The sequence below is a fragment of the Falco cherrug genome, chromosome 1 (genome assembly GCF_023634085.1).
Source record: "Falco cherrug isolate bFalChe1 chromosome 1, bFalChe1.pri, whole genome shotgun sequence".
Lineage (NCBI taxonomy): Eukaryota > Metazoa > Chordata > Aves > Falconiformes > Falconidae > Falco > Falco cherrug.
Genome location: NC_073697.1, coordinates 69,010,758 through 69,082,846, shown reverse-complemented (window position 1 = coordinate 69,082,846; position 72,089 = coordinate 69,010,758). Strand labels below are relative to the sequence as shown.

The 72,089-nt window shown below is 38.4% G+C and overlaps 1 protein-coding gene across 3 annotated transcripts; it reads right to left on the bottom strand.

The window, feature by feature from the left end:
• Positions 1-23,772: 23,772 nt before the first annotated feature.
• Positions 23,773-71,786, bottom strand: PAPSS1 (3'-phosphoadenosine 5'-phosphosulfate synthase 1). Of its 3 annotated transcripts, none has more exons than XM_055702824.1 (12): positions 71,566-71,786; positions 64,480-64,594; positions 60,776-61,011; positions 59,313-59,451; positions 57,165-57,283; positions 48,015-48,128; positions 45,983-46,094; positions 42,564-42,769; positions 39,744-39,879; positions 38,060-38,328; positions 34,072-34,301; positions 23,773-24,498 (listed from the first exon to the last, which is right to left on the bottom strand). In XM_055702824.1, the coding sequence occupies exons 1-12, from the start codon at positions 71,623-71,625 to the stop codon at positions 24,360-24,362; spliced, it is 1,875 nt and encodes a 624-aa protein (XP_055558799.1). In that variant the 5' UTR covers positions 71,626-71,786; the 3' UTR covers positions 23,773-24,359. The 3 variants fall into 3 exon arrangements, with proteins under 3 accessions (XP_055558799.1, XP_055558809.1, XP_055558818.1); XM_055702834.1 differs by lacking the exon at positions 71,566-71,786 and adding an exon at positions 67,825-67,878; XM_055702843.1 differs by lacking the exon at positions 23,773-24,498 and adding an exon at positions 24,506-30,402.
• Positions 71,787-72,089: the final 303 nt, after the last annotated feature.

Sequence of the window (72,089 nt, the reverse complement as noted above, 5' to 3'; positions counted from 1 at the left end):
TAATTTAAAAAAAAAAAAGTCTTTGAAATAAATAATGTTCAAATGAGTCAGATAAATTCACATTTAAAACCAAATTAATACTGTTCATGGTATTTTCTTAATTGTTTTTCTATGTGAATACTTTCCAGGTTCCACCCAACATCAGGATCTGGCAAAGATATTGAAATAAAGCCAGGAAGGACACTTTCATGCTCTTTCCAGCTCCCATCAAGCTTCTGGCATGCAACTTGTTCAGCCGCCTGTGGGACAAGAAGAAGAAAGTAGCAATGAAAAGAGCATATGTATGACAGCAGTTAGCCAAAGTCAGCCCAACAAGGAGACCAAATATGACATTCAAAGCAACAGAAATAAGTGGAAAAGAAAATCCTAACCCAGCACAGTCATCCTAGGATGTGATCTTTCTGATTTTGCCTATTGTTCTGTAATGTGAACTGGGACCTAAGCTTTTTGCTGTTTTATGCAACAAATGTGTCCATAATTAACATTTTGAATACACATAAGCAAAGGTCCATCTTGGATATCTTCATAAAGCTGATTATGCACGATGTTGAGTGCTTTAGCCACCCTTGAGTGCATCAGAAATCAAAAATATCCAGTGCTGCTTTGGATCAGATGCTCTTAAGAAATGCAACAAGAAGAGCCGAGAATTTGGTTGAAAATAGGTAGTAGTCTGAGAAAGCTGCTATGTAACAGCTCATTAGTGGTTTCTGACTGTTCCAAGCAAAGTTGGTATTTATTTGGAATGGACACATCTGGAAACAATAGAATCATAAAAAACACCAAGAGAAAAATGAAATAATAAAACATTGTGCATATAGTGGTTCAACACAGTTGGGCTCTGGTACAAAATATACTTGATGTTCCATTTCCTGTAAAAATAAGAACATAGGTGAAAGGAGTTACTCCTGTTCTTTCCCTTCCTGAATATAATGAGTTTATAGTGGAAAATAAGTAGCAAAATATTCATTACGTTTTGACCTACAGGTGCAGAAGCTCAGTCATCCAACAATCAAAGTAAATCCTCCTCAAATGCAGGCTCCTACCCACAAATCATGATGGTAGTTTAATGTCCTTTTTCCCTCTTCATGTAGAGGGAACTCTACAGTTCCCTCTTGCAAACCTTTTTACAGAAAAAGTTCATACCAAGAGAAACTGGATTTATGCCTAAACCCTCTATGACAGACAAAATTATTTTTATTTATTTATTTACATTTCATTGCTCCCTTGAGAAATTAGGTGGACAACTTGGAGAGGTGTGTAAAAGACTGCGCTTGGCAGACACCAGACAATATTGACGGAAGACAACCAGAGGAATTACAAGATGCAGCAGGCCAAAGAGTTGCAGCAAGAAGATTCATATAGGGGACAGTCACTGAACTGACTAAGGTGAATGACAAGCCTGCAAAACAAGAGCAGGCACAAGAACTGCGGGGGAGTGTGAGCAGGGGAAAACTTTAAACCTGTCATGCCTCTCCCTATCAATCACTTTTTGTTTACTCAAAAAGTTAATTACTCTATATTTTTATTATAGTAAAAGTCTGCCTTGAGCTTAAAAGCATTTGAGTCCATTTTATGGAAATCATAGGAGGTCTAAGGCATGCTAATACCAAGCAATTTTTGGACTTAAAACTTTTTCTTACAGTTTGCAACAATAACTTCCTTACTTAAAGTGAAAGACTACAGTGAGAAAACAATTGAGAAGATAGAATTTTTCCTTAGTTTTTCCTGAAGTTCACATTTTCTTTTCTTTTTCTGCTCTCTTCCCCCCTGCTTTTCTTTTGCCACCTGAATAACTCCCATAGAACAGATGTTCTTCTACAGCTGAGGAAGGTGGTACAATACAAACATAAATAATTTCGTTGTCTTGTAAGACATCATCATACAACTAGCTCTGTTAGAACAAATAAAAGCAAGTATTTTTATTCCAAAGCATGTCCCTCAAAGTGTCCAGATTTTTTTCCGTGGGTTTGTTTTACCATCACAACAAACAATTTTCATATGAGCAATAAGATCTTTAATTTTTTAAAAAAATAGAACCTTTTGGTTTTCCCTTTTCTCTCCTAGGGTTCAGAGAATAATTTAGATTAGAAGGGACCTCTGGAGTCCATCTGACTCAGCCTCCTGTTCAAAGTGGGTTTCTCAGGACCTTGCCCAGCTGAGTATTGAAAACTCCCAGGTATGGAGATTTCAGCTCCTCTCTGGCCAACTTTTTTTAATATTTGACTATCCTTGCTCTGAAAATGTTTTTTCTAGTAACTAAAAATTTCATTTGTTGCACTTGTGTTTGTTGCCTCTTCTTGTCTTATTTCTTGCTATGTACCTCCAAGAACTGTCTATCTTCATCTTCTGTAAACCCTCCCATTACATAACTGTAGAGAGACAAAAGGTCTCCCTTTAACCTTCCCAAAGGCTGAACAAAACCTGCTCTCTCACTCTACTCTTGTCTTCATCTGCTTCAGTCCTCTGAGACAATGGTGGCCCTCCCCGGGGCTTGTTCCAGTATGTCACTATACAGCCACACTTGTGTCGTGTCCTCCTTATGTCCCAGGAATCCCAGGTCCTTTTTGGCATAGTTGTCACTTAACCCTAAAGTAAAAAAAGGAGTTAATATTCATAATTTTAAGTAGTCATTACCAGGCTCTTAGAACTCCATCAGTTCTCTTCCTGAAGAGCTCGGATTTGGTCTTAAATTGTGAAAAGAAGATTGGGCAAAGATTCAGTCTTACAAATGCCCTTAAAATATCAAAACTGTAATTATAGCACTCTTGCATGTGTTATTTGGGTTATTCTACCATAACTTGCCATGATGAATAATGAGTCAGGTTATCTTTACTTTTCAGTCCAACTTTGCATCTTAATAATCTGATTTTTATGGAAAAAAGAACTGACTCAATGTGAGTAATAAACAAAAGCAATAACTTCATTTGCTTCATTTACAAATAACTTTGGGCTGAAACCAAACTGTTTAAACTGTTTTTTAAAAAGGTCAGCTAACCAATATTTATTATAGCCAAGGGACTCTTAGCTTACATAATACCAGGACACAGGATGAATTCATAAAGAAACTCTTTTGAAAGAAAAGCCTTCTGGGGAAAGGATTATGTTGTCCTCATCATACAGAAAAAAAACCAAACACAAAAAGAAAGAAAAAAAAAAAAGAGAGAAAGTCTTTATTATTCATTTAAAGTTTTAAGCAGCATTTACAAAATATTTTTGAAACATCTTAATTGTATTAAATTCCTGTATCAGAAAGAACTACATATTTTGTTTGCTTACTTAATTTTGCACGTCATAGTACAAATAATTAACAAACAAAACTATGCTATTTGTAGTAATACAAATGGATCCAGGTAGTGTTCATGTAAATCTCTGACCTCCTCCCACAACTGTACCTAGCATTACTTTATCAAGATTAATCAAATCACCTCCTCAGACCTTGTTCTTAGGGTAAATGACAGTATAGTTTTCTTTCAAGCATGGAAAGAGAATAAAGGAATTCAAATAGTTTATAAATCTAAACAGAGGAGACCAAATGTACTCAGCATTTGTTTTTCATAACAGGATGCCTTATTACTGTTACATTTTCTTATCTTGCAATGTTTTTTCTTCTACAATACCGAAAGGCTGTAGGGTCTTTAGCAGACTGCTTCCCAGTTAACTCAAATACACAGTGTTCATTTCAGGAGGCACATGCAACGTATGCTAGCAATAAAACAGCCATTGGGATTTCTATAATTCTTATCTCTCTCAACAACTTGATATGAGAACAGCACACTTTGTACCGTAAGATTTTAAAATTATATTTTCAGGTGTCAATGTAAAAGCATGAATAAGTATAATATCCTATACACTCTGAATGGACTTTCCAGTATACTGAATACAGAGAAGCGTGGTATTAAATTCATGTACCTAAAAAGCATACAATAGTTCGTCTGTATTTTTATATAGACTTTTAGGAAGATTTTATATAGATTTTTTTTTCAAATTTTTTAATGTAGAGAATTTTAGATGTATCCTAACACTCTATATTTCTAAGATGGCATAGAATATTCTGTAGCAAAATAAGTTTGTTTTTCAGAATAAACAGCACATTTAAACAACTACAGTATTCTGTACAGGACAGTTGATATCAATTTGTGCACAAGACAACTATATAGTAGGCAATGATGTGATACATCCATTTGATACGAGTATCAGTGTGATTTTATACGTATTTCATTTTTAGCCAGCTAATGATCCACTCTTCAAATGGCAACCCTGTGATTGTGATTATGAGTATGTATGTCTGTGTGCCTGAATACAAATATATATAAAAACCTTGAAACCATCTGAAAAATGGCCACCTTCAAATGCAGGTGTTTTGGGGGTGAACTCCACCCTGCCTTTCCCCTTTGGGCTTATTAGGGACACTAACAGCAACATCCAAATCCATACATCAGGACTCTCGGGATTTTGATAAAGGGCTATAACTGAGGGTTTATTCAAATTACAGAGTTAAATTAGCAATGAAAATACTTAAATTCCTTGTAAACAGTGCTTGCAGTGCCAAAAAAAAAAAAAGCTTTTGCTTCAACCAAACAGGAAAGGCATTCTGACCACGGCAGGGACAAGAATTCTATTACTCCCTGTCTCTATTTACACATAATTTATACTGTTACAACTCTGTGTAACAAACAATAACATCACACTGGCATGACAGAGCACATAGGGCCCAGGGTTTTTATGGAAAAGCTGTTTACTTCCTACACATTTTCCCACCACCAGGTAACAAAAATACCTTGGTAGGGGTTGGACTGCATAGTTACAGCAAGCTTACTACTTCAAAAGAACCAGATGTGCATACTTAACCTGGGTTACGCCTTTTGAAAGAGAAGTAGCTCAGCACTGAGGCAGTAGAAGTAATAACCTGCACACACAAGCAGTTTCCAGGGGTCAGCTTGCTCCCTCTGTGTTAACATCACTGCTTTCCACTACTAGTTTGTGAGTTTGCACCACCAAGCTATGAGTGAATCGGCGCTTTCCTCTTGAACACACTCTGTATACAAGTTGCCATGCAGCGGTTCCACTTAAAAACGTTACCAAGAAGAATACATTAAGAGGGAGAGTCACACTACTTGATATAAAACACTCAAGGATTTTCTTTTTTTTTTTTTTTCAACCACAATGAAGAATAATTTGCACTTTATGAGCAAGAATTTTCCAAAAATGAAGAGTTTCAACCCTCTCCCAGCAACAAAAAATACAGCAATCAGGGCTGGCAGCTGGCACACTATATTTCAGCTGGATAAAATTAGAAATGCCTCACATGTGGGAGCTTAGGAATTGAATTTGCCTAACAAAAATGCAACAATTCTGTGTACAAACACTTCTGTTCTAAGTGGTTTTAAAGTCCCTCACTACCACAGATGTTTATTTCCATCTTTATAAACTACTATGAACTATTTTTTTTTCAAGGCTTGTATTAATATCTTGTCACAAGAAAGACTAATTGTCCTAATTATTTTTTTTCTTTGCAATTAATCTTCTGTTAGTATTAGGTAAACATGTAAAACTAAAAGAACCTTCCATCTTCATACATTTCTTGGTGAAATCAAGGTATGCCTCTCCTAAGTACTCTTGTTCATCTGACATTCACAGCAAATGGTTGCTGACACTAGTTACTGGAAATCAGCAAAAAATGCAGGTGATGAGCTTCCAAACACAAAGCTGAAGCAGTGTATTAGAACCATCCATCCATGTGCATTTCACACCTGCCAAACAGAAAAGCTTAATGGGTAATGCTGGTTAATAATATACCTATTTTCAAACTTTCAATAAGCTATTACCAACAATAGTGGGTAAAAAAACCCATAAACTTAACAACAGTGAGCAGCATTGTCTTTTGAAAGAAGTTAAAAGCGCTAAAACACAGTTTTGCAGTTTTAATCATGAAACGAGTTCTCACTAGGATTGCCTGCCTGCTGTTTATGATTTCCATATTCCAAGAGTTTTTTTCTGTAATGAAACCACAAAACCACCAGGCATTTACCCCACTGGATTTTCTGGAGTTCATAGATCCACTGAGCAGCATAATCAGGAAATATGTTGTTCCTCTGTTGACATCATTAGCTTGCTTATGTTCCCCTCAACCTTATAAGGAAGAAGAATTTGGTCACAGCTGAATTTTTCTGCAAGTCACATTCTTTTGTCACTGCAGAGTGACATATACAATCTGGGAACTTCTCATTCAGGACAAATTATAGTACAGACAAATATATTCTGTAGAAGGATCTCCTTGTGGATCAACTGCATACCTGTGTATAGCCCATCCTCTTACCTATAGTATTTCACCTGGATACTCCTACATCATGCCCAGTTTTGTCTACAAAACCTTTCAAAGGCACATGGCCTTTCTATGAAATGAGAGAAAAAGAAGTTATCACATCTCTAAGTCGTTTGTTCCAACTTGGAAACATGCTCACTACAAAAATATATCCGTATTTCTCATCTGAATTTCTTTGACCAGTTTTGAGACAATTGCTGCATCTCTCTGTAGATCAAGGATTTCTGTTCCTCCCCAACTTTAACCTAATTTGGGCACTTCTCAGCGTCTTTTTGAATGAATGATGGAGCATTTCAAATGTCTTTCTGTAAAATATTTTACAATTCTAAATTTATTTTGATCTTGTTCTGATTTTTTGGTACTCTTCCCTCCTGTGTTAACCGAAGATAGAATCTGATGCCAATCTTCCCAGCCCTGTAGAACAACAGTATGCCACATCTCTTCCTACTGCTGCACCTGTACCCTGTTTATAAAATTTGAGAACTGCAGTGGCCATTATAGTCTCAACTGCAAATAGAGTTTCAACGTTTTTCTCACTACAACGCCATAATCCCTTTTAGTGTTCACATCCTATAGAATTTGCATGCTATATTGATATTTGAATGACAGCCTTTATGAGAAATAAAAGATGAATTCACTGGCTCACATCAAAAACAAACAAACAAAAAGACACAAACAAAAAAAAAAAGAAAAAACATAAGCTGAGCCTCAGTGAAGGTTTAAAGAAAGTTCAGTGCTCATTCACTGAGTTTGGTAACTCATTATGAAACAGTAAAGGCCATTAAAGAGTCATTTTCTGAAACATGAGAATCTTGCATTTTGTCATTGCTCTGTGTAGAAAGAATGTCTGCTTTACATTTTAGCAGGTAAAAATCTAAACCATGGCTATGAAATAAATTACTGGGGCTCACAGTTTTGTATTAGAGTAAGACTACCTTTTCAAAAGCTTAGCTTGTAAGTTATATTTCATTTATTCTGAGACAAAAATCACATTATGCCTTCCAAAGCTCTCCATGAAGCTAGAAATATCTTGATGCTACGATCAACCAGAAAACAAAACACAGCAACGGTGTTTAAAAAAGAAACCCAAAACACCACACTGTCTCCAATTCCCTTCCCTATCATTTTTAGCAATAGGAACAGAATTAATATCTTCTAATCAGTTCCGTATTCTGTTGCCTTGAGCAGTCCAGGTGCCCAAAATACAGATGAAACTTAGAGTTCATACATGCTTTCGGAGGTCATGTGTTTTGGGGTTGTTCTTTTTTTCTTCTTTCTAGTAATCTACAAGACTCCTGGCTATAAATTGTTCCTTCTAGCAACCACATGCCATGATTTTGCTGGCTATTTTTATTCATTAATACCAGCTGCTTCACATTGCCTGGAGGTAACACAAAAAATATGTATATGTGTTTTAACCATATGGTAAAAACTGATGAAGGCCTTTTATGTAGGATAATCCACCCAGGGTAAAATTCACTCTTATGCAAAGACCAGGCTAAAAGGCCTGTTCTCCACTTGAACCTTCAAGGACCCACAGCCCTTTAGGTTTCTGAGCCAAATGCAAATGTGTACATTTCCATTGCTCCCATGAAGTCAGCAGAGCACCACCCGTTTCCATCAGTGTGGATTTTCTCATTTAGGCTTTATTAGCCTTCTATACAGGGACAGATTTTACCATTGCACTTAAAGGCAGAAAAGTATAAGGTCCCTTCTAACAACCACTGTCATGCTACACTTTGGTTCCAAAAGTGTTCTTTTGCCATCATTGCTAAACAAATAAGGTTTTCTCTGAGATTATCTAGTTACGAAGTTTAACATGTAGGCAAAGAATAAAACGGGGATGAGATAGCTGCAAAAATAATGTATTCCAATGACTTGTTCTAACCATCTAAAGTATTAAGCAAAATCAAGGACATTAAATGGTAGCACATAATCAAGTGCAGAAGGCTTTACTTCAGAAAATACTAAGTTTGTGCACAATAACAAGTTTCATACCTCTGAACCACAATAGTCCTGAACACAGAATCATAGGACACATTAGAACATAACACAAGTTCAAAATAAAGAGGGAAATGGGGTTGACAGAAGCCTAACAACAAAAGAAGGTGGAAAAGTGTCATGGACAGGTTTATCCAGAGGTACTATTAGGATCCCAAGCTAAAACAATTCCAGGAAACTATCCTGATTTATTTTTCAAGAGGTTACACGCTGTTCTACATGACCCTTTTCTTTCCAGGATCATACGCCATTTTAATTAATGCATTATTTTTAAATCATGATGTTTATGTTATACAGCAACAGAACAGGCTTTTTTTGTGTGTGTGCGCACAGATTTCTTTCATATCAGCCTCCCATTTTCTCCTTTATTACCACTTTTAGGTATGAAACATTTTCTTGTTAATATAGCCAGCATATTCTCTGGCATAAGAGGAAAGGGCAATCAAGTCCTATGAAATCATGACCATTCATTTGTACTGCAACTTAATTAAAAGACTGGACATGGAGAAAAATACCCTTGCATCATCAGAAACATAATGTCTTCAAGATTTGCCATTGGCTTAAACAGAAAAAAAAAAATCCTAAGCATGGGACAAAGTTATACCTACTAAGAAAGTTAATTCTCACAGAACTTCTCAGTGTTATAGAGCAGAATTAAGTAGAATTACATAAAACTGAATTCTACCAAGTAATTAAATAGAAGTTAAAAGCAGACTTTTTCCTTTCTATACTCTCTGTGGATATCAAGCTAATTCAAACCATGATTTTTCTATCCTATATATTACAAGAGAAAAAAATGTTAAGAGCTTTGCTTGAATCCAAAACGGCCTTTATGAAATCCTGAACAGTAATAAAATCTGATAGCAGTGGAAGTATTTTTACCTTTAGCTTAACAGGAAAACTTTTCTCAGTGATATTAACTATTCTTTCTTTGCCATTGTACACGCACCATTAAGTTAAAACAAAATATTGCAAAACCACACTGAGTGTACTTCTCTGAGCGGGGAGGACACCATCCTGAATTCGAAAAAGCTTCCCTTCTGTGTTATATGTTGACTTAGCTCTCTAATGACAATATTAAGAGGCCTAGAAGGCTTGTCTAGGTAACTTTGACAACTGAAGTAAGCAAACTGAAAGTGCTTAAAATAATACTCTGTATAGGTCCTTTAATATCCAAGAAACATGCCAACACCAAAAAGATACTGTTTGCTCTTCCTCACCGACTTTCATACTACTGACTTCCATTACACAAAGCTTGGTTGTATAGCATATATATTTTTCCCAACTGCCACCAGAAAAAGAATGACAGGATCTGAAAACTCACGTTGTATTACTTCTGCCAGGGGCTACGCATCTGTCCTCTGCACAAAATAGCCAGGCTAACCAAACACTTGGCTGATTAAGCAATATGGCATCCAGCTCATTCTTCCAGATCTGCATTAGCCTGCAATCCCAACAGGGATCATCTTGTGGCTTTGTCACTGAAGAAAACAGATGAAACTCAACAAAAACATATGTTGTGGTTAAGATACTTTCTCTCTTCTCACATATCTCTCTGTCTATAGCTCTATACTTGTATATACACTTACAAATACCTTAGTATGTCTTGAACTTGAACAACATTGAGGAAAAAAATATGCCACCCAATTGTCACTTCAGTATCAGAAAAACTTTCTATTAAAGGCAGAGTTTTTTTTAAAAAAAAGCTCTCATGTTTCTCGTTATGTGATTTCTTCTAAAGAACACTTAGCACTAGAATTCTACAGAACTGATTCTGCAAGTCAGAAAAGATCAGTAACAAATTCACCTCTTGATCATAAATTAGGATAAAATTCATTTAGGAACACGATTTCATCATGCTGAGTATACCTCACTCACCCATCAGGCAACGTGTCCTGTGGAAACAAGCTAGCATTTCTAAGGCACATTCCCAGTAAATGAGAAAACTATCAGAACATGATAAATGAATGCAAATTTAGTTTGGAAAAAAATAATTTGCTTCTAAAGATGGCAAGAGATTCATGTCTGTTTTTAACGTTAATTGAACTGGTTAAGCCACAAGTAAAACAGTTTGGTTTATAGGTGAGAAGCATAAGTATCATTTAGTAAAAATCCAGAGAAGCCCCCCCCCCAAAAAAAAGTAATAAAAGTTAGATTTGGCAAGTTCTTCTGAGAAGCAATTAAAAGCTCTATCGAACAGGAGAAAGATGAATCTTGTCTAATTTTATTCCTCTCATACCCTGATGAATAAGAATTCCTTCAGATGAAATAGAGCCCTATGAAACTACATAACTCAGAAAGAAAAATGCAAATATTTTTGCATAGAACTTCTAGTGAGATAAAAATTAATAGTCTATTTACTTTATGACAGAAGTAGCCTGATGTTATTATGCTAAATGTAGACTTCTATCAGAAGAAAACAAAACAACAACAACAAACCAAATATCACTGGGCAGATAACTTTCTTAAAAAGAGAAAATGGAGAGCAGAAAGGACCAGGTTTCCAAAGTTCTACTTAGATAAATATACACCCCACAACTGTCTGCATAAAAGAAAGCTTAAATAAGCCGTAATTAAATCCTATGCAGTTCCTGCTTTTTTGTTTGGGCGAAAGATCAGAGCAGATGCAAATAAGCATGTCACATATGAACAGCAGGTCTGGCTGGTATTTAATTCTGAGGAAGACCAATACAGTCCTGCTTGTTCAGCAGAACTCTGCAAAGGGAAGACACTTATTCTTCTACATGTATTTACAGAGAATGCTCAATTTTACCAAATAGGACAGAAGGGAAAAAAGAAATCCCTCAGCAACGACTTAAGTTTTTGACAATATTCCAATCTTCCAGTTAAGTTATTCTAGTGTACAAGACAGTAAGGCCTCTTCAACAGTGTCAGGAAAAGATCTAATACTGACTTCTGCAGTGAAACCGCAACACTCTTTTTTTTGCACTTACAAAATTACTTTTCCAGGGACAAGATTCACCTCTGAACATAACAGGGCATCTGCCACCACTGACTGCCACAGAAAGAAGATCCAAGTGGCTTGAAAGTCTACCAAGGCAAGAGCGTGCTAAGCCAACTGTTCCCATAGCAGCCTGTTCTCACAGCAGTCTACGTAGCATTTTGCACTGCACCCATTAAATTAATCCCAGAGCATGAACAGTAAGGGCAGAACTGCTGTTATCCTATTGGGAATGACATCTAATTAGCACAAGGTGAACAGGCCCATAGAGACGCTGTGACAGAGCTCGTAGATATGCTTATCAACCTGCAAATTGGGCTTTGTATTTTTAGGTTGGGTTGAAAACACTCATGGTACCAGAGACAAGGGAAAAATCTAAATCATCAAGAAACTTATCACTTTCCAAGTGCACTTTTCTGTCCTCCTACAATTTAAAAGTGCTATTGATTAAAACAAATCCAGTGGAGCTTCGACAATTGAAAGTCAGTTTAAAAACAAAGTTCTTTGAGCAATCAGTCTTACAGCTTTTATGCAATCAGCTCTTTACTAAAGAGCCCTGCTTAAGACCCCTATTAGTGAAAACACTAAATTCCTTTAGTATTTTGTCCCATTTGTGCTGATTTGAATTTTTAATGTTCCCCTGTTGTCGTCCCCCTCATTGCAGGATTAGTACATTTTTACTTGGAGAACAGCAGGCTTCCCTTCTGCTCTTTGTTTCCAGTGAAGCCTGTAACAAATGTATCTTTTTGATTATTACCCAGTTTGCGCATCAGTACCATGGATGATGTGGGAACAGTTCTGTGAACATTTTGCAGATGAAGTGCTACCAGATGCAGCTTAACTGTGTCATACTACAAACAAGAAGGCTTTCCTAGCTACCATGATTATTTATCATTTTACTGTGAAATATTGAAGAATTACAGTCTTTATCTCAGATTAGTAGCAAACAAAAACTCTTTGATCCATTTTGCTCATCATAGAAGCATTAGAGAAAACAAAATATAGAACAATGGAGAGATGAGGTCAGAAGATGTAGTATGTATTATTAAAAGACATTAAGAGAAAAGTAATTCAGAGCTCCTCACTTTCTTAATTTCTGTTCAGAACTTCAGTTACTTCCATGTCACTTAAGCTCATACTGTTTTTCTTCATTTCTGAGGAGAAACCATTCTGACTGTTGTATTAACAAAGTGATACATCATAGCAAGAATAAAAATCTTTCTGCAAATAATTGCAGTGCTCTACTTCCAGATTTAGCACAAATTCTTTCAGCAGGCTTCACAACTTACCTTGCCACTTGGTGTTCCATAGATAGAAGCATATAGAAGTAGAGGTAGAAGCATGTGGAAGTAGAGATAGTAGCATGTGGAAGTAGTCACAAGCAATCACAGCTACCTTTGCCATCTCTCTGTCTACAATAGAAGAGAGGTTTCTGCCCAATATGGAAAAATAGCAGGATTTCTGGAGCTGGAGCTGCTCCAGCCTTCACAGCTTGAGTTAAGCAGCAAGGTTTACTGAGTTCAGTGGGGATGGTTAACTTTCTTTACAGCAGCCCATAATGGCGCTCCATTTTGGATTTGTGACTAAAACTGTATTGGTTACACACGGATATTTTGGTTATTGCTGGACAGTGCTTACACAGTATCAAGGCTTTCTCTGTTTCTCAGCAATTAGGCTCTTGACTGGAAGCTGTGGCATGAAAAACAGCAGCAGAAGCATAGCAAGATGGTGAACTAGGACACTTTGGTTCATACTACCATAACTGTTGCTTTCAGCTCCACAAATATGAGGGGGAAGCAAAAACCAAACCAACTCACACCCCAAAAACCACAGACCACAAAAACATGCTCCAGAGATAGTAAAAATAGCAAAGCTCACTGAAAAGCATGCTCTGAAAACCCAAAAAAATCTGCCTGTGAAAGAGATCCAGCATCTGCTACAGTGAGAAAGCAACTGAGACTCCAAAGAGAACCAGCTCCTAGAGCCCCACAAAGATATCTAGAGTCTAGGTAAACCCTAAATATGAAAGGTCAAGGCCATCAAGCCCAAGAAAAATAATCCCAAAGCAGCCAAGGTTAAGGCAGCAATGACACGACAGACAATGCTTGCTTTTCAAATGAGAAAACCAAGTGGAAGAAAATTAGTAGTCTACATGATTTCTTCTTACACCGATAATGTTCAGCATTTTGTGTACACAAGACTATTACAGATGAACCTTCCACCAGATAAAGTAGTGGTATTTGCCTTGGCTCTAACTCCATATCTAATGTACAAGAGATCCAGTCCCAAAGTTCAGGGTCTCAGTTCCTCTTTTGCTCCTCTTCTTTAACGGGAAGGCAAGAGTCATCTTCCCTTCAGATGCTTGCCTTCTAAGCCTTGGGGGGTTTGGAGCTGTTGTCTTAGCTTTACACCGTGTTTTTACCTGCATTTGTAGTAATGTACAAACCCAGAGAATCAACATACACCAGCAACTTTTTTGTATGTGGTGGATGTAAAACGGAGTTTGGCCCAAATCGGAACACGTTAACCCCTCAAATACTGCCTGCTCCACTTATAATCTTCTGTTATTCTTCCCTTTTATTTTTATTCTTGTCTCTTTGAATGCCTCTGTACTTCATAATTTTATATAGACAAACTTCAAGAAAACATTAACTGTTATTCTAGAGCAATGGTTTTTAACTTGTGAACTGCACTTCCACTAAAGGAACCTCAGAAGGTAACTAAACAATACCAAGATTACAGGTTGACTAATGCTTACTAAAACAAAAAAAAAACCCCAACCAAACAGAAAACCCCAACCAAACAGAAAAACCCTACACACCTGTAGTAGTCTGCAAACGAAAAAAAGATTGTAGGTCCCTCTTATAGTGGCCCTGACCAAAATCAGAAACTCCATCATCTCAGAATACTCTCCAGCCTCTTCTTTCATATTTTTCACGGCTGCCTGATGAAACTATAAACTGCATGAGTTCCCCTGCAAACTGCGATGCTTCCTCAGCACATCCAAGTCGAGAAAATTTTCAGCCTGAAACAATAACAGAGTATTTTATGAGAAAAGGAAGAAAAAGATATAAGAGCAGAATGCACTATGAGCACATATTTTATTAAAATTGCACATGGAGATTGAGCAGACATTGAAAATTCCACAGGAACCATGAAATGCATAATAAATTCATACTACATAAAATCCTCTTCAATGCTGGAATTCTTCACATTAGTGGTAGTCTCCCTGGGGATGAACACAGGCACAAATGTCTGGGTTTTAGCGGGCAGGTCTTCTCTAATTTGTACTGATCATTTTGTAAGCCATGTTTTTGTCTTTATTTGGTTAGTTAAGATAAATCTATTTCTTTGGAAACCCCCATTGTGTCACATTTAAGAAATCAGTGACTTACCCCTTTTTTCAAAACAAAAAGGACCTGTGTGTTCCAGCATTCAGTCACAGACTTAGAGAGAGGAGAGTCAGCACACGCTCTGCAGGCTCTCAAAACAATCAAATTAATTTCTCCACAGGCAGCCAGATCTTCTTCAAGTTCACATTGATGAACATCAGTGATGTCTTCCAGAGTTAACATCACAAAATTAATGTGGAAAGGCACCTATTTATTTAGCATTAGTTTCAAGATATACAGACATTAATCAAACCAAGAATGGTTTGAATTTTCTTTCATTAGTTACACAGTTATGAAGAAAAACTGAAATGAGGTGTTGTTGCAAGTTACATACAGGTGAAAAATGTCAGTTAAGTGTGACTAAATGAAAACATGAGTTTACTTGTCTGAAATTGTCTAGTGTAGGATTGGTCTAGATAGACCATGATTTTCAGTTCACTGCCAATATTCAGCAAATCCTAAACCTGAAGACAGCGTAACTGGTTGAATAAGAGATAAAACACATTGCTCCCTCATCAAGACACAATTTTAAGGATGCACATAGAAAGATTAGGACATTTATGGTTTATTTTTCAAGTTCATTAAAATGTGAAAAGGAAGCTTTTTCTTATCCAGAAAACCACTGACTGAAGAATATCCATTTCTTTCTGCACATCTTTTAGACAGAACATACTGCTTTGAATTTCCATTTATATCTCAACTATAATTTTAGAAAAGGCATAATATTCCTTTGAAAGCGTGCTGGTTGTGGCTGGGGTAGACTTCCTTAATAGTAGCTAGTATAGGCTATGTTTTGGATTTGTGCTGAAAACAGCATTGGTAACGCGGGGATTCTTTAGTCAGTGCTCAGCAGTGCTTACACAGTCTCAAAGCCTTTTCTGCTTCTCACACCACCCCACCAGCAAGAAGGCTTGGGGTGTCCAAGAAATTGGGAGGGGACACAGCTGCTACAGCTGACCCCAACTGACCAAAGGGATATTAGAATTAGAGAATCATAGAATGGGTTGGGTTGGAAGGGCCCTTAAGGACCATCTAGTTCCAAACCCCTGCCACAGGCAGGGACACCTTCCACTAGACCAGGTTGCTCAAATCCACATCCAACCTGGCCTTCAGCACCTCCAGGGATGGGGCACCCGCAGCTTCTGTGGGCAACCTGTGGCAGTGTTTCACCACCCGCACAGTAAAGAACTTCTTCCTTATATCTAATCTAAATCTACCCTATTTTGTCACTAAAGGCACTACTAAAAATTCTGTCTCTATCTTTCTTATAAGCCCACTTAAGTATTCATAGGCCACTGTAAGTGCTCCCTAAAGCCTTCTCTTTTCCAGGCTGAACAACCCCAACTCCTTCAGCCTGTCTTCATAGGAGAGGTGCTCCAGCCCTCTCATCATCTCCGTGACCTTCCTCTGGACTCACTCGAACTCAATGTCCATGTTAATGGCAAAGATGTTAAAACAGCGCGAGTCACAGTACTGACCCCTGAGGAACACCACTCATCACTGGTCTTCACTTGCACATTGAGCCATTGACTGCAACTCTTCCAGTGCAACCCTCCAGCCAAATCCTTACCCACCAAATGGTCCACCTATCAAATCTGTGTCTTTCCAGTTTAGAGACACAGATGTCATGTGGGACAGTATCAAAAGCTTTGCACAAATCCAGGCAGATGACATCTTTTCCTCTTCCCTTATCCACCAACTCTGTAACATGCTTGTAGAAGGCCACCGAATCTGTCAGGCACAATTTGCCCTTATTGGCTATCACCAATCACCACCTTATTTTCCATGTGCCTTAGCATAGCTTCCAGGAGGATCTGCTCCGTGAGACTGACCAGCCTGTAGATCCCCAGGTCCCTCCTGGCTTTTGTGCCCAGCTTCCTCAGTGTTGGAACGCACCGCTCCTGAGCTTGGAGGAGGTGATCCCTGACTATTAACCAACTTCCCTGGGTGCCTCTTCCCTCCAGGGCTCTATCCCATGGTACTCTACCAAACAGATCCGTGGAAAGTCCAAAGTCAGCTCTGCCAAAATCCAGGGTAGCGAGCTTGTTGTGTGCCCTCCTTGCTGCCCTAAGGATCTTCAACTTGACTGTTTCATGGTCACTGCACCCAAGGCTGCTCTTGACATTCACATGCCCCACCAGACCCTCCTCATTGCTGAGAACAAGGTCCAACACGGCATCTCTCCTCCTTGCTCCTCTATCGCTTGGACAAAGAAGTTAACATCAGCACATTCCAGGAACCTCCTAGATTGATTAGGCCCTGCTGTGTGGTCCCTCCAACAGGTATCGGGGTGGCTGAAGTCCCCCATGAGGACTAGAGCTTGTGAACGTGAGGTGTTTCCTGTCTGCCTAGAGAGGGCCTCATCCGCTCAGTCTTCCTTGCCGGGTGGCCTGTAGCAGACCTCCACAACAATGTCTCCTGTCCCTGCCTTCCCTTTGATCCTAAGTCATAAGCTCTCGGTCAGCTCCTCATCCACCCCCAGACAGAGCTCCATGCGCTCCAGATGGTCACCGACATAGAGGGCAACAACCCCTCCTCCACTCCACACATTGGTGTTCCTCTCCACTATCACCATTAGTTTAGAGGCCCCCGCACCAGCTTGGCAAGCCTATGGCCAATGTCACTCTTTCATTTTTCCAACAGATTATATTCCATACCATAGGATATCATGCTCAGCATATAAACCTGGGGGGAAAAGGATGAAAAGGAGGATGCAAAGAATTATGGCATTTTGTCTTCCAAGTAACTGTTATGTGTGATGGAGCCCTGCTTTCCTGGGGATGGCTGAACACCTCCCTGCCCATGGGAAGCAGCAAAGGAATTCCTTCTTTTGCTTTGCTTGTGTGCAGCTTTTGCTTTACCTATTAAACTGTCTTTATCTCAACCCACAAGTTTTCTCACTTTTACCCTTCTGATTCTCTCCCCCATCCCACATGGAGGGAGGGAGCAAGTGGTTGCATGGGGCTTAGTTGCTGGCTGGGGTTAAACCACAACAAAAAGAATTACTTATTACAAGACATGGTCTTTTATTGCCAGTACTTGAATGAGGCTATGCTGGAATTCTCCACCAGCAACTCACCATTTTTAAACACACTTTTCTTCAAGAAATCTTCATAATATGAACTAAGGACATCCCTGAACCAAAAGTCTGTATGAAAAGGAAAACAGCTATAGGTGTTTTAACAATTGATGAAAATTCTGTAGCCATTCTCTACATAAGGTTGATCTTTACGAGACTTTTTTTTTTCCTTTGCACAGAAGGAAAAATGACCAAATTACTGTAAGTAAAATAGCCAAGAATGTATACAAAGAAAAATTATAAAACTTTCTCATGTTCTTAACAAAGCCATTTCTTTGTGGAGCTCAGAAGTGTGCATGTATTTAAAAATACTCACAGCAAAACATTAGAAACTATGATGAATCACTGCCATTGAGTGTCTCCTAACTACCAAGTAAAGCAAACACATTTTCAGTTTTCAGAAAGCAGCAGTGTTTTTCCTTGAAGAAATTATGAACAGAGGAGTTAGTTATAACTGTCTCTAATTAAGAAGTATCAAAAATACTTTGCATTTTGCACTGTACTTTTGATGTTGACTCTGATGGCATGTTTATTGCTCTGCTGCCACATAGTATGATAGGAAATTTTTGCTCATTTAACACTGGATCTTTCAGACTGTATCCTATTTTAAACTATAATAGTGCTAAACTTTTTCCTAGTGGAAATTTACGCTTAAACATGATCTTGTCTCATGATTGTCTTCACTGTCTGGAAAAAATTCAATCAAATGATCAAAATATTGTTCTTCATAGGTGGCAGATGAACTATAAACAAGGCAGAACTCAATGGTACGTAAGCAATCCTACAAACAACCTTCCATTTATTACTCAGCTGTAGTTTTCCATTCTACAGGCAACCCATTTGAACCCAATGCTTAAGGGTCAAGGAGTCCCTTCTGCTTCCACTTAAGCCTTTGAGAAAGCTGCTGATGAAATCTAGTACAAAAGCCTAAACGTTTTTCTGTGAGGAACAATCCTGAAATCAGAGAAATGTTTCCATGTTAGGGGAGTGGGTTTGTCCTCCTGAACAGAATGTCATGTTTTGTAATAAATAAAATGCACCAATAATGTTCAGGGAATATTAACACATGGATACTGGTGTCTCTCATCTGTCTCATCACGACTGTTGCAACAAACTACTGTCAATCATTACAGGAATAAGTGATTTAGACCACAAAAATTCAGACACAAGTCATCTGGGTGGAAAGTGGAGATCTGCAGGTGCTCAGCAAAAACTGAAAACTCACAGCTTAGGCTGCAAGTCTTTTACTTGCAATCGTAACTGCTGTTATGAGATTAAAAGAAGTGAATATGGTCAAAATGATGCAATTCTTTATGATGCAATTTAGAGTGATGAGTTAGGACTCCACAGACAACACAGCTTTGTTTGCAGAGATAAAAGAAAAACTTGGGTGCTATTTCCACCCCATTGAAATTTATACCATTTTTTTTAATCATTTTATACATAGACAGGTAGCATTCTGACTACGATCATACTTCAAAGCATTGTGTAGATGTATTTTAACATGAAGGTCAGGTGACAGTCCTTATATTGAATCCAAGGCTCCTCGAGTTTTATGGCATATAAAAATCTCTGTATTCTCTGTTTAAAGTGGGAGCCATTTACTGTCTAAGAATTCCAGATGTGGCTTTATAGTAGTGTTTTCTAGCTTTCAGTGTAGTTGCCTTCCCCACTCCAAAATGATATCAAGATGAGGTTTCTAGGGCAAACAGCTCTGGAAATGCTGAAAGCGTGATTCTGGCTCATGCACACATATCCCATCCCATAAAGAAGAAAGTAAGTGATTTTAATAAAGACTAAATAATGAAAAGTGATACAGGTTTTAAAAATCCTAATACCACAGTGGCAGACACTGAGCTTGCATAAAGACAACCCTTCAACGGACACTTCAAAAGCCTAGTAAAAATCTAGCTATATTCATAATCTAAAAGTTTTTTGTGAATGAGAAAGCAAACTTAAAAGAGACACTGCTATTCCAGCCCTCAGGCTTTCTCCATGGTAAAATAACACAACTGAGCAGAAACATCAGCACAGTCTTCCTTTAAACCACGTTTACCCAACACCTGTTTGGCTGCTGGAAAGGAACTCTCCTATCCAAGAAATTGGCCATTGGGGCTTTAAATTTACCCTTGGCAATCTAACATCTCAGCTCCACCTTGTAAAAAAAAAAACTCTTTAACATGAAAAAAATGGAACAAGTGTCACTCTCCTCTTCAACAGCATTTAAATGAGGAGTTTTGGTAAGCAAGTTTCCAAGGCAAGTTTATGAAGAACAACAAAATACTAATTCTGAGCTATCAATTGCTTTCATTCTTGCATTTAATTCAGCCAATTTACTCCAGGTTGAATTCTCTGTTATTTTATGGGTGGTTGTAAAGGATTCTGTGTCAGGTTTAAGGAGAATTCCTACATATTTCTTACTAGTGTTACAGCACCACAGTAAATCCTGTCCCTCTAAATGGACAAACAGACATGCATGCAAAGTTAAAAGAAGAATCAGTTTCCATCTTACTTTTTCCTGTGGATTCTCCTATGTTAAGTGAAGGAATAGTTTCCCCTTTCCCTGTCTTTGGAGATGGTGCCATAGATGCATTAAACTCATCTTCTGACTCACAGAGAAGCAGAGATGAGAGTTTTTTTCTGTGTTCCTACAGTGCCTAGCACAAAAGCTTAAAGGCTCATGACCAGAGATATAGGGGATGTTATTGTTTTTGAAGCTGTCAGCATTTACAGGGGAACAGAGTAATACATTAGCACATTTAGTACATCAGGAAGGGAAAAGGATCTGGGCTACTCTGTTGGTATTTGATCAGGATGCTCAAATTAATTTTTATTCTTTTTGCAGTATGGAAAGGCAGTAAGTTTAACCCTCCATGTGACCTACCTGTGGAACTTTTTGACATTAAGGAAAAATGAAATGCAAGGGAGGTCCAAACCCAAACCAATTACAGTATTGGCTACACAGTTCATGGTAGCCCTGTTCTATTTCCACCACCACACCAAGACATCCACTTATTTCCTCCCCCTCCTGACCTCTACTGAATTATTCCAGATTTACAAGCTTGGTTAGCTCCAAACTGCATCTAAAAACCCACTGTGACCTGGTCTATTATTTCCCATTTCACATTTCTGATGGTTTACTGAGTTGTTAGTGCTCAGATCCCCTCTTGAAAGAAAAAAAGGGGAGAAGTAATCATCCTTAGAATTCATCTACTATTTTTCAATCACAATGTGTAGATCCTTACTTGAAAATATACCCTGAATACTCACGTTAGTCAAAAACAGGCATACAGGAGCTCACATAGGAAAACAGAATTCTCAGCCATGAGGTTCTTAAAAAAAACAATTTGCCTTTTTCTTAAGCTGCTCACAGGTACTGCAGGAATCAAAGTCATCTGAAATTATTACTGTCACCTAGGAGAGGTAGTAATTTTGTACCATTCATTTAATCCCAAGGATTAGGGCTTGGCAATCTCCACCTACCTCATTAATCCCTGTATTTTGGAAAACTGGATCCACATTGTCCTTGTATCAGCCATACGGATCAAGGGTGTTATTGCTTTCATACATCACATGCCCAATACCTCAGAACGATCAACTAGAAGTGAATAATCATCCTGAGACCATACAAAAGCACAGGATAATAGCTGTAAATTATTCTGGGCACGAGTACCAGGTAAAGAACCTTTTACAGGGTAGATGAATGAACAGAGTAAAACTCTTCTTGACTGTTAAAGCAAAGTGACCTTTAGAAAAAGGACATACTTGAAGATTTAATTTTGCCGTTCTTCATAAGAAAAGAACACACCTATATAACTGCTTAGATTCATGATACCTCTATTTTTCCAGTTTGAAAAAAAAATAAAATAAAAAAGGCAGTTGTTTTTACGAACTGAAGAAATAAGACAATGGAATTATATTTTTTCCCCACTGGAAAGTTAAGTCAGGCTTGTCCCCATATCCATTCACATGGTTCAAGAGTATTATTACTTTTGTACGGTGTGTTCCTGAGGTCACTGCTCTTTGGTGACAGAGCAGGTGTGGGAAGACAGGTGTTGGGTGCAACAACCATTATCTCCTTAGTCCTTGTTACTGCCTCCTTGAAGATACCCAACTGTTGTCTCAGAAGACCTCAAACAACATAGCACCCTTAATAAAGGGGAACCTACTGTTAAAAACAGAATGTTAGGACTGGCCAACTGACAATGCTATGCACTGAGAGAAAAGCTAAAGAAAGAGACACACTGGCAAACGAACAGTTTGTGGGGTAGCCTTTTCCTGGAAGTACAGCTTCCTTAAATAAGGTGGCTGCAGACAAGAGATAAAATTTGAACTCTACAGATAAAACTCATATGATACAGGAAAATACTGTTGTATAGAGCAAGCTCTGCCCACAAATCAGCCAGATGCTCCTGTTCTTAATCAGCATTACGCTGGGAATGCCACGGCTGTTGGCTAAAATTTAGAATAAACCTGAAAGCTTCTTTAATACAGAGCTTTGCAAGGAATGCTTTCCAGAAGCACTCTAACAACAGGGCCTCAGCATCAAACCAGCTAAGTATGAAAACTAGATCTGCTTTTTATAGCTGTATTAATTTGCTTGAAGGCATTCCTGCTTCTAAATTAACTTTACAGGTTGATTCACATTCATGCTTACCACTCCCACTTATTTTCTGGACTACATGTAGCATTTTTAAAACATTGACTTCTATATACTTTCACCTGTATTCTGCCAAAATATTTTTATTACCTTTCATCATAGCTAGCAGAAGAATCAAACCTGACAGCAAAGAGTGCAAACTCCCAATAGCAAATCCCAATTTAGCAGCTGATAACTCTTGTTCATCTTCATAGTTAAATTTGAAGTTTTGCATGAACAGCTGCAAACAGATGAACTGACTCTTTCTTCTGGATTTCACACATTCTACATATTGATACAATCTAAAAAGAAAGCCAAGTTTGAAGAAAATCTGTTCAGCAGTTCTGAAGAAATAAGCTTTAAAGCACCAAAACACAGTCTCAAGTAATTGTTGTGGTTAGCTAATAAATATGCCTCTTGTCTTTTCCCAATTCTGCTTTACCTTCTATCAGAGGTAAGAATCCCATTAAAAGATACTTCCTACATCTCTTTGAAGAGACAGAGGAAGAAAAGAGAAGGAAGTAATTCTCAAAACATTTGTCTTAAATACTACTGTGAACAAGTAGATACTGCAAGTAGCAATCATCACATTCATTACACATCATCACAACCTGCCCTCTGTCCAAAAAAACTCTAGACGAACATATGCTTCATCCAGGCTCACTAGCAGGCCATATCAGCAGTTCCTCCTATATACATTGTTTAACAACAGAAAAATAAGTTTCTGTGGTAAGGGTATGAGACAGTTTATAGCTAATAGGTTAAGAAGGGTTACTTGCAAATGCTTCAAAAGATCCCAATAGGTCAGTGTTACTCTACATTTAAAGAACTGTGGGGGGTGTGTGTGTGGGGGGGGGTGTTCATTTTTTTTTTTATGTTTTCCTTTAGCAGTTAGTGTTTCACATACCGAATTCACCAACTTCAGGATTTTTTAGGAGTTCTTGAAGAACATATGCTTTGTCTTTCAAGCAAGCAAATCTGAACTGAGAGATTATTCTTCGGACACTTGGAAAAAACCTAGAAAATTAACCTCAGGACAAAGTGTTTGTTAGGGAATGCCAAGATCTAAGGATTTTTTTAAAAAAATTTTTTTGCAACAATGACACATGAATTCAAGGTTGGTCTGTCATATTTTGTTTAAAGTTGTAGAAGGCTGAACAAGTATATTTGGAATCAAAATCTGGCAACTTTTATCAAATAAAATACAGCATTCCCTACTGACACCTATGGCAACAAGCACATATAAACCCAATTACCTAGATTAATTAATTATCAATTAAAAGTGAAAAACAGATATTTTCTTTTATTCATTACTTGGCCATCTCTACAGGTCCAAAGCAGAACAAAATCACCAGACAACTCAATGAACTCCAAAACTAAACAAAGAAAGCAAAAAAAGTTTAATTATGCAACATTTTTAAAAAAATCTGCTTTTTCATTACATATAGTGAGAAATTAATGTTAAGTGCTTCTGGAGATGATTATGAGATAAAGATGAGGACACTTTTACAGATTTTTAGAACGTATTTACTTTTTTGATTTATAGATAATCTATCCATAGTTAAGGGTCTAATCATTACTTTTTCTCCTACAAACTACTAAAACCAGACACTACTCAGCACTTTAAATAACATGTGAAAAATGCTGCATCTATTTAACAGCTGCAGAACTTATAGGACAGAGGCAGTAAAATATAAAAAAAGACAAGAGTTAAAAATCCTACTGCAAGAATATTAACTGTAATAAAAGAGAAGACATTAAAACCAGCAGCTAGTTAGGTGCCAGGACATAATAGAACCCATAAGACCAGGCAAAGAATGATGCTAAGTTAAGGAGAAAGAGTCTGTTTTCAGAGAGGAACTTCCTGACAGACACCACAACAAAGCAACATGAATGGTGACTGTGTGGTCCCCTTCTCGTAAATAAATCAGGCGTCAAAGGTTGATCTGCAGTTAATAAGAGGCCTAAGCCTTCTCCAAGGATTTGTAGTATTCTGTCAGCACAGTCCAAGCCTTAGGAGCCATGAAGCCTTCTGGCGGGTTTTGTCCTTCTCGAGCCAGCTTGCGCATGCGGGTCCCCGATATAAATTCAAAGTCTTCATGGCTGAGAAAGTAGGAGTGGGGGAAAGAGGGGAGAGGAGCAAGGGAGAGGAGGGAAAAATAATACATTTTAAAAGCAAGAAAAGTTGCTCATATTCCTTCTGCTTTCTTGATACTTTATAAATTTCTTCTTGGGAGTATAATGCTGTATAGCAACTGTCATTTCCAGACATTGGCCAGCAATGCCAGTAAATCTCTACGCCCTCTACAATATTCCACTAGGTAACTCCAGAGGTTTAGCAGCATGGGCATGGTCAAACTGATCTGTGGACTGAAATGAGTCCATCTAGCCTGGCTTTCTCTCTATTAGGAAACAGGTAACTGCTGTTGAGAGACAACAGTCTCCTCCACCTCCTGTCTCAGCTCTCTGCCAGGCATCCCATTCTGCACCTTGCCCTGCCATGGCAGTGGACCAACCCTATGTGCTGGTTGAAGAAGGTCACTTCAGTGCCACTACGGAATGCAAAAAACCAACGCTGCATGAAACCTTAGGGAAGGACACTTTGCAGAACAGAGAAAGTAAAAGCCTCAGAGTCTAGAGGCAAGCTCCACAGCTGGACCACTGCAAGCCACTGAGCATGCATATACAAATATATTCATATCAGTAATGTGGCACATACAGTTCAAAATAAACAAAAAACCTACAGAATAATAAAATTACCTTCCCCTAAAAATGTTTCTTCCTGAAAAACAGAATTCAGTTGGACAAATACACAAATGAACCCAGATCAGGATTGTTTATCGTTGTTAACATGACAATCTAAATGAATATTAACTTCTCAGTTATGTGGTCATAAGCAGCAGAAGCTCTACAAGTTAAACACTTACTCCTCACAGGACTGAAACAGGAAAAACAAGACCAGAACACCAGAGGCATATCAAATGCTCCAAAGGAAAAATAATTTATTCTTAAATTAAATACGCAATTTTACTCATGCCATTTGTTCAATTTGCAACATGTATGCATTACTCATTCTTCACTTGTCTGTTTGAAATAATAGCCAAGTATTGGTCTCAGATGCACATGCCTCAGATAGAAACAAGAGCCAAGTGTGCACATCAGAGGGCAGAACTTGGCTCTAAGTGCTGAACTATGCTCAGTAGGGTATGGAAGTTAGCAAGATGCAGAAAGCACTCCATGGTTCCCTTTCACAAAACCACTAGCCCCATAATTTTTTGATTTGGATCGCATACATTTACACAACAGCACTGCCATACATACTTTTTTCTTACTGCTCTCAATTTTGGACTGTGGGTTCCTGAAGTGTCACAAGGCAAAAAAACCCTACTGTGCTTCAATTCTGCAAAATATAAGTTATGCAAAAATGAAAACTTAAAGTTGATGTAGGCCCATGGGAGAAAAAGTTATGTCACTGCTATTTATAATGCCTGAAAATTTTCTTTCTTGGCAGAGACACGCCTACTGTTCACTAACACTGCTTGAAGGCAACCTGTGTTCTTTGCAAAAACTATTTCTATAAAACATATGTGGGGAGGTGATAAGCCTGGTTAATTCTAGTGAAAAAATACTAAGTGTTCAGATGATCAGGAAGAGAATAGTAAAGTAAGTACTATAAAGTTGCTCCATGTGTGGTTCTCTCTATGGTGTGGTAGCAATACCAAAGTTCATGCATTAAAAAATTTTAGCTGCTTTATCCCCACTTTGCCTGTTAAGTTTTCAGAAAAACACTCAATTTCCATGCCCTACAAGTGAAATAAAGTACTAAGACAACACATTTATATATGCCATATAAGTTTGCTTCAGTAAGACCCCCAATTCCTTTAGCTTCTTCTCATCGCTGGTTGCATAAAAGGCACCTCTAGGAAGTAGAGATATCAAGGAGAGAAACATTAAAAGAAGCTAAGGAGATCTATAGAAACCCTAAGAGGAAAGAAAACATGGACAAGGTTTATTTAAGAAACATACTACATTCAGCATCTCATAACATTTCTAGAAATGTTTCAGAAATACTATTAACAAGTACAAAAGTATTAATGGTAACCTCTCCTTATCCAAAATTACTGTTTTGAATGGGGTTTTAGTTAAAAAAAAACCACCAAACAAAAACACCTTAACTAGTAAACACTGAAGTGACTCAAATGGAGCTTTGGCAACATATACTGTATGTTGAAACAACACAGTAATTCCTGCCTTGTTTAAAATTACTGCATTTTCAATTTTATTGTTTCCAGTTTAACCTCCACTTCCATACCTAAAACAGAGTATTTGAATAACCACTCAATACTTGTTGTCTTTACTGATAGTAAAGATCAAATCTCTTGAATATCAGAAACTGAGATCTCCACTAACCAGAAATGCTTTAATAGTACTGGCACCGTGTTGTGATGTGAATCACCAGCATTATGAAAGCAAAACGTATCAGTATGAATAATTTGATTTTGTTGAAAAAGGAACCAGAAAGAAGAGTCAGGTAATTTTGTTCATAGTGAACTTTGAGGATATTAGAAGCTACTCTACACAAAATGCATTTGAGCAGAACATGACAGGGGGGAAATATCTGACCATTAAAGCTGCCGTGAAATATAAATGCCAAAGCCATTCAAATTTCATTCTCAAGTGAGACTTGGAATGACTATGAATAAAACTTAACCCAAGCCTTTTCTGCACATGGAACTTAAATGTTTTTGAAATTTTTATTCAGTGGGTGCTAGAATTAGCTTTCTTTGAGCCACATCGTATGTTAGCAAATGCCTGGAACATGGATTTGACCTTTTACTACCAATTGATTTTGACTAGTATTGACATAATATTTGGTGCCAATGCAATCAAAAGCATTCTCCAAAAGAAAGAGGAAAAAAGGCATAAATAAAGCCACAACAAAACTTGTCAACAGAAAACCAGTCTTGAGACATATTACATTGAGACTGGTATGTGCTCCATGGCATAGCAACCTAGAACCCTACTACACTTGCAGTGTGGAAAAAGCCTTACACACACATGCTATGAAATCTCCTTACTTGGGCAGGGGTAGGCCAACAGAAAATATGTAGCTTTGATGTGCTCTCATATGTCTAGCAAAAGGAGAAAAGCAATCTTTTCAAACACGTCACTTACAAAGACTGATGTTTTAATTTGTTAAATTGATTTCCCTTATTTTCGTGCATTCAGTAGTTGTTTTTTACTACAATACCACAAGTAACCCCAGCAGCAATGACAGCTCTTTACACTTTGTTATGAACTCAGACACTAAGAGCAGTGTGTGAGGCTAAGATTTCAAAGACCTTACAGCTCTTGTGACAAAACAAAGAAGTTACCACCAGTTTGCAAGCAGGAAATGACTGCATGAAGATGCCCACAGTGCTACACGGAACTTCTGCTGTATCTCTGAGGTGTCAATACAGTACCTTAAAACAATGACTGAGAAGAATATTTTTTCCGCTTCAACAAGTATTCCCTACAGGTTTAATCTAAGTATAAAATATGTTATGTAACTGATTTTTTCACTTGGGAGCAATGAAGATCAATCACAATCTCAGGAACCCCCACCTTCTGTTAGGGTATCTGGCACTGTGCAAATGACGTTCTTGAAATTCCCATTCTCTGTGGAGAGTAATGCCTAGTGCTCTAGAGGTACCAAGAAATGACTCTTAAATACAGGAAACACAATAAAAGTACAGACCATTCATTCATAGTTTTGCCCATTCGTCAAGATACGGGTTATTTGGAAACAAATGTATGGAAATACAACAATAACATGACTTATTTGCCCTCATCTGGCTTTGAAACAACTGCCACGTTCTACTCAGCTGGTAAATTTTAGATCCAATTAATTCCTAAGACTATTCCCAGTCTCCTTATTTGGGGTTTAGTCCCATAACAATTTTCCTTCTCCAACTTCAAACTTCCTGGACAGGATCTGTCATGAGGTGAAACCTAACTTTACAACCCTTTTCAGAAGGATTTTCACTGTATTTAAATCTGCAGCATTAAGTCATGACTTACACCATATCTTCTACAGGAACAGAACACTGCCCCATACAGTGTCAAGTCTTTGCCATGTCAGTCTGTGTTATGCCTTGGGAATGCCCCATGATGCTGAATGAACCAGCTATTATCAGCTAGGTTCAAAACCTAACTGGCCGTGAACAAACTCTCTGTGAAAGTAGAACATAATAATGAGATTAATATCAACATATGCATAGCAAATCCTTTACCTGCTGTGAATGAAATTCCTTTCTGACTGGCAGCAGTGTTTGAGTCTTCTGAGCTGCTTTAGTGTTTCAGGGTATCCTACATTAGGTACTAACGTTATTTCCCTTAGCTAAATTAAGGAGGACAGTCAACTATGTTCATCTTATCCTCTTAATATCACTTTAAACATCAGGTATCACACCAAACAAATTTGGGAACAGTACATACTTAGTTGGAACAGCTGTCCCGTATGACTTGTAGTATTTAAAGCAGTCATGCCAAACACATGAAAGGTTCTGGGAATAAACTAAAGTTAAAATCTCTCCTTTTCACACATATTTCATTCACATTTTACAAAAAGCATTAACAGTTTGCTCTAGCAACCTTACTTATGGGTTTCTTTTAGCCAAAATGATCTCATCAATTTTCTTTCAGGACAAAAAAAAAAACAAAACCACAAAAAAACCCACACACAACCATTTTTCCAGACACTGCTGTGGCTTTTTTAATTGCCAAACTAATTTCCTTTCTTAATTGAGTTTTTTCTCAGCAGCAGTCTGTGGCTGCATTTTATAGGACTGATCTTCTGTAAAGAATTGGGAATCTCTGCTCACCCAAACAACTACTATTATTAAGCCACCAATCCCAAATTACACTTGTCTGTGGTAACTGAGAGGCCTTTTTGGCTGAAGAAACACACTAACTGTTTTTCTGAAAGGATTTCAGCATTGGGTAGGGATTTTTGGGGGAATGGTGGTGGGTTTTGTTGGTTGCTTGTTTCTTTGGTTGTTTTTTCTTTACACTTCTGTCTAATAGTGGTTCATAGGTCAGACATTCATTCGGAATTTCTCTGTTACAACTAGAATAATTCCTATACATTTTTCCAAAACATGTTTGGACATATTCAACTACTGATTCAAATGTCTATGAAATCTGAAAGGATAAAAACTATAATAAGCAAAGGACTATACCAATATTCATGCTATTTATTTGTATTATTTCCTCAGAATTCTGTGCAAGTGGAAATGCTCAAGCTTCCCATAGATACTTAGATAAGGCTTGCTATCTGACTTCAACAATAAAATAATATTTTTTAAAAAAAATCCCTTTATTATCCTCATTTTTACCAAAGGGAAAATAAACTGAAACTATTTCTACCTGTCCTGCTAATACATTGCTTCAAATGCATTCCTCAAATCCCCTTCCTAAATCTTAGTTTTAGAGACATCTTTTTCAAAGGTATGTTTTAAGAATGCAGTTCCACGAGGTGCTAAACCTAGTTCTAAGAGGTCCAAGAAACAAATTAAAAATTGTGCTGGCTTCATGAGGTAAAATACAAATATAGTTCCAAGATATTGGCTGTTCACAGGTCTTACTACTTTAAAGGGTAACTTTAGTAAACCAGTTTATACCAGTTAAACTTTGTGCACCACTCTGCAACTACAACTGCTGTGCAGCTAGAATAAAGGCTTTTACATCAGTCTTTTTTTATCCCCTTTCCTCGCACACAACGCTCCATGGTTTTTCCTGAATGCAACCAGGATACCTTTGCCTTTCCTTATAAACAGGGGTACATGTAGATACAGTGCTGCCAGGCGACTTCAGCTCCAACACAGCACCACAGCAGCTCAACATCATTAACCAGCAGCATGAGGCCTTGACACTCGAAGTTAACAGTCACGTTCTCCAGGCTGTTCCCAAGCAGATGCACCAGATCTATTGAAACTCTAAGGGCAGCACACATTCTGGAGGACACTAATGGAAGCAAGAAACAAAACTTAACTTCTGTATCAGCTCCACAAAAATCAGCACTTGCACCTTTGGGAACCGAAGGCCATAAGAAAATGACCTCTTAGAATCACGGCCAGCACACCTGAGAAGTAAGGGTCTTTGTTACTGATTTGGAAGCAGAGCCAGTGGCAGGCTTTTTGATGCTTCCTAGGCTTGCCACAAGGCCACGAGCAGCTCAGCCACAGTAAGGTATCACACAGCTGCCCAGTATCTTATGGTACATAGCTGACCAGCACCAACCCAGCATGTGAAAACCTAACCCCAAAGGCATACTATGAATGTTATCAGCAAGTGTTAGAATTTTCTCATAAAAGCTGAGCATAAATGTTTAGAGATGTCATGAGGAAAGCAACTCTCTGCCACTGCTAATGTTGCAGCCCCAACTTGGCAGACATCCTTCTGGCAGTTGAATCAAGCTTTTGGTAACCTCTCACCACTAGCCAAAGATTCATCCCTCACCATCCCCATGGCTTGGGATTGCCTTCAAAACCGGAAAGATAATTCACTAACATCAGCAAAGAGTCCGGGTGCTAGAAACTTGGCATGTCTTTGCTGCTAAACCAGGCGTGGTTCAACTCTGCCAAATTACAGAGACACCCAGGATAGCAGATGGTGTCCATTATGGCTTCTTACAGGTAGCTCTCCCAGGTAAAGGAGTATAGGAGGCCTGAAAGACTAGAAGACATGACCACTCTGGGAAAGAATAACTGATTCCAGCAGCTGAGACACACAGCTCAGCTACAGCTCAGTCCAAGGGAAACCTGCTTGCCATAACCTTCCACGCATCCACTAGTGATGGAAATTCTTGAATTGCCTAGTTTTTTTGTCAAGTCTCTAAGCCTCAAAGAACTAAGAAAGGTACAATAGAAATCAAGTTATCCATTTCCAAAACAAGTCAGAGCAATGCTTCTATGCATGCAACCCTCCTCCCTACGTTTTCATGCTGTTTTTCACCAGGTTAAGTGGTGAACTGAGGAATGATTTCCACAAACATCACTATTTCGCACCCAAGGGTCTTCTACCAGTACTGAATCCTTTCTGTTTCCAAACAATCCTGTGTTCCCTGCCATCCTCCTTACAGAGTCAAACACTGCATGGTCCAGGAGTCTGCCACATTTTCAGCATTACATAGACTATCTTGAAATGCAGCCAGCTGCATCCATCCAAGCTCTGTCTGGAGCCTACCACAATGTTCTGTCTATGGCAAGCAGAAGCAATAATGGCTCTCTCTTCAGGGAGCCTGCATGTGTCCACATTGCCATCTAGGGGGCTGCTGCCATACTCCAGCACACTCTGTAGCTTGCAAACGACACCTAGGGAAGGACGAGACAAATGGTCTTACATTCTGACAGCAGCAGGGCAAAACTGCATGTTAATAGCTGCATAGTCCTTTTTCCAAAACAGTGACAGAAACAAGAAAGAAATGCTTCAAACCAAAGGGTCCCCACAGGCGTGATGAGAGGATAAGAGTGTGCATATGCAGTCTGTGACAAAAGGCAAAACTTGTTACCACAGAGATTTTTTTTAATAGTTTAACTCTCCTTGATTTAAATCAAATCTATCCTCCTAAGAGTACAGTATCAATGATAACAGAATCAATATTATTCTACAAAGATTTTATGTTCCATGTAATGGGAATTCTGGCCTCTCACATTGCCATTCCCCTTCCATTCCAAATTATTAAGAAGTGACATACCAGTATAACTATTTCACTTTAATCTTTATGTATTTGTCTAAAACTTGCTGAATTACTTAAACAGGACAAATATCCATAGTATTTACTATAACAACCTTTTGAACCTTATGTTATAATCTATAGATATTTGCATAAAATTATCAATATTTGCATCACAATAATTACTGTGCAGAGCAATCAGGACTTCTAGATGCATCTCAATGAAAGGCACAAAGGTAGTGAAGTGTTCAACAGCTAGCTAAGAGGTAGTAAGTTTAGGTAAAGGCTTTCATGTCAGATACAGTAGAAATATCCTTCCCTCTGATTTAATTCCTCCTAATGAAAATACCATATGTATCAGGGCATAGGTCTGATCTGATGCTACTGTCTACAGCATCACTTGAAAGAAAAAGAAAAAACAAACAAACAAAAAAACCCTGCTGCAATGCCATCCAAAGAGAAGCTTCACAGTACTAAGGAGAACATTATGCTGGAATGCTGCCTATATGGGAGGGAAGAGGAAGAAAGAACAACATTGGCAAACTACAACTGCTAAATAAGACTCCCTGATTAGCTTCAATTTTAAAACATCTGCAATGTAGCAAATCATCAAATTTCTAAACACATATGGACATCACAGAGTAATATACAGTGAAACTATTTTAATTCTTGTCAGGTTTCAACAGATTTGCCTTTACCATGCTGCTTATGATTTCCAAACAACAGAAGAACATGCCATAAAGTTATATTTAGTCATGTAAGAGACTAACACTTCGCAGCCTTAAAAAATAAAAGCAGACTAATTCAGGTGCTTGTAATTTACTGCTGAAATAATGAAGCAGTTATGTAACTTACAATCAAGGTTAAACCAGCATACTATCTACTAATATAATTCATGGTAAGAAACACACAAGCTGCTGAATAAAACTTGTTGGTTGATTGTCACAAGCCACAGTGGCATCTTTGAAGACTTATACTCAAGTGTTCTTCAGCTGCTTACGCTGTGGTTACAAGAGGTAAGAGACAGGTTCATTTTTACATATCAGTCCATCCCATGCTGATTTCATGCTTTGAAAGATGAACTGTGTTGTGCAGACATACTTCTTCAGTTAGAAGTAATAGGAAATAGTTACAATAAATAGAAAAATTAAAAAAAAAAAATCTTGCTTGACTTTGTATTTCAGTATTCAGGTTGTATTTCAATAGTAACTTCAACTGCAGTTTGATGAAAACCAAAAATACAGTTCAATAATCTGAATGAAGATGTTTAAACTAAATTGACATCTTCCCAGTCCCACTCAATGCCACCATAGCAACACATACGGTGAGTTTTGGACTCTGCTGTTCCACGAGTGAAAGAAAATATTGGAACATGCAGAAGGTGAAATTACCTGTCCTGGAACTGGATGAAAAAAACAAAAACAAGACACCAAAAAACCCAAACAGCTGAAAACACTGTGACATTCAATGAATTTAGAGCACCATTTTGCACTACTGTTAGACAGAGCAAACACTTATTTGTCACCCTCTTGCCCACTATCTTCTCCCTCTGAACTCTCTCATTGTTTCTCCTTCCATCATAGCTGATGCAAACCTGGCACGTGAGAAGCATATTTAGAAAGGTAAACCACTAGAGAGCTAATCTTACCATTATAATAAATAGTAATATTTCTCTGTGGATTTGGCAGTCTGTGCCAACATATTCCAGAATTAGAGAAACTCCAGTACCTGTGAGGAAAAGGGGAGCTTCCAGTGGCAACTAAAGTTGGATCAGGTTAGCTGTGCTGTGAAACTACATTCAAATCATGCTGAAGTCAAGTTGCATTCATGATCTAAAACCACATCTAAACACTGCCATCTTTGCTCAATATGAATTTAATTAAAAACTTTTTTTTATGTGGGCAGGGGGTAAGAGGCAGCTATTGCTCAAGAAGTCTTAAAACGAAAATACAACTTACTGATCAGAGTCATAATAATCCATACACTTCTTTTTCTTATTATAAGCTGCAACTCTGAAGGGTACGATTTCCAGTGCTCGGAGGCCTGGAGCCATTGTCAACACTTTGGCGCCATGGGTTGGTTCATACAAATCTTTCCCAGTGTCAGGGTGCGGCATCCCTGCTGGATCTCGCCCTACAATGTAGAAGTTAGCTCCTGCGACCATCCGTGATCTACAGTGCCACTGAACCTAGAACAGAAACCAGGAAAAACTGTTAACAGAAGAAAACTGTCAAAGCATGACCCTTAAAGTGTGCCTGCATTGTATAATTACCACTTTTTCCCTAATCAGATGTGACTTCTACTGTGGTGGTACAACAACACAAAGAATCTATTACGTGAATCACCACCAAGCTTACTGCTGAGACATACTATTACCCTGTTTCATGTGCATGTTAGGATACTTTAAAAGCTACTTTTGTACAGCGTTTGGAACAGCACAATCGGAGCAAGAAAGATGGAGCTCATCACTTCCTTAGCTCAGTTCTTCCTGACGTTGTCACCTTCCATCCCTTTCCTGTTACATAAAAAGATTAACACAGAAGCAACTGCTTTGGGAAGCTTAGTGGGCTCTAGCAATGTATTGCTCTACTTAATCACAGTAATTTCTCTAATAAAAAAAAAAAAAAAAAAAGACACCCTGACAAATAGATAGCTGCCAAACATCTCATTGGAAGACAGACAAGATAGGCTACTTAAACACAGTGGTCACAAGTGATCTAATCAACTTATTTACACATCAAAAAAGTTACCCATGCTCAGCATTTTCACCTGGTGCATGTGGCAAGGATGTTGTCCAAGGCAGGACTTCAACACTTAGTCTGCATCAATATTATGACCCAAAGGACACATACACCAGGCACATACTGCACATAATGCTTTCGCAGCGCTAATGCTGCCTATTCATACCATGAGCTTCCAAGACAAAAACTGATCAAGCAATTCTAGCTTTGGTAAAGTTACGTTGATATATTCACTTTCCCTGATCATTTTGAAATAATTTCCTTTCTAACACATCTATATGAACTGGGGCGGAACCAAAGTCAAAAACAGAAACTTTAGCTTTACTGAATTTTTGCTTGGATGCACCAACTCCCTTCCACTTAATATTTCAAGTATTGTACATACTGACAAACGGCTTTCCCACACTACTTTGCAGCATATTTCACAATGAGTGGTTTCATAACTAACAAGTTGATTTTTACTTTTTTCCCTTATAGCTCAGTTATAACTGAAAGTAAAAAAAAAAAAATTATACTTCAAAGGAAATTCTGCACACAGATTATTCAATCACATGTTCCCTACAGCCAAAGAAATGCTTTCAAATTATTTAGAAATGCACCTCCTTTATGGTGAGAGGATTTTTTTCTCCCAAAGACTGTTTGCAGTATTTAATCGCAGATTGTTTGATGTTACACTTACAACAGATTTTAGACTTATTACACTATCCAAATGTTAGTGAATTTTAATTCATTTTTATATGTAATATTTTCAATAGCAAATTCAACTGTATCGTCCAGAAAAGTAAAATAAATATTACTTTATTTTAGGTAACAAAGACACATCACTTCAGGAAATATCAGTATGTTCTCATACTAGGAAGTATTCCTCTAAAAGAACTGTCATACCATCTATATAGTTTAGTATCTGCCAAAGGATATTCAGAGAAGAGTTTAAGAAAAAAAAAAAGCAAGTAGGTTAACAGTAGTTTCTTGTAGCCTTACCTTCACACAAAATTAAAGGCCTACCCAGTAACTAAACAAGATAAAATAGCTTCACAAGTTGAACAGTAACAAACACCTGTCAAAACACCTGTCAAGCACTAAAGGGGAAAAAAAAAGAAGGGGTGGCAGGAGGGCAAAAAAACCACAAATCACAGGACAAAAGTTTCTGCCACTACCTTGTGGTAAACTGGCAACATGACAGATAAATTTTCTTTCCATTACAAAAAAAAAAATTGCATCTGCCTACTTTACATAAAACAAAATCAGTATTTCATATTTTAGTCACTGTGCATGCTGTTTACGTTAACAAGCTTTAGGCAAGAAGCTCAAAAGTAATTTCTCAAAGTGGTAACTGCTAGCCCTACCTTAGTTCTACACCTAATCATTACAGAAATGATTCAAAGAGGAAGTTTTGCAGTCAATATGGACAGAATTCTGTAAATCAATAGTCAGATAATGAAATTAGGAACCAGTCATGAGTGTACCATTGGTACCAGTTTTCATTCTGACCACAGCCAGATGTTACACATGATGGATTCCACCACTATTCAAGCATACAGGGTGCTATGGAAGCATCTGGATGCTGATAGCTAGACTAATAATTTTAGTATTTACGTTACAAGCACAGAGTTGGCCATACACATGAAATCCCAGCATACTACAGCAGCAAGCAGCACGTTTTCTGAAACTATTCTAGCATAGTTAAGAAATCTAAGTTTCATGTTGTCACGTGGGTAACAGCAAGTAAGAACACCATTTTGATTAAGTGAAGCTATTTGACTAAGGCAATTTAGAACAATGTTAACCACATGTTTGAGACATAAAACTAGCAGCTATTGTCCCATATTCCTATACATCTATACTACTTCAGAACATATTTACTTTCCCCTAAGCAGGTGAATTCATTGCATTTTTGATACAGAATTTTCCCCTATAGAACTGTTTCTTTTCTTCCATGGTAATTATCAGGAACGTTAAAAATATAAAAATGCTAAATTGATGCTTATGAAACACGTCCATTAAAATCTTTACAGACTGGAAGGCCACATCCATCCTTCAGATAACCATGCTAACAGTTGCTTGTTCTGTAAAGCACTTGTGCTACAGAAACAAATCTGGTACCTATGTCTTTTAAATGACCTCTGGAAAAATATTACAGAAAGAGTCTCTTATTACTTTGCTACAAATATTATTGTCAGGCTGTACTCTGAGGTCACTGGAAATGCTATATAGGTTAGGAGAAAACTTTTATTCTGTTCAGGATAAGGATATGGATTTTGTTCCTCCTGATCAGTCTTGTGTTCATGAACTTAAGTTTTCTGTTAATTCTCACAAAAGGTCTGTAGCAACAGTCCAAGATTCCCCACAGTAACTCACTCACATGCCTCAACTAGATGCAGACTACAGTTTTTTCTCTGGACTGAAAGGCAGTGCAAGCTCTGTTCAATCAGTCAACTGGCCAGCAGAAAATAAGCAACACCTGTCTCATTTGATTCCACTGGTGAGATTTCCATCTATCAAAAGCTACCACAGAGTTAACCTCTTGAGCCTGGTCAGAATTTGAACTTCCTGTGACTGGGGGGCAGGGCAGCGGGAAGCAAGGAGAGATGGAGAACCAATACCCCTTAAAAGAATTGCCCTCAAACGAGAGCATTTATTCTCTCTGCTGCTTCCCACAAACCTCTAGGGATTCCAGCCCAAGACCTGGCTTCTAAATAAAGTGTTGCCAAAGAATTATTTCATACAAAAACCTTGAAACAATTATCTCTGAATTAAGTTTGCCAAAAAGTAAAGCAAGCTTTTTTTTTTCTTTCTCTACTTTGTGTATAGTCCTCCAACATACAAATTTCTTGCTTAATAATCATACAACTTAAGTATCTTAACATTCAGGACAACTATTTGGTATGTTAATAGATCTTATAATTCCTTCTGAAAGAGACTGTAAAAAAGGAGGAAGGATTAATTCATTATCATACCCTTGTAACTGTAAAGAAAAGAGCACATAAAACCAACGTTGTCTCCCACCATTTCCACCAAAGTATTGTAATATATACAGAAGGTTTTGGTTGATGACGGAGAGTGTCTTCACAGTCTGGTTTCCCAAGGAAAATTAGGCTCCTCTCTCCATTAAAAAAAAAACACAACAAACATACCTCAGGCATAGCACAAAACACTGTAGTGCACGATCGAAAGGGGTTTTGTTTTAAATTCTTGGTATATTTACCTCAGTTGGTCCAGCATACATCATGGGGGAAGGGAATATAGCCACCACTGTCGTTTCTGGATTCAAGATTCCCTCCTCCAGTACTGCAGCATGTTGCTTCATGCGCCACATGAGAGGAACATCATCCTCCTTTGTCCAGCCTCCAAGTGGATGCAAGAGTAAAACTGGGCGACGGTAGCCACGCTCCAAAAGCTGCTTATGAGTATCCTGCATTAAAAGAGCATGCCCATTGTGCACGGGGTTGCGTAACTGGAATGCAAAGACAGCATCTATAGAGAAAAAACAGGGAAAAAAAAGTTAGAAAAGAAAGTTATTTTATCAGGAGTTGTACAACCATAGAAAAACATTATCTTTCCTCTGAACTCTATTAATCAAGTATAATATGAGTAGTAATATGTGATTAAGGGTTATGAATTATTATAAAATCACTATATTCAATAAACAAAGCTAATAATAAAGCAACCATACAAAAAAAAAAAAAAACTAAACAAAAATACCCACAAATCAGCCTCCTTAACTTTTGAGAAGTTTCTCCAATAGCTATAATCTTCTCTTTGGATTTTTCACTTGGCATGAGCATATAATACAAAGTTAAATTCTAAGAGGAAATCCAACTGTGCTGCCTGTCTTAAAGGCTCAATGTATCATCAGGAGAACAAACGGACATGTTTGCAACAAAACAAATAAAAGGGTATTTAATGTGCCTTAATTAGTTTCCTTCACCTAAACAGCTTAGTAGAATTTATACACAGTAAGAACAAAGGAAGGCTAACTGCTATTACAAACCTTTCGATGAAAAACCCTGACACAAACAGGATTTCTCTCTTCTGCAAACTGAGATGAAGACAGCAAATCACCCTAACTGAGAGGTTTCCTAGTAAGGAACCAATGAAATCTAGAGAACAGGGTTTTTTTCAGGTATCAGATATGCTTATTTAGGGGCTAGCTAAAAAAAAAAAAAAAAAAAAACAAAACAAAACAAAAAAACCTGGTATCTCAAATCTGCAAATCCTGGAAATACTGACCACACTGAAAAATTACAGGAGCTCAGGACCAACCTCAGTTTGCATTCTTGATGTTAATCTCTCCCCTCACACTCAGAAGTGCTTAGCAGCTACCTGCCAGTCACTGCCACAATGAAAGCTGTATGATTGTTCTCTGCTTTATGACTTTACTCAGCCTCTTATTTAACTGCCTAACACAACTGAATTAGTGAGAAAAGTTTCTTCTGCAATATAAAGCCAGCAGTTAACTCATAATTTTTAACTGTGATACATTCCACTTGCACCAGTCTACTTGCATTACTGTCATAAGCTTTGCTCCCCAGAAGCAGCATGGAACAGACTTAAAAATAGAGCATGAAAGCTCAGCACTCAGCCATACATGATAATTTTTAAATCATATTCTACCACATTTTCACATTATCTTTTCTTGCATTAGTGCCATGTCTAGCATGCATGGAAAGACAAAATTCAGAATCTCAGGCATTACCAGCTTCTCTTGTGTATTTAGGCAATGCCTGAGATCATAAAAATTAATACCAGTAAAAGGCAAAGAATGACATTTAAGAGACCATTCAAAATCTTCATCCTTGAAACAATGCTAGTTAGCCCCTGGGGTACCAAGACGGCAGGCATTTGGATAAATCTTTGCAGAAGAAGCAGAACAAGAAAAATTCATTCACCAGCATTCATTTCCTTGAATTTCTGCCTTAGTTCAGCTGGAGTGAGACGGTATTGATCAAGTCCATCATTCCAATAAATACGATCAAGGACCTGTAGATCTCCACCTACAAACCAGTTCCCTTGCTCCATAACCATCTAAGAAAAGAAAGGAAAATCCTTGTTAGGATTGGTTTTCAGGTTCTCCTGAGCATCTAGGGTACTGCACTAGGGACACATCTTTACAAAGGGAAGAGTTCCAGGTTAATTTTATTTGACAGTCTCACGTCAAGCGTCAATGTTTTTTAAAAAAAAAAAAAAAAAAAAAATCATCACTGGAACACAGTCCTGACATGTTATACCATGGTGCTGGAGAGATGCACAAGTCTTCAGTAGGCATATGCCTTTTTTTCAAAATAAAGAATTTTTTTAATATATAGAAATGCAAGTAGCCAGCATTCTTAACCAACATTATTACATGACAAAAAGAGCTAGTGCCTGGAAATCCTATAAAATCCTATATATAAACTGCACACTTTATAGTTGTTGGTCAAAGCAAATGCAGTTCCAGTATGGCCCTGCAGTTTACAAGATTCTGGTCAGCAATAAAGCAAAAACAAAACAGTTTTGATTAACTACTTAACCACTTTAATTTATGAATAAAATCAGAATCTTTGGGGTAGGATCGCTTTAGGATTTGTTTTACAATAGCACTTTACCAAGGCAACATATGTTCTTCTGATGTAATAATTTATAGTTGTTAACTTGATTATAATAATCTTTTAGCCTTATGTAGCTTAAAGATGACAACAAATGTTAATATAATGTAAGACATCACATATTAAACCCAAAAGCCAAGATGCTGAAGTTAAGTGTGGATTTTTCAATTTATTTTTGCTTTGAGTTAGAGGACTTGCTGGAATTAGATTATGCTAGTCACCACCCCCTTCCCAAAGAAAATGCCAAACTTTGACATCTCACCAAGGTGAGGGGAAGGTGTGATAAAGATAGGAAGATAAGAAAACTCTGCATTACAGTAACTTTCAGGTATTCTGAGATTAGTGATTAATTTAGAAGGGCCACCGGATTCACGTGCTATCATGCTAGGGAAGTGATCATCTCCCTGTACTTGGCACTGGTGAGGCAGACTGTACCTCAAATATACTGTGCTCAGTTTTTTCACTACAAGAAAAACACTGAGGTGCTGGATATACGTCCAAAGAAGGGCAAAAAAGCTGGTGAAGTGTCCAGAGCACAAGTCTTAAAAGGAGCATCTGAGGGAACTTGGTTGTTTAGCCTGGAGAAAAGGAGGCTCAGGGGGAACCTTGTCACTCCCTACAACCTGAAAGGAGGCTGTAGCAAGGTATGTGTCGGTCTCTTCTTCCAAGTAACAAGCAACAGAACAAGAAGAAACAGCCTCAAATTTCACCAGGGTAGGTTTAAATTGGATTTTAGGAAAAATTTCTTCACCAAAAGGGTTGCCAAGCATTGAACCAGGTTGCCCAAGGAAGTGTTGAGTCACCGTCTCTGGAGATACTTAAAAGACACACGGATGTGGCACTTCAGGACCTGGTTTAGTGGTGGACTTGGCAGTGCTAGGTTAATGGTTAGACTCTGTCTTAAAGGTCTTTTCTAACTTACACTATTCTAGGAAACTACTATGCACACATTCATATGCTGTCATGATACTACTACACATCCCAGTACAGACATAATAACATCCTCATCTTCTATACTAGTTTGAGCCATGTCATTCTGTAATTGCTAATGCATTATAACAAGTTATTCAAATCTTGTCTGCATGAGATTTCTTTATAATTTCTTAAATTTGTGTTAAGTTTTCAGTAACGGGGTAATCTTACATTCATCAGCACAGACCACATCAAGGGCTTAGAAAATCTTCCAAAATAATCTTACTCATATCAAGCAGACACTCTTTTTCAGTTATACTCCTGAATACAACTTCAGTCAGTAGAAGGATGTCATTACACATTAATAAAAAAATTGATTACACATTAATAAAATAAAGATGTAAAAAAATCCATAGTTTTCACATATGTATAACTATTAGTCAGAGATACTTTTTGAACAGATCAAAGACTTGCCCTTTTTAAAAGCAAGCTCATAATTCAAGGTTTGTTTGATTTCTTTTTACCTGATTTTAAGTCATATTTGTAAACAAAAAGACACTATAGAGACAAATGGAGAAAGAATCATATTTTGACTCTGCAAAGCCAAGATGCAACATTTACATCAGCTTGCAAAATTCAATACAGCATTGCAACGAGCATGTTACAACTAAAATATTTCACTATGACATACACATAAGATCAAGATAATAAAACATACTGAACACAGTGGATGGGAAATAACTCCCCAGAGAGTTAAGTGATGAACTCTCCAGGAACAGCACCTATTTCAAAAGCATCTAAAACTGGCAGTTCTCAGGTGTTCCACATACAGACAGAATAGAAGTTTTCTTGCCTTCACAATACATATACCTGCTGATTAAGGAGCTTTGATGATCCATCTGGCTACAGAGATGTGTTTCCTAGGCACACTAGAGGGCAAAATTCCCTCTTCTGTAGCGCAGATTCTACAGTACATTCTAAATTCATTTCATGTGTACATACTGACATTAGATTTCCACATTAAATGCAGACTATTCAACAGCTGCATAGAACAAAAAAAATCACCTTTGTTTCTGCTCAAATATTTTAATTAGTTCTCGAGTAGTTTTGCTACGGAAATTCACGCCAGCCACAGACATCTGCTTCACCTAATTTGCAGCTCCACAAACAATACAGCTCATAGGAATAAGTTTTCAACTTTTAAACACACACCTTGATATAGGGATGTTCTTTGCATGTTGTTCCCCATTGCCTAGCACAGCGTTCCTCCTTCCTGTGCTCATAGAATTCAGGATTACGGAGAATGGCCACACGGCGACCTTCATACACCAGTGCAATTGCTGTACATCCATCCAGTCTTTCTTTGTCTTCTTGAGTGGCTGTTAGTACTATAGGCACTGACAGATTAATAACTCCCCCTGCAAAATTAATTAAAAAAAGTCTTTATCTTTAGTAATGGTCATCAATGATGATATGAAAATCTACCTACCTAACAAGTTACAGTCCAGACTGTAAGTATATCACACAACAGGTAGTTCAAGCACTTTACCAGGAGTTAAAAGTAACTTTTAGAATGAACTCTTGCATAAGATACATGTCCTATAAAATGTGCAAGCACTGAGATTTAAGAGCAATGACAGTACTTAAAATTGCAAGCACTTATAACCCCACACAAGGCATTTAGACTGTGAGGATACTACTTTTTAGGGATCTCAAATTAATATCTTGTTCAAGATGTTACATAGTAAGAAAAAAACCACAACTGACATCATCTAAAATACAGGCAAGATTGGTACTGTAGTGGATAATGAGTAAAAAAATAGTATTCTTGGCAGCCATACTTTGTCCATAAGAAAAGCTCAATGCTATAGAAGCAGCCAGATGTACCCAAGCAGTCAGCATATATAATTCAACAATTTGAAAAGGTAACTTTTGCGCTTCACTTAAAGCTATATTCCAGCAAAAACTGTTGAGTCAGGCAGACATTTTGCATAGTTTGTTCAGCTGAAAACTTACCAGCTACTTCTAAAACTAAACCAATGTATCTGAATCTTAATGTTATGCGTGGTCCTCATGTTTAAGTATTTACTTCACTGCTACATGCTAGAAGTCTTATTTTTCTTGACTACAACAGTGAGATTTGAGAAACCCAGTGGAGTAAATACCATAAGTCTCATACAAAGGCTTGAATTCTAATGAGCAAACACTTGCCGAAAGAGTGCAAAACTTTTGGATGGTCTCCAGGAGAAAAGTCATAGGCCCCTTGAAGTTTATGGGGGTTTTGCTATTGGCTGTAATGGGGCCAAGACTCTAAATAACGCTGATTTCCCTGTTATTTGAGTGATACGGTTTTTACAACCGTTTCTCAATTTTACCTTAAGAGTGGTAGCAAGTTCAAAATTATGAAGCTGGATGAAAAGTTTAAGAGAAAAATAGGTACCCTTCAAAATGCAAAGCATGCTCTACACCTCCTCCTAAGTTCAGTCTTAGCACTCAGTTATTTTCAAAGCAACTAGATCATAAAATTGAGCTTGGCAACAGTCACAGAGAAGATGATTTGCCACCCCTAGCCTGATAATTCAAAAAGAATCCTTTTGCTTTGCAAATAGGTAAATAATTCCAAACTGGGAGCATATTTCAAAGCCATTAATTGTTACAATTTTGTCAGTGACCAATAATAAATATATGATATCTTTGCCATTATCTTCAGCCACTGTACAAATGAGAAACAGACAAGGTAGGAGTGAGTTCGTTAAGTCACGGATGAGCACAGTGTCAGCTTGAGACTATTTCAGATTACTTCAGCTTTGAAGAGAGAATTATCAACACACCTGAACCGATCTCCATAATGTAGAAGTCAGTCAGTATGAACATCACATTTAGAGTCCAGAGGATGAAATGCATTGCAGGTATTAAACAATACTTACTTCTCTTCAAAATCAGAACCCTGGAAAACTACTGCTGCTATGATACACCAGAACTAACGTACCAAGCAGGGAAGAACCTTTCAGGATGTGGTTCTGACTTAACAGTTGCCACTGCTTCAAGTAGTAAAAGCAGCTTTAAAGCAATCACACTTTGCTAAATAGGTTCTCATATGTGCATATTACAGTAGATAACTAAGAAGAGGAAATATGGTAGCATCTAGAAGAACATGATTGTTCTGTTCAGGCATAGGACTGAAAATTGTTTCCATCAATAAGTTATTTGTTAATTTTCATTGCTCGTATTTTTTGCAGCATACATGAGGTCCAAAAAACAACTGCAAGAGAGGTTTAAAAACTTGTAACATTGCCATATCTGAAACACTCGGCTATACAAGGTCTTAAAAGCCTCATAAAAGTTCCAATTTACAGAAGACTACAGGGCAGAATAAGGAGCTACAAGCTATTTTAGCAGTTGAATGTATAGCACGTCATCTGCAGAGTACACTTCACCTGGATGGACACACAGAAGGCAAATGGAACTAAAATAAAACTAGCAGTCCATAACAATACGGCTAACTTTAGATACTCCAAAATAACAGAATGGCATTATATTGCCTAGGATAGTATCCGAGATGCTTATAGAAAAGGGAACTTTAAAAAAAAAAAGAGTAACAAGAGTAACAGGGACAACTGATGTCTTTCAATTCTATGATCCAGACAAGTAACTTTTTTTTTTCCTGCTATTTGGTGTCCAGTAAGAGAAGAATAATGCAGAAGGAAGTGGGGAGACAGGAAATTTTACTATCCCTCTTTGATATAGAGAGAGCAAAAACTCTCAAAGACTGGAGTAAAACAGAGCCTTCAAAAAGGAATAAATGAAAAATGACAGCAGATCACAATCAAATTCAAAAACTTAAGGATGTTACCACTTGTTAAGTACCTTAACTAATGTTTGTTCTTAGCCAACTGGTAATACAAAATAAAATATATTCATTTAAATCACCACATGATTCTTCACTGAAATGGTGGTCAAGCATTGGAACAAGCTGCCCAGGGAGGTGGTAGAATCACCATCCCCGGAGGTGCTTAAAAAAATGCATAGATGTGGTGTTTAGGGACTTGGTTTAGTGATGGACTTGGCAGTCCTTGGTTAACAGTTGGACTTGATGATCTTAAAGGTTTTTTCCACCTAAATGATTCTACAATAATCACTAAGTCATAGTAATTTGATTGCATGTGACAATTGTCCATACTCAAGCCACCTTGTCAAATTCTAATTTCATATTTGCAATAGCTCCAGCACTCAAGTCAGTTTGTTGTGCTTTCCTTCATTACTATCACAGAACAGATCTTTTAGCACAGAGTTAAACAGCAATTAAATTGCAATTCTGAATTCTAACAATTTCTTGTAACAAATTAGAAATATGGATTTTATGTTTAAATGTTTTCCAAAATGAAAACATTTGAAAAATAAAATTTGTAAGGCAAAAAAAGACAAGACATTCAAACTTTAAACATGATGATAGATACAAAAAGAATAAAACCATCAAGCTTAAAATTGCTTACTATAACACCCTCCTCTCCTACCCCAGGTTGTGCGCAAGCCTGGTAACGTGTTACCACAGAACCAAGAAGCAAAGCGTCAACAATATTCTAGAAGTAGGATTAGCTTGCTCAGGTTTACAAATGGAAGTTTCACCTTACCATCAAGGAGACAGTCAAAGTGAAGGCACTGTAGGTATTCTCTCTCTCTCATAAAGCCATTCAGGGGTGTTGCCCAGCCTTCTGCTAGCACTTGCACCCATTGCATATCCACCTTGTAAAGAAATGGAGAAACAGAACAGATAGAAGTTGTTGCTTCATGATTGGCATCAGGTATTAACGATAATAAATCATGATTTACCTATAAAATACAGAACAGTGTAAATGAAAGTTTTCTCAGTATCACAGTTTTTAAACACAAAGAATTCAAAGTTTCTACAAGTAAGAAAAAAAGAACAACTTCTTCCTCAATGTTGATATTTTTGGCTATTTTCCAGTCCTTACACTAGATCAAGTTTCCTTGTGTTAAAAAACAAACCAAACAAAAAAAAAAAAAGAAACAAACCACAGATTTTATTTGTAAGTGTTTGATAAAGTTCAACTTAACAGAGAGTCCCACCTGCATTTATTTTTTTAACAAAGGAAGATAACCACGATATTTAAAAAAAAAAGAGAAAAAACAATGAAAACAATGCATACAATTACCACACAAATAACAGAATTATGGGGGTGAATATTAAGAGGTCTAATCTTAAAACAGATTAGAAAGAAATTTTTTATTGCATAAACTAGTGAGACAATCCAGAAGTAAAATTCTCTCGGGACTAGTACTTATTTTAGTTTAAGAGGTATCAGCTTACAGGGAATTTCCTTCCTTAGCACTTAAACAGTCACATTATGACTTAGTGTGTGGCCTCTACTATTTCTACTTGGTCAAGTCTGACAAGGACAGGCTTTGCTTGTGCAAGTCTCTTTTGCAAAGAGCATGACTAATTTTATTACACTGTATAATTTATGCTGAAGCAAGTACAACACACATTTTCTTCCCAAGTTTACATTACATACTTGCTTGATATTTAACAACACACTGGTTGGGGGTGGGAGGGGAAAGGATTTGTTTTTCTAGATAGGGAGCAATTTAGAACAGGACACTACAGAAATTTAATAATGGTGACCTTAAATATTTATTCCTCAAAGTAATAAAAAGTTTTAAAGACACATGTGAAAGCAATCTAGTATGATGCGGTGAAAGGAAGTACTAAAATTTGCTAGTAGTAGAAGGCTAGGCAAATTTTAGAACTATTTAATTCAGTGCTTGGTATGTTCTCTCAATCCTTCAAAGTCAAGTTACTCACTGCAGATGCCCAATTCTGAGCTTAGCTCCTAGATCAAATCCTGAGCTTTAAGTTTAGTAATACTGTCAAAAAGCCATTGAAAACACTCATGCATTGTATCAGTGTTTAAGCCTAGTTCTTCAGAAAACGAAGATAAAGCAGAACAGAAACACAGCCAGAAGCAGCTTTGTCTAATTCATCTGAGCTGGAAAATTGTGTATTTAACCAAAATAAGAACAGAGTTGATCAAGTTGATCCATATTTTTCCACATTTTCTCTGCTGGAAGCCAGAAAAGTAGCATGAATACGTTCTAACCAGAAAAAAAAATAAAGTACTTCTGATAATCTCTTTGTAGACTTAAATTTGCAGCTGCTTGAGGCTGCTATACAAGGTTACTATCGTTCAGCTGAAGGTTACCAACACGGACAATCAAGAAGCAGTAACTGTCTTCATATTTCTAGGTCACTGCAATTTAAAGTAAAATGGTTTGTGTAAGTAAAAAAAAAGTTAGTAATTCTTCAAGAAATAGTTAATCACACAGGACATGCCAGCCACGGTTTAGTCCATGGACTGGAGAGGGGGCATGCATGGGAGGAAGTCACTGTAAATTTAATCTTCAGGCTCGGGATAAGCTAAGTAACACTATACCAGCCGTTATTTATGAAGTTACAGAGATTCGTTTATCTCTAATAAGTGATCAAAGAACACACAGATGCTGTGGTTTCTCTCAAGAACAAAGGGTAAAAGTATATTGTGATACATTCTGTAACCAGTACAGGTATTTCGACTATCTCTACTTACACTGAGCAACAGATTAGACTGTCTTTCAATTTCAGTGAGATAAGTGAACACACAATACCTTATTTATTTCCAAGGTTAACAGAGACTCAGCATCAGTTTTGGCCAACTGTAGCTTGTTTTCTGGCACATAAAGCTCTTTCACCTCATAAGAGGCATCCACTGGTACAATGTCCTGTATAAAAGGAATAAACAGAAAGCTTCTTGGACACTGAACACTTAGTCAGGAAATAAAATTCTAGTGTTACACTACTGTGTAGCAAAAGTTTATTCATTAAACATTTTTTACTAATTTAAAAGCCAGCACTGTTCCAAGATTATGATACGTTGCTAGCCAAGCTGCTGGCTTGAGTAACTGAAGCGAAACATCCTGACGAGATTTTTTCAAAAACCTTAAATACCCCACATAATATTTACCTAGTAAATATTTAACTATTGAATTATGTACAGGGTTTATGACTTATTAATGCCTACATTATCTACAGCAGAAAGGAAGACACTATGCTTTTATACTTGCTAAAGTAGTAAAAAAAGTTTTAGAGACTGAGCATTTATAAATTTAAGTCATTCGCTATACAACATATGTTAGAAGTGGTAACATGGAGATAAAAAAAAATATCTCTTTCTCAAAGTGATTAATGCAGAAATACAAATTAAATGTATTACTTACAATTAATGACATAACATCAGTGTCCTAATCTATATATGAACAGCTAGAACATTTAAATGTGAAGCTATCTGTGCGCATATATGCAATGAACTGAAATCTAGTTTTATAACCAGTTTTATTTGAAAAAAATTCAACTTCCTCCATGCAAGACATTCTCACACCACGATGCTCAAGACCTTAAACTTCTTGTAAGATATGAATATAAGGATAAAAACATTTGCTTTAAAAAAGGGGGAAATGAAAGAAGGCCATAAAACTTAGATAAAACTTCGAGTATCCTCTGAGAAAGGATGGTGCAAAATGTCAAAACCCAGTCAAATATTCAAGTGATATTCAGTAGCAAAATATCAGTGAAAAGCAGCTGACAGTCTTTTTAAAACACATTTCTCAGAGTTCTGGAAACTTTTGTAAAGTAACGCTTTACTTTTTGAGAAAAATGCTCACCCATACAGCAAATTATATACAGAGATAACAAGAATAAAGAAATTATCTTTATTTTTCCAGTATATGCAGCCCAGAATAAATAGGTATGCCTGTATGAAACACAAAGTTTGCCTAAGCATTTTAAAGCATTTATCCAAGATTTATCAGACATTAGGCACTACCTCTGTGGAAAGTAAAACAAAGGAAGTGAGATGATGAAAGGAAGTGGGAGATAAAATGACTGCGGGAGTAAAAATACCTAGTGAGTCAGACTCACTGGCTGTTACATAATTCATATCTCCAAAGACAAATAAAAGAAAATCAAATTAAACTAGCACTTAGAAATTATCCTTTATATGGAAAAGCTCAGTCCATTACATATCAGACATCATTTGGGAAGCTAATTTTATTAGACAGCAAGTTAGGCAAAACCTGCCTTCTCTTTTCTCCGACTGCACAGCAGCATTACAGCCCAGGAGAGCTGCAGCAGACTCCTGCCACAGCAATAAGCCCAGAATCAAATAAAGGCATTGCCTGCTGTAAAGAACAGCAGACCTTACAAGCCAAATATGACTTGAATACACATTAAGCTGCTCCATAGAAGATTCCCCTCCGGACCCTAATTCATTAACATGCTAAAATGTCCTGATTTTACAAACCATCAAAATCCTAAAATAGATGTGCCTATTGAAAGGGTGTCTTCAGATATTATCCTGTTTTTAGTGCCCCACTAACGGTCTAAACAATGGAGAAAACAAAGGTTTCACAATGTATTTTCTGCCAACAATCTACTTCACTATAAGGATGTAAATATCTTGACAGTTCTTGCAACACTGAGTCAGATATTTAGAGAATTTGTAGGATTAGTAAACCTAGACTCCCTTGCCGGCATAAAAATGGTATTTAAAACAGCATCTTAGATTATAAAAAACCATCAGTATCTTAGATGTAAAAAAAAAAAAAAAAAGGCAGTAAGAGGAATCCATAGGTCTTTAAACCACATGAATTTTACGAAAATGCTAGGCAAGCAAGCCATCTAGTGACCACTTCAAGGTATTAAGTTTACTTAAAGGTTCATTCTACCAAAGGATAATTTACACCATATTCCACTATATTTCTTATTTATCGATGCATTCATAGAAATAATGACAAAATAATAAAAAAATAAACCAGATACTTCATGGGACTGTTCCTCCTCAGACTGTGATAGTAGGTTCTTTGCTGATATCTAACATCCTCAACAGTCTGTAAAGAGAGGGCCTTCAGGCAGGTTTCCCATAGACGGGCATTCACAAGTGACATCCAATTTACATTACTGAATAACTAGCCTTGTAAGATCATATTGAGGTGTAAGGCCACTGTATTATTTATATATGGAAAAAACAGAGGTATTTGCTTGACTATAATAATCACTTAAGTCTTGATACCTACAGCTTGCAAGGCAGTTTGTCAGTACTTTTAAGTATAGGGAAAACTGAAACATGTAGTGGCCACCACGATCTTAACAGAAGGAGACATTATTTTCTGGACTGAGGGCTGCCTCTTCTCTGCCCACCAGTTGTGTTCTATCACTTTGTAAATTCACTGGAGCCATAGAAACACTCCTCCACTGATGCAAAGAATAGGAACTTCTGACCCCAGACATTAAATGATGTTCCTCTCATATGTGTAAAGACACCCCTTTACACATTTGTTTTGGTCAAAATAATTCATGTTTAGCTTATGTACATCTGCATAATCTTAAATAATTTTGACCACAAACACCTAGGAAATATTCATACAAACCTATCAGTCAGCAGATCTAACTGGATGATTGTTGCCTAAAGGAGAATCCCTGCAATTAATACAGAATGGCTCTGAACCAAAACCTTGTCTGTGCCTTTTCCCAGAACACAGAAGTTTAAAAACAAGAGAAGAAAGCAAAAGAAATAAATAACACCACCATCACAGTATTTAACAGGTACACAACTCCATGTAACTGCAGCTTGCTCTTTAATAGTAACTCCAAAACTATATGTGCCCTTTTACCAATTTGAGGTACTGAAATTCCTGTAACATTCAGTAGTATGTTTTCAGAAGAAAGCACCCACAACTAAAGCACACATACCTCAAAAATAGGAAATCCATAACTTAAAGTACAGGAAGCTCTGCTTAATTTAATCTAAGCGTGAGAAGAAATTGTGTTTTATTGATGTGGGAATTACAGAAGTCAAATACTGAGGTGGTTTTTTTTAAATTATGATTAAAAGCTTATACTGGTTTTTGCTCACTCTTGCTTACATCTTCACTGTTGCATGTTTAAATCTTCACTATAACAGTATAAAACTAATAGTATAATCTTGCATATACTTTACACAGAGCATAGGGGTTTTTTCCCCAGCTTCTCACACAAAACAATTACGAGCCATGTCACAGAATCACAGAAGGGCCTCTGGAGGTCATCTAGTCCAAACTCCTGCTCAAACCTGGTCCCAGTTCAGCAGGGTGCTCAGGAACTGGGCCAGTCAAGTTTTGACTAACTCCAAGGATGGAGCATCCACAAAATCTCAGAGCAACTTGTGCTAATATTTTACCATCTTTACAGTTAAAGTTTTCCCCTATGTCTACTTTGAATTTCCTATGTTTCATCTCATGAACAACCTCAGTTCCCTCAGCCTATCTTCACAGGACAGGTTCTCTAGCCCTCTCACCATCTTTGTGGCTCTCTTCCAGACTCACTCCAACAGATCCATGTCCTCCTTATGCTGGGGGCTGCAGAGCTAAACACCAGGTGAGGTCTCACAAGAGCAGAAGGGGACAATCACCTCCCTCAACCTGCTCGCCATGCTTCTTTTGATACAGCTCTAGATATGGTTGGCTCTCTGGGCTGCAAGTGCACATTGTTGAGTCAGGTTGAGCTTCTCATCAACCAACAGCCCCAAGGCCTTCTCCTCAGGGCTGCTCTACATCAATTCTCCACTTATCCTGTACCGATAATGGCAGTTGCCCCGACTCACATGCAGGACTCTACACTTGGCCTTGCTAACTTCACAAGGTTCACATGGGTGCACCTCTCAAGCCTATCAAGGTCCCCAATGAAAGCTCCCAGTAAGCAGCACACCTCTCTAGAGAGTATGTCAGGTCAGCAAATAGGTGCCTCTGTACCTTCCCAGAAGAGAGTCACCTACCACCATTACGGGTCACCTTTTCTTAGTTGCGCTAGGTATTACACAGGCAACAGATCAGGCTGCCTTACTCCCTGTTCCAGCATCTCTCCTGATGTGGCGCATCTTTCCTCTTCAGTCTGCAGAGTGGCGAGGCAATTCTGCAAGGGCACCTCAGGCTTCAGGGAAAGTCTCTTCTTCCTCCAGGTACTTGCCATTGCAAGCTTCCATTCCCCTGCACTATTGGCCCCCCTCCTCCCTCTTGCATGTGCTGGTGGGGGAGGTTTTGGCTGTTTACCTGTGGCCTGTAAGTCTACTGCAGGGTGCAACTTGGAACCAGCTATCTAACTTCTCCTCAGCCTACCTGACATTCTGCAGCCACTTTCTGCAGGAGCCTCTCCACCTGAGCACACCTTTTGCAGGCAGGTCTGCTGCCTGTCCCTGCCCCAAGGAGAAAGGTCGAGGCCCTTCCTGCAAGTCTGAGGCCTGCGCTGCAGCCTCTTCCTTCAGCAGCTCTGTCTGGGGAGGCATTGGCCACTGCTGGGGTAGATGGCACAGCCCCCCTGGAGCTGCAGCCTTTGCTCTCAGATGACTACCCACCATTCTGCCTTGAGGGTCAGGTAGGATGAGCGCCCTTGACCTGTGCAGATGGTCACTGACCAGTGCCCAGTTGCTGGGATGTGTGTACTTCAAGTCTCTCCATTCAGCCAGCAGAATGTCCATTCCTCGAAGAGGTGTCCTCCCGCTCAGCCATGCCATGCCACAGCCCGTTTGCCCACCCTGGTCACAGCACTCCCCAGGGCTGCCCTTTGTGGGAGTGGGGGTGGCCACCGTTACGCCCGGGCCCACGCACACCTGGTCAGCTGCTCCCATGGGAGCTGTCGGCTCCTGGCGGGTCTCTGCTCTGCCCTTCCCCTGGGACTCCCTGGCTCAGGAAACCACCCTCCATATGCCTCAATCTCTCACTCTGTTGTAGAATGCACCTGCACCAAAGCTGATGATGGCCTGGGTTCTCTTGTCTCTTTCTCATGTCTTAGGAAGAAAGATACTTTGTTTAGTTATCAAAAGGTCAGTCATTGCACACAATGTCAGCATGTATCAAAGGTAAAAGATAGGTATGCTGCAAGTTAATGTCATTGTACTGTATTTCATACAAATGCTTATTACCAGCATTATATACCATTTATAAAATCTGCATGATCTGCATTTTGTTTTAGAAATCCCAGTTAGTTCCATCCAATCGCCTTTTCCTGTAGGCATCGCCATCTGAACAAGTAACAGTTGTATTCATACAGTTTTTCTGCTGAAATTATTTTGAAAGCAGGAGGAGACAGGAAACAAAGTTTCACAAAAAATAATGATTCAGAACCCACCTAGCAGCTGGGTATAATCAATTGTCCCAAATATACTCTGAGTGTCTAATTTACAGTCTAATAACAAAGTGAGCTGAAGACCTGTAATGCCTGCTCTATGTGAATGTTGCAGATACTAAGCTCCTATGTTTGCAAGTTTCTTAATAAAAAAATACCGAAAGATGTTTTGGAGCCTGCGGTAATTCGCATTGATGACCAACATGATCACGCAGAGTATTCTTTATTATCAAGTTTTTGGTAAGTGAATGAGGAACTAGACAGGATTGAGAACTTTGCTCCAGAGAGAACCATGGTGTTGTTATAGTGATAGCTACAGTAAAATTTGAGGTTAAAAGAAAAACCACAAAACAAACAGATTTACAGAACAGTAGAATCCATTTTATATTTTCCAGGAACCGCCAGCCTCAAGCTTCACATCATTAACAAAAAAAAAAAAAAAAACACCAAAAAAAAACCACACACACAACTTGACCTTATAAACCACAACAAAGAACAACCCCTAACTTCTATTCTGCCTCAAATTCTCGCCACTCCAAACTTCAGAATTTGAATACAATTGCAAGCAATCGTGTGAGTAAGTCTAAGAAATCAGTACTATAAGATACCATGAGGACCACCTTCCCAAATACAAGTATAATGCTAAGCTTAGGTAAGAACTTGGCTGTAACTGTTGGGGGATGGATGGGAGATGGAACAAGGGACAGAACGTTGATCCGTACACTCACAGTGGACTGAACTAAATAGTAGTAAAGTGCATAATCAGATTCCAGTTTGGGAGGTTGTATTTGTAGAGCCACTGTAAGGTGATGTCCCTAACAGGACATTTATACAAAAGGTAGTTAAAAATTAAAAAAGTTACCTACTAGAAATGCAACTCTTTCCTTGTACACTTTGTACTTCCTCAACAATAAAGATGGCATTCCTGAGTTATGACTTCTTCAGAAAATATTTTCCAGGCTAAATATTGAACTTGTTCCATAGTAAGGAAGCATGAATTTTGTGCAAGGGGGCCAGATCAACTATACTTGTTGACAGGAAAAACAAGAACACACACAATGAGATCTTTACAGCCAAACACCTACACTAGGCTTGTCTGACTCCATTGGAAAGTATCAGCTGATTGAAATCCAAAACTATCAAGCTCAAAAGCTACATAAGCCATTCTGACTAGGCTGGGGAGGAGGGGGCAAGCATGCAAACACCAATTTGTGTAGTACTGAAAGGAGCTGTGGGGGAGGTGGTGGTGTGCAGGCATGGAGAAGTGGTGAAAGGAACTTTCATATGACTCAGACTCAGTAGCTTTAGGAGATGCTCATCAGTACCTTGTATTCTAGGTCCCTAAAAAGAACTTTGAAGTATCTATTACATTTACATGCAAAGATACCAAGCCAGATGATCCTCAAAACCAAGTTATACCACATAAGTTTTCAGGTTCCACAGCTGTTTATTACTCCTATTTCCATGTGGTTCTCCCTTATTCTTCCATAAAGGACTGAACATGTTTTTGGAAAAGACCTGATATATTTGTTTCAGAGTTCTTCTCAAATATTATGAAAAATTCTAAGAACCAAATAATTCCACTACCTATAAAAGAACAATGTTTCAAATTCTAGTTTAATAAATACGTATGTGTGTATATCTGTATCTCTATTTCAACACATATTTATACAGTTCCAGCTGTCTTTACTGCCATTATTATCTGAACTACTATAAAAACAGACCTTGAAATTCAAGGCTTACCAATACTTTGTGCAGACTTCTTCCTAAACATTTTCACAGCTATTGAAACAAAACGAATATCCCAAATTATTTTTAATCCTGCTAGCCTATGGTCGTCTTCTTTACTAATCACAATCCATTATTAAAGAACACAGGCACAGCTTGTTCCAATTAAAGGAAACTTAGAGAAATTATTTTCTCAAGATATCACTGTATTAATATGGCCTGAGAACAACACATGCCTGTTCAGCCATGCCTTAGTTTCATTCTCTCTCATTTAAGTAAGCAACCACTAAGGTATCTTGACATTTGTGATACTGTTGGCTATAAAGACAAAAAATAAAAGCACTAAAACTGTGCCTCAAGCATAGGACAGCTGACTGGGCCAGGAGCCAGCATTCAGCACCGTGTACCAAGTGTGTTAATGTACTTTGGAGATCACTATCTTGGCACACGTGACATTGGTTTCTACAATTATGAAGTTTACTTAATAGTTCTGAGCAGAAGGCGCAAGGCTTCCCACAGTCACGAAATGCCACCTCCCATAGGTAGGACTCCTACACAGGCGTCTCCTTTTTTCTTCCAGAAAATATTCAGATTAGCATTAGGGTAAGAATAAATAATTCTGCTGCGGTTTTCTGCCCTGTCTTATCTCCTGAGCAACACTGTGCAAGCAGTGATCTATTAACAGGGCCTTCTTGAAAATTTAGATACAAGGGACTAAATCTCTCCAGAGCTGTAGTGGCACAGAGGATTAAAATCAACTCCACGCTGGCTACATGATGAGGTCTTTTGCTTGTACCAACTTCAACACTTGATGGAGCTTTACTCAAGCTACTGCCTACACTCTAAATTTCCAGAACATGCACCTCACAAAAATATGAGTAATTGCCTGCTAGAGTATCTAAATTAGTTGTCTCAAATGTCATCCCACTATCCACAGACTATAGATAAGAATGTAAGGAGACCTATTTCTTCTAGATGAAGATTAGTAGATTCTGGGGGTATGGTTTCAGGAGAATAAAGCCATCTCATGGCTGCCTCCACTTTTGGCAGGTTTGGGGTTATTGGTTGTTTATTTGTTTTGTTTTCTGTAGGTGGTTTGCTGGCATACTACTGTTTGTTTGTGAGGGGTTTTGTTTGGTTTTGTTTTGTTGGTTGGTTGGTTTTCTGTTGGTTTGGTGTGTTTTTTAGGTTGGGTAGTGAGCTGAATCCACTTATCAAACAGGAGGAGGCCCAGAGGCTTCAAAAGTGTTGGTGTAGATCATAGGCATGAACAAAGAAAGAGACCTACCTTTTCAGAAGCTATGAACCAATAACATAACTCAGCCACGTCAAGAAGATCAGCTTCCTGAACCGGTCATTACACAGTTGCAGAACCACTTTTACTAGTGCAAGAAAAACATTGGGAACAAGGGAAACCAGACACAACCACAGCAGCCCCTATCTAAGCCAGCTCAAATTACTGTGTAAATACAGCCCTGTCTCTTCACATCTGCAGTATATATTAATTGGTTTGCTATAGAGACAAAGTAAAACATTTCAGGCCCTTACAAATGCCAGTAACCAGTTTTAAAGTCTGCATTCATCATTGGTTCTGTAGCAGCTGAGACACCCTTCTCTCCCTTCCAGTTATCAGTTATGATAATTAATATAATTTTCCACTTGTCCAAATCTTATTTCACTTAGAGATCAATGTTGCTGCAATGTTTAGATTTAAAAAGGATGCACATAATAGGACAAGTTTGAAAGCTAGATTTTAAAGATGCATAAGCCTTCAACTATTAAAAAAAACTGTCTCTGCTTTTCCAAGTACAGATGTTCAAATTGCAGGCACAAATGTTTTGAAAAGGTTACTAAGATCTATCTGCATTTCTGCTCACCCTTTCTTGAAGAAGTTCCACAACTTGTTGTATACAATCATTCACATCACAGGAATCAGTTTTCAGCACAAGCTCGGGGGCTTCTGGTTTTTCATATTCCGAGTCAATCCCAGTAAAACCTACAGAACATAAGAAAAAAATCTTAACTGACTTTTTCCAAAAGATTGTGCCAATTTTAACATTGTTCACAGACAAGTTTTCTAGATAATCAACAGGTTTTTTTCTTCATCAGTCCATCCGCTAATCCTACTACATGACTGCATCAAACTTCGGTATTCTGCAGCACATACATAGCTCATTTTTGTTAGTGAAGTTATTTGATTTAAATTGCGAATAAAGGACGGACCATTGGCAGAATAACTGTGCACATCAAACCAGAGTTAGTCATCCATCACCTGTCCTTCATTATTAGCTGTGATGTGATTGTTGTGGGGTTTTGGTTTGTTTGGTTTTAAACACAAAGCTGAACAATCAGTATACGTGTAAATTTACACTCATGCCACCAAGCAGCACTCCAAAGAGTAAGGAATTCCAACATCTATTACATTAGCTAATCACTCATCTTAAGATAGCTGTTAATGTAAAGTAGATTGTGTGTTTATTATAGTTACAACAACTATTGTCACAGACTGTACAAGCTATCACTGACACTTCTTCCAGCTTACTTAGCTAGCAGTCTGCTTTGAAACAGAGGAGATTCTGAATAACCATGCACAAACAAGGGACAATCAAGCCCAACAGCAATGCATGTAAGCACTACAAGTCAGATCTGCAGGAGTAGTATCAGCTGGGTTACAGCAACTGAACATCTGCATCCTCTACAACTGCAGATGCAAACATTAAAAATAGAGTTTTTCACTGCAGAGTTAAATAATCTCAAAATTAGTAGCTTCATTCCCCATCTAAGAAAAAAATCAATTGCTGCAGTACCCCATGTGAAAAAGAAAGGCCAGTATCTGTTCCAAAAACCATGCAATTTAGAAGTATTGATCACTGGAGAAGTGGGAAGAGGGGGCAAAGAAAGTGTCCCATTACCACTGCCAGGGAAAAAGAAGGAAACAGTTGCTGACGCTCCTCGTGAACAAGCAAGTTCATTTAATTTTCATCCTTCGTATATCTGACAAGTCAGAAGATACAGCCACTGCTAGACCCATTTGTAACTTACTTAGCCACTGTATACTTCACTACCACTTCTAAAGTAACACAGTTCCATTATGGGTCTTGTAAGATTAATAAAATATTAATAAAATTCTACAGGACAAACAAGGATTTTGTACAGAACTATCTTTGTACTGTAAGGTCTCAACCCATCTTGCTTTGATTCTGAGCAAACCTTAGTTCAGCCTTATTTATTCCTGGTCTTCACATGGTATATTTGGTAGTACTAGAATTATCAAGTAACCAGTCAGGTGGAATATCTTAGATTCTTGAATTTTGTATCACTTTTGCTAGCGGTGAGTTCCTCATTACAGCATCTGCAAACTCAGCCTCTGAAAGTGATTAAACACTGCTTTGCTTCTTAATACAGGTAAAAAGTGCTATTGTCAGCCTCTGCAACTGTAATATAACACAGCTTGAAACAATACTTGCAATGAGTAATCACATATTTAAGCTTTTTTTATTGCAGGCTGTACTTAAATCTTGATCTGAGGCTGGGGATATGAAATTATTTTCATGGGCACTAGCACAGACCCTTAAACTTCAAAATAGAAGTTAGTCTCTTCAGAAGCATTCTTAATGGTCTTTAAAGAAAGACAGTGATCATGTTTTACTTTTTGGAAGACATTAGTTAACTCTTATTAATGCAAACCTTTATAGACTTTAGAGTGAATCGGGCTCTTTTTTAACTAGTTGATGGATACTCAAAGGAGGTAAGACTAACCCTCAATCATAACCTACAACAGAAACCACATAAACTGCTCAAGGCTTTTTAAGGATAGCCACTTCTGCCCTTTTACTCTCCTATGCATTTATCTAGTCAGTTAAATGAGCTAGAAGTTGATCCTGATTTTCTGCTTGGTCCTGTCCCCAGCCCATGCCGCTTTTAAGGGTAGTACACTCTCAGACTTGAGCACATCCACTTATGTGGAGTCAAATTACACCAATGGTTCATTTATGTAGAAAGGATGTGACTACATCTAGGTTCACCTTTAATTTCTCCAGCCCTGGCTTTCTTATACAGTCCTTTAACATCTCTCTGCTCACAGACATGCAATGGAGCATCCACAAATACTTCAAAAAAAGGCAGACTTGCCCCTTCATGAATTTGTCTGGCGTTATTACGATCCTGAAAGAAAACAGAAAAAAACCTAAAAGATTGCACCTACATATCGTTATTAGCTTCTTTAAAATGAACTTTGAAAGCAGAAAGACAACAGTAAAATGGAAATGAGCTTTCAAAGTTTGAAAAAAGAAACATGATTAAATCAACCAATGCCCTGCAAATTACATCAGTTTGGCTACAGTTCATCACATGGCAAAAGCTGACATGAAGATCTGAAATAGTTTAGATTAACCTGATTTACGAAATAAATAAAAAAAAATAAAATCCAAACAAAAACATACACCCCACCAAACAAAAAACAGGCATAGAGCGCAGATTTTTCTATACCTGCCGCTATCTTAAGACCTGCATTCCCAGTTACATCTGCATAGCTCACTAAAGTCAGAGGTGGTATTACCTGCAGCTCCTGATATGATCACCCTTCTCTCCAGAGCACCAGATTTCTCTGCATTCATCAATCTAACAAGACTTGTATGCTCCAAATATTACTTTATTTGTATGGTTTGCCAAGCATTGAAACAACTGAATTTCATTTAGAGAACAAAAAAATTTTCAAAAAATCCACTATAACCATCTTTTACTGAATATAGGGTTTTTTCCTCGTATCTAAAGATTTCTGTTTTACTGCAGGATCTTGAGTTCTCCAAATGATTATCAGAAGAACTATCTGTACCACTATAACTGAAGAAATAACACCTTCTCATGCTGTGAAAGGTCTGGGTCATTCTTCAAGATACTTAGTGTTCACACATCCTTTCTGTCATAGATGAGAGTCATCTATGTTCTCATACACAGATGAAGAGTATTCACAAAACAATGTGAACATGGATTTAGGTTAGTTTTCAGTTATGTTGTATACATAGCATGAAATAAAGTAAAAAGAACTACAGCCGATTCAACGTTTTTCTCCTAATCCACTGGGGAAAATACAGCTCACATCATTCATTCACTAATGGAAAAGTTTTAAAAACAATTTAACTGAGTCTTCAGATCTATATCTGGTCTTCATATTAATTGAAGTACTGGAAACTACATAGATCAAACAAGATATTCTAAGACTCTTGGAGTATCATTTGGGTTTATTCCCAATATTAGATTAATAATTCTGCCTAATAGACTGAAGGACAGTTCTAATTATAGGACTAATATAAACTTTTTATATTTAAGATTAATGTTTCTGAAATTTGAGTAATCGTCTCTAGAAAGGAAAAACGTCATAAAAAAAAACAGGCAAGCAAGTTTAGCAAGGGATTCCTTTAACTAAAATTGGTGACATTTTGCATTTTGTATATTCCCTACACTTTACCTAGAGGGTTTTCACATTTACCTGAGTATAAGGAGAGATGAAACTAGTAATGCACACCAAACCAGCATCTGCAAACAGTTTAGCAACCTCAGCAATACGACGAACATTTTCTTCTCTGTCTTCTGGTGTGAAACCCAGATTCTTATTAAGGCCTTGGCGAATATTGTCACCATCCAATGTGTAGCATGGAATGCCATGGCATACTAAATACTCCTCCAGTGCCATGCTCACTGTAGTCTTCCCAGCACCAGACAGACCTAGAATATTCAATAATAATATCAATATAAGCATAGAAACAAGTTAGGGAAAATTGTATCACATGTACCACTGCTAGTATGAAAAATCAAGTGACAGGCATCAGCAGCAATGCCTCTCAGAGGTGCTTACCTGCAATATAAGCCAAGCGCCTTCTACACGGACAATAGGTATAAGGAGAGTAAGGCACAAAGTTAAGTGTGCAACTAGAAGCAAATAAAAAGTTTAGCCTTGAGACCTGCTGCCACTTACAGAGCTGGCGCACATTTCCCAGCATTGCTGGTGGCAGTTGTTATGACCTGAGCAAACTCAATTCAGAAACCAAACACAGAGTCAAGATGTTATATTTACATCAGAAGAGGAAGATCTCACACTGAAGTGAATTTCAGTCAACAAAAGAAATAGGATCAGATCAAACCACACTCTGTACTTACTCCTTGCAGAATAACAGCACTGAATTAGACCCAACAGACACAACAAAACTCACTCAAGGCTCACACGCAGCAGTGATGCTCCACTAACTGGAGTGTGTTAGCACCAAGCAAAGACATTAAACTTTGATCTAGTTCAGAATCTTCAGCAACAAACCTTTAAACAATTGAGAGTTTTTGCTGGCGCTAAAAAGCGTACTGTTTGCTTTAAGTTGGAAATGTTTTTAAATAATTTTCCAGACTAGATTTCAGGAGTTTATTTGGAACACATGCTTCAGCTTAGGGATCAATCAATTCCTACATGGAATACGAACTCAAATCTTCATAAGATGACATCAATTCCTGGAGTAAGGAAAAAAAAATACAAGGTAATGGTAGTCTAAAAAAAATAGCACTAGTGGTTGAATAAAAATATTGTGATCTTTATCAGTGGTGGTTAAGACTTCTTATAGCTTTCAGAGAAAGAAGGAGGAAAAAAAAAAAATCACACAGAACAGCGGTCTAGTTTTAATTCTAAGACCTTTACAGCAAAGGATGACAATCATGTTAACAACCATTTCTAGGAAAACAGAAAGTGCAAAGGGAACCTTGATACTTTGGGGTAATTTAAAGAAGAGGTGTCACTGCACTGGTTCCACCTTCACTCAATATCCAGAAGATGCAGAGCAGCCTACTGAAAACGTAAGAATATGTGTATCCCAGGACAAGTCCTATATAAGAACTTAAGCCAATACCCTCATCAATCTCACAGATTTTAGTATGGTTTGGCTCATACTCAAAAAATTGCAGAGTTGTGAATAATGACCTATCATAATCTATAAAAAATATCATTTTCTTGGACAACTCCAGGTTTTTGTGTCAATGTTCACCTGTCTACTTTGACAAGAGCAACAGTTACACAAGATGAAGCTGAGTATTACAACTTAGGCCAGAACCAGTTTCCAAAAGGGGAGGTCCCGCTCTCTTGCCCTCCCTTGTCTCCACTCCACTCCATCCTACCTCTATTATTCCACTGCCTCTTGTGCCTGTTAGCCAATTCAGTTTGCTATTTTTTTTTCCCAAGTTTTTTCTTTTTCTCTTTTTCCCTTTTGTGTGTGGAAGGAGGCTGTATTAAGTTCACTGATTTATCAAGTTGAATCAGCTCAAGGTTGGACTAGGCAAGCACTACAGCTGTGCAAGGCAAGAGAAGGAAAGCAAGGCTGGAAACAGAACAGTTGTCTTTTGGCAGCAATTAAGTACACCCCCATCTTAGAAAATAAGCACGGTAGTCCAAATTAAGATTTCAGCAACTTCATCATTTACTTCTCATTGATGCAGTCTTTGACTTGCAGTTACTGTCCCCACATCTAGCTTGCTATTCACCCAAACGCTAGTTTTTCACACATCATTTGGTCTTTAACATGTGATTAAATGCAAAAGTTAAGGTTATATAATAATGAAAATTAAAAACATCTTTTGACCTGACAAAGTCTTTACAGTAATTTACACTTCCAAAATGGCATATTATTTTACACACAAAAGTAATGCTTTTCCATTTTTTTGATACGTTACTCTGGTTTTTTTACTAGGACTCTCTCACTTGACAGCACAAGACATTCATTAGTATTTAGCTCTCAAATAAATCTTAGCTTAAAAATGAAAAGTGACACCTGAAAACTTTCTGTACACTCCCACCCCATGACTGCTGATGAGATGAGAGAATCTTGAAGGAAGTATACCATTTCAGCTTTTACTCTAAAACCTAGCAGAGTTTTGAAGAGACATGTTTGCATAGTTCTAGAATGGGTAGTATTGCTTAGTTCAATACCTATAGTCCATCTCACTCCCTACCATAAGCGCTCTAACATCTTCAATAACCTATTAATACTTTACTGCCTTCCTACTTTTCTGTATTCTACCACCACCCTTCTTCCTCCTGAAAAAAAGGAAACTGGGCATTAGGATTACATTTGTTTAAAAAGAACGATGACTGGAAAATGTTGCCATGTAGCTAACTGAAAACACATTCTTATCATGACCTTTTGCAAAAGGATATTAACAAGTTATCAGAAACAGAAAGACAGCCTACCAGATCATTTGAGCCTTGAAAGACAGGCTGGAGCTACATGACAAAAATAGGGAGAGAAAGGGCTCCATTCTTTTACCAAAGAAATACATGACAACAAGCTATTGTTTCAAACCAGTCTGGAATGGCTCTCAGCAATTTGTTCTCAACTACTGCTTTAACTTTTATGCATGTTCATTAACACTAATGGAAACAAATTTTACTTTGGGTAGTAAATTTCTCTAATACTCTTTGAAGATCCTTTGTACCACAACACAACAGTGCTCTAAACTGTTTACAAACTAACAACACATTTTGTGATATTTATCTTTTATTTTAAGTTTTAACCAGAAAAAGAAAAAAACCTTCAAAGGAAATACATTAAAGCTTCCAGGAACATTGAAAGACAGAGCAAAAATCTCCTCACAGTTATGAAACAAAGCTGTCTTCCAGAATTTACTTACCCCCTCTTTTTACAATCAAAACAATTCAGTGAAAAAAACACAGAGCTGATCTCAAAAATAACTCCCTGTATGCACTGCCTCAACATGCAATTGGTGTCCAAAGGCATAGGTTTATGTTGAAATGTTTAACCCAAGGAGACAAGTACATTCCAAAGAGAAGAGACCTTTATACAAAGGATTCAGAAATACAGACTTAAAAAAAAAAGTTAGGTTTCATTTGTTAATAGCTAAAAAGGACAGCAAGAACAGCCAGAATTGATTAAAACACCAAAAAAAAAAACCCATGCCATACACTCCAAAACTCAACTGGAATTAAGCTGTGCACAGTGCCAAAAAACAATGCTCCCAGAGCACTGAACAAAATACGTTCTCAGGTTACTATCCATCCCAAAGCAATTTCTTGCTAAAAATCATAATAAAATTGCATAGATTCCACACACATTCAACTTTGCATGAAAAAAAATCAGCTGCGAAGTGCCTTTTCAGAAAAGTAACTACAACAAAAGCATCCTCAGAAAGCTGTGACTGTACCTGTTAACCAGACTGTGCATCCACGAAAACCACTTCTTGTTCCTACCACTTGGCCTCTCTTATTCCTGCTGACATGATGAGCTTGGTAGGTAACATTGGTTGCCCTTTGCATTCCCTGTAAAAAAAGTTGATTAGGTTTTTAACTTCTGAAAGGGTGAGCTGGCAAAGCATACTAAAACTTATTCACAGGCACAAAGAAAGACTTGGAGACACACCAGTGGAAGTAAAATCAATACCCAATCCATCAGCTGCAGCATAGCTCAAAGGATACAATGGAAATTAGAAAAGCCACCCATAGCAAATAGCATCCCTTCTGCTCCTTCTGTGAAACTTGGGATTGCCAGATTAGTCAACTACTACTTTCAAATACGAGTCCTTTAAGAAAAATCAACTATAAAAATAGAGATGAACTGCTAGACTTGACTTGTAATTACGTCATTTAAATCTAAGAAAATCAAATGAATTCTCTCTCACTCTGAGCTAAAGGTTTCCATCATAAAACAGTCAACCACTGGCTCATTTATAACTCTGAAGAGGCCTTTTCATTGCACATCTAGTCCAACTTTCACTTCAGCAGACACACCTCCAAATCACTCTGCCTTTATCTGCGACATACTAAGTCTCCAGAATTGAGACAGTTATCATATATTCTGAGCATTTAAAGAAAGTACTATTTCTAAGCAACTTACTAAAGAATTTACTGGAAAAGATGGGATTTTTCCAATATAATTTTAATTAAAACAAAGCTTTTAACAAAATTAAAAAATTTTAACATTAAATTTTAAAATAAATTTAAAATTAAAAAATAAAACCCCCAAAATTAAAACAAATATTACAGACTTTATTACAGCTATTTATTCATCATAAGCTGCTGTACAAGTATCTTAAAATTACACTGCTGTCAAACACATTTCACAAGCTGAGGGAACCCACAGGAAGATCAGCCTCAGCATTCCCTTAAGCTTTAATGGTTTCTAGTTATATGAACTTTGATTATAAAAGATCAAGACCTTAGATAACCAGACCAAGTACGAACAATCAAACAGACAAGAAGGCTTTAAACAAAATAAAAAAGGGGGCAGTGGGAAGGATTAGTGGTATATGTAATGCTTTTTTGACTTCTCTTGCTTACAAACATACTGCAAGATACTTACACTATCTTCATCACTGTATCAGCGCTAGCTGGAAAGAACTTATTTAATAAAAAAGAAAAAGGCAGGATATAAACCTATGGAGTACTGGCAGCGAGCTGTTTGTAGTTTTACAGAGAAACAGCACAAAGTAGGGTTAACAGAAAAATGGCAACTAATTGTGGCTTCAAGAACTGCTACTACACCATTCTTCTAGAGAAATAGATTTCAAAAGTTATCTATAACTTAATTGGAAGTTATGACTTTCTGTGATTGTATGTCCCTGCTTCTATACACAGCTGGACTCATAGTTAATACAAACAGAAACTCAAGGTGGGAACAGATGTTCAAGTTTTTAAATAAAACAACTCCGTAAATCAGTGGTTACAGTCCAGCATCTAAAATTAGATGAAGACTGAATACCAACTCATTAGAAACCACCACCTGCAAACAGGTTAAAACACATAAAATGAAGTTATACTTGCTAATCATTTTACCTTCAAATAATTTATGTCCTAAAACAAAGTTGTTCTGCACACGAAGTCATTGCAATACAGCTAACTAAAACCAGAAGTCAAAAAAATCAGGCATTTTTCTTATAGTAGAAACAACTATGCACGACATAAAAAGAGATCTCAGTGAGCAAATGCAGAAATGGTGGAATTAACAACAAAAAAAATTTCAGTACTTAGTTTGAATTGCTGTGTATGTTCATTACCCATAGCGTATCTTTCTTTTAATTGAGACCAGTACTTTAACAGCAACATCCTTTCTCATTAATTCCAGTTGTACTGTATTGTACCAGACACTGGATAAACAGAAGACAGTCTCAAAGAACAGCTCCCATGTCACTGTCTCAGTAAGGTCTTTTACATTAAAACATAAAAACACAAATGCTTTGCTTCTGACTCCTGGCAACGAGTCTCTTATCAGACTCAAATACTTCGGAGATCAATATACATTGGTCTCCTCCAAGAAGACTTCTTCCAGTCCATATTCAGTAAATTGCATCAGTTTTCTTTGTTTTCCAGAACTAGTAAAGCAGCAATGAAACTGATCAGGGTATTGCACTAAGCTCACAAAACACATGTAATCCTGAGGCAAGCAGGATTCTTAAAATGATGAAAAAGACACAACCTTAAAAAAGAAAAAACAAAAAAAGTATCAATTAACAAATTAGCAGAGATGATGAACCACAGCAACAAGGCCAACATAGCTAGAGTACAAGGCACACAAGTGCAACAGCGCAGCCAGCAAGCTCAGCGATAGGATAATAACACAACTGTACTTCAGACACAGGCATCTAAGACTAAAGGTTAAACTGCCCAAACAGTCTCCATGCATTCAAAAACACACCCATCCCCAGCAGCCCCACCTTTTGTTCATGTGCACATGCACACAAACAAGACAGCTCTGTACTATTCCTGGGCAAAGTAACACCAAAATCTTTCTTATCTTCCAATAGAAAACAGCTTTTTATAGATACGTTCTAAAGATGTAGTAATTTAGCAAGCGATTCTCTCTTGCGGAAAAAAAAACAAACCGAGAAAACTAGTAACGTTTCCTAATCATGTCCACTTTGCTACTAGATGATTCACTACCACCACTGAGCAACAAAGGCTGAACACCAGATCCTCAATAGGTTAAGTTTTTAATTACTATCTCTGACATACATTCACTACAAATATTGATGTGGCACAGAAAAATACTCAGGAGCAGAAATCAGTGGCTCACACTTGTGCTCTTAAATTATTCAGCAAGTCTTCAAACTCCTGTACATAAAATTTGATGACTATCAGCTGATGAAATTAAATGGCCATCCAAAATGACAGAAGAAATAAAGACCAACCATTTCCTTTTACACTACATCAAAGTATCACTCATTTTTGAGATCCATATCATCAATGAAACATTAAAATTAGTAACAGAAAAACTCAATGTGATGAGCAAGTACTCTTTAAAAAAAGCTATTTTAAACTTCTTAGCCTAATTACAATCACTATAATAGTCACTACTGAAAGGGCACCTAGATTTTTGTGAAGGGGCTGACAAAAAAAGGGCATTCATCTCAAAGGTCTATGTATCTGCTTTTTTTACAACCATTTGAAATTTCCTACTTGTCCACAAAAATATTTCTTCCACGCTGTGTTACACATTAAGTTCTTCCACACTACTTATACAAATACTGCATTTTAATATTTTCCCTACTACTCACCATGTTAAATAGAAACAATGCTTCAGTCCACTGTTTCATTTTAACAGTGATGTCAGCTGAGAAGACCCATATATCCTTCCTTTCTTCTCCCCCACTATGCTAGTTTGTTTCTCACATGAAATCTGAAGTGCTAATAACTTTGTACTGAAAATAAAAAAAATAAAACATGGAGTATTAAAATAACAAGTCTTTTACAGCTGTGCACTGAAGAGCTGTAATGATAAAGAGAGCAAGGAAGGATGCCTCTGCAGCACGCTTTTTTTGGCAAAAAGGTAACCTTTTAGCTTTGCAGATAGTTGACCACGGAAATAAATACAGACCTCTGAGAAGTATGGGAACAAAAAGGAAATACTCTTGTCAATTTCTCTACATAAACATTTGCCAAGATAGAGTTGACCCATTTTTTTCTTATTTTATTCTTGATGTTTTGCCCAGTTGCAACTATTTTTTTGCTAAACCCAAATCCGACCATCAGTGCCAAACACCTTTGATGTAAGAGCTCAGATTGCACATCCAGATGAAGAGCAAACCCAAGTTACAACACCAAGATCAAAAGGCAGCAGAAAGAAAAGATTATTGCTTAATGGTTTCATAGTTAACAGAGCACTGCACTGACATTAACTTAATTTATCCTTCATTACTTTGGAGCAACAATGAAACATTGTGCTTCTATAGTCACTTTACATCAAATTTTAACTTTTCACAAAGCAAGAGCTCTGGGGTAGGAAGTAAAGCTTTCAATGGCAAGCAGAGACTCCCCAAGCTACAGCACCAACCTGATACAGCTTTGAGGTTGGAAGCATCAGGAAAGAACTGTATAAAGAACAGGCACGGTTTCTACACAAACCATATATATACTCAGGAAGCTGTGACTAATTCCATATTCTTCTGCTCTAAGATAAGATTGTTGATTTCCCAGGCTAACAACTTCCACAAGCTAACAATAGCAACATACCCTGCATCACCTCTAAAATGTAGTCTTATCTTTAATGCCTTTACCATTTCCCAGTTATCTCCGATATTTTCTAGGCAATCTGCTAACTTGCCCACCACGTGCCTCCTGTAAGCCAGGGACACCCCAATAACAACATATCTTTACAGCACTCATAACTCAACCAAATAATAGGTTTCCTTTTCCCCCTCCAAACTGCTCTCCCTAATAACCAAACAGCAGCTCAAGCAGACTGAACGTTGCCAGTTTTCTTCATCTATATACAAACACAAGCAAGGAGAACAGACATAGCTCCAACCTAAAAATCTTGACTACCACAGCTCCAACCTAAAAATCTTGACTACCACAGATGCTAAAACAAGGGCACTTCACCTGAGAGTCTGTTTGTTCAAGTATTTGGATAAAGTTTCAGGAACCATTCACCAAAAGATCTGCATTGGCATGACTTCCAATAGCTACTTTCTCAAATTCTGGTGTGAAAGTTGTGCTTTGATTTGGACAGCCATGCTGGGGAAAGAAGGACAAGTCCAGAAGTGATATCTGAACAATAAGGTGTTTTACAGTGATCTAAAACCTAACAACTCACCAAACCATATTCTGCCATAGCCTACAGCATTACATTTTCTCCCACTTGCAACAAAAATTCTTACTGTTATCCTCACCACTGACCTCTGGAATGCAGTTTGCAAAAGTGATACTGATACAGTAAGACACCTAAACACCTCTGCACGTAGCACCACCCACTCTGCCAAATGCATGCTCTCCTGCCACTTACACAAACTAGTTCATCTTTGCCAAACGTTCTAATGCTGACACAGTTTCAAAAATCACAGCAGCAGAAAGCAGCCAGAATCTTCTACAGCACCGTGGATACAAGCAACTCTGTGATTAACCATACTACAAGTATATCTTCACTCGCCACCCGCTGCAGTAACAGCATGAGCAAAAGCAGAGACAGCTTATTCACCAGTGCTGGAGCAGAGTCGTTAGCTGGCATCAGAGGGAATGGACAAAAACAAAGCCAGAAATGCCTGTGTTGAATATGCTCTCTGAAACAAGAGCTGGAGCAAGATCTTATTAGGAGTCACCTGCAAAACGATGCAACAGCACGGCCATGGTAGGAATTTGAGCTACACTGAAGAAAGTATTCCAAAAGTCTTCCTATGAAGCTAGCGTAATAACAGTACTTGTGGCTATGTTGTCTGCTGCTCTGTAACCTAGCGTTTGCTATGGTCAAGAGGTGGGCTTGATGAGGGGGTTTCCACAGACAGAGGTGTATTTTGAATAGCATTGGATTCCCAGGGAAAGTTTTGAAGACAAGGCTCTACCTACTCTCCCAGGGGCTGCCAATTCCATTGGGGCATAATAGGTTGCTTTGACTTTGCTCTCAGCTAAACAGATGCAGAGTCAGAAGTGCCAGAACATTTGTCTGTGGAGCATGTGAATCAGCAGCACTCTTTTTCCTGGTGAAGCTTATTGTGTTATAAAGACCATTTCAGCTGAGGTCTTCCGAAGAAAAAGAGAGAAGCAGAAGACTTCCTCTGCTTGCCACATAACACTGAGGGGGTTGCTAACCTCAGCTGAACTCAGCAAACAGTTAATGTCAGTTAACTTTTTTTTTTTAATAAGTTATTTCCCTGGTTAGGACAAATTCATCTTGGCTTGGCTTCTGACAAATGATAAAAGTAATTGTTAAATACACTTTGTTACCCCCAGCCCAACATGATCTATTTCCCACCTTCCTAACATCTGATTTTGTCTTTTCCTCATGGAAATTGAATGTAATTTACCAATTACTCTTACATAAACAAGTCTGAACTTGTACACAGTGGAAGAGACTTGGACAGGCACATCTACTGAATGCTTTTGAGTACAATACCATCTTCCCTGGTTTTCAGGCAACTTTAAGCCTCTTTTCTTCTTCTGTAATAGATCTGTCATTTAAATAGAAAAGTTGTGGCCTGTACTACTCACAGCTAGACTTCAAAGACTGTTCTACACTATTACTTGCATATCAAATGTTTTCTGGATCTTATCTCTCATCTCCTTCAGCTTAGCATTGCTTGAAAGAAATCATACCTTTTTTTTTCCCCACTCATCTTGCATCATCAAAATTATGAAATGTTCTCAATGGCCTGCAGTGTATCTTCTAAATAGCTGCATTTTGGTCTTTGCTGTAAAATACCTTCCCCCATCTTTATGAACAAGAATGAAGGCTTTGGCTAGATTTTTTCCAAGCTCAGTCTCGCCAGTTTTCCACATAACACCCGCCACACAAAGAACCTCAGTCTCTGGCCAGCCCAGGTTTATGAAAGGCCACATTGTACATCGCATTCGTAACTCTTCCTTCCTCCAGAACGCTGGAGGCTGCGGGCTCACGGCGGAAGGGGCAGGGATGAACCCCCCGACCGCCGGTCCCCTCCGGAGGGGCTCCCCGCCCTTCCCCACCGCCAGCCCCCGCCTGCCCGCGGACAGCGGCGGAGACCCAGCCCGCCGGCCCGGGGCGCACCCCCCGCTCCCCAGGGCCGCCCCCGCCAGGCTCCGTGGCGGCGTTCCCCTCGGGGAGCTCGCGCGACCGTTCCGTTAACGGTCCCGGCTCGGGGCGTCCCCGGCGCGCCGCAGGGAGCGGTGCGGGGAGCCCCGTCCCAGCCCCCGTGGCCGCCCGCTGCCACATCACCGCGGCGCCGGCCGCTTCTTCCTTCCCTCGGCCGCCCGCCGCCCCGCCCCGCTCCGCTCCGCTCCCCCGCATGCCCACCCGCCCACAGGCGCCCCGCCGCCCGCCCGCTCACCCAGCTCGGCACCCTGTTGCTCAGCTTGACTTTCTTGCACTGGCTCTCGGGCAGCTCCATGGCCGCGGGGGCAGCGGAGGGAGGGGAGAAGCGGACGCGCCTTTCCCGCGGATGCTTGCCGCGATGCTGCCGCCGGGGAGCGGTGCCGTGTGCGCGCCCCCGCCCGCGGCTCGGCCAAAGGTGGTGCAGGGAGGAGCCGCGGCCCGGCGGGCGGAGAAGGGGAGGGGGCGGGGAGCGGGCGGGAGCCCGGCCACGCGCGTGCGCTGCGCCGTGACGCGCGCCAGGGTGGGCGGTGGGGCGGGAGGTGGCCACTTCCGCAGCGGCAGCCCGCCCCTGCTGCCCCCGCCGCGGCCCCGCCCCCGCCGCGGCCCCGCCCCGCCCCGCCCCGCCGGCGCAGCCCGCCTGGGGCCCGCGGCGTTACACCCGGGCGGCGTTAGGGAGGCAGCGGCTCGTGTGCGTGATGCTCCTCCGGGTTGCAGAGCCGGCCCGACGCGTGTGGCACTGAGGACGAACGCAGCAGCGAG

Excerpts from the sequence above, each read along its gene's own strand:
- PAPSS1 (XM_055702824.1), bottom strand. The coding sequence starts at position 71,625 with ATGGAGCTGCCCGAGAGCCAGTGCAAGAAAGTCAAGCTGAGCAACAGG. Across the intron at positions 59,452-60,775 it reads TCATCTCTCCTTATACTCAG|GATCGTAATAACGCCAGACA; the intron begins GTAAATGTGAAA and ends GTTTTCTTTCAG. Across the intron at positions 39,880-42,563 it reads AAGAACATCCCTATATCAAG|ATGGTTATGGAGCAAGGGAA; the intron begins GTGTGTGTTTAA and ends TTCTTTTCTTAG.